General features: G+C 40.7%; 1 pseudogene across 1 annotated transcript; it reads left to right on the plus strand.

Annotated features, from left to right (window-relative positions):
• Window positions 1-5,600: 5,600 nt before the first annotated feature.
• Window positions 5,601-38,545, plus strand: LOC308251643 (large ribosomal subunit protein uL23-like; annotated as a pseudogene). The gene is made up of 2 exons: window positions 5,601-5,843; window positions 38,074-38,545. The product of its transcript is annotated as a large ribosomal subunit protein uL23-like (transcript).
• The last annotated feature ends 33,544 nt before the right edge of the window (window positions 38,546-72,089 follow it).

The raw sequence follows: 72,089 nt of genomic DNA on the forward strand, positions 1-72,089 counted from the left end.
ACAGTTGTTCCAAGTGATGCTACAGGCTGGTGGTTCCAAGGCCCCTTCCTCCCGCTCTCCATTGGCTGTGAGCTGAGCAGAGATGACTGCCAAATAGCTTCAGCTTGCACAGGAGTCTCTTCCTCATCCTATATAATAAAAGGCTAATATGCAAATGGACCAAACGGCAGAACCGGTTGCTATGACATGCACTGACCACCAGGGGGCATGTGTGGAACATGGCAGGTGTCGGCAGCAGGAGGCAGAGTGCAGAACATGGTGAGCGTCAGCCGCGGCTGGATGGTGGAGCAGGTGAGCGGGGATGCCAGACCAAGGTGGGGCACCAGTCACTGTCATCGGGGCTAGGCTCTGGTGGTTACTGAAAATTCCTTGCTCCCACACACCGCGGTCCTACCCAGCGCTTGCACCTGCTGCCAGCGCTGGCCCTGCTCACACCTGCTGCTGGTGCTGGAGCCACTGCTCGCACCCACTGCTGGCACCTGGTGCAGGCCCCAATTGCCCCTGAGGGCTTCTCCACCTCTCCCTGCTCCTGAGGGGCATTCGGGGCAGTAGCCACTGCTTAAACCCACTGACGGCACTGGCCCTGCTCGCACCTGCTGCTGGTACTGGCCCCAATTGCTCCATGCCATCAGCAGGTGCGAGCAGGGCTTCCAGCAGACAGGGGATCAGGGGCCACAGCAGGAGGGGCCAAGCGGGGGTGTGGAGGAGGATGGGCCAAGACCCGCCCCTCTGCCCACCGCAGCCTCTTGACCCACAGTTTCTTTCAAGGTGCACAAATTTGTGCACTGGGCCCCTAGCTGTAAATATTTCTCTCTTTTCTGCATCCAGCGTGGCTAGAGAGCGATCCAGTTCCTGAGTAGGGATGGCTGGGGATTGAGAAAATGAAAGAAAGAGACAGACACAGAGATAGAAGGAAAAACCTGGGGCGAGGTGGGACCACTGTCCTCTGACATGGACAGGGACAGGAACAGTGACCCCGAGCCAATATAGCGTGTTTATTTTATACAGCAAAAACCAGGAAGTTTTACTAAAAGTCAAGACAAAGGAAATTATGTGCATTCTTGGGTGGGCCAGGGTTGTATTCATTACTGGTGCTTGGCTGGATTTAGATAATGAAACCCACCCCCTGGCACCCAGGCTGAAGGTCAAGCTGACACACTCCTGCCTTTTGGCAAAGCGTGTTTCCAGGACCTGGCTTTGCCGACACCACTGGATTCAGCTGACGATAATTAAAGAAATGCTCATGTGCCTTCCCAGGCGCTCTCTACACCTCATGTGTATTTAGTGTATCTCTTTGAATCCATGTGCTTCCTACCTTTCAGAAGATCTTCAATTTCTTGTCCTCTGATAAGAATTTGTTCTTGTTTTTTATTCAGTGATAGGAAGGAGGTGGTAAGTATAGTATGGATAGAAGATATAAGCTGGGAAAATTCCTATGCAATTGGTTTGCTTATCACTCCATCTGTCCATTAATTCACCCATCCTATATAATAAAATGCTAATATGCAAATAGACCGAACGGCAGAACAACTGGCGGAATGACCAGTTGCTCTAACACACACTAACCACCAGAGGGAAGATGCTCTGCCCCTCTGAGAGGGAGGAGACCAGGGGCAGTGGCAATCAGGGAATGGGCCAGCCAGCGAGCATCCCGCTGGCTGCCTCCCACAGAGGGGGGCAACCGGTGGCAGTGATCAGGGGGTGGGGCCAGCCAGCAGGCAGCACCTGGTCACCAGCCAAGGCAAGTGCCAGCAGGGAATCCCCTGATCACCCTGCCTGCTGGTCACCTCACAGATGGCCCTGATCACCGACCAGGCCTACGGGCTCTACCCGTATTGGGAACAGCCTCTTAGATTTAAAAATTAAAACCTGGCAAGGCTACTCTAACACTGAAAAAACAGGATGATGCAGCAATGACATGCATGGACTCTGGCTTGCGCATTTTGTGGTCAGCCCTGACTCTGACACATAACTGTGTGACAAAGCCAATTATTTAACTTCTCTCTGCTTCAGTTTTTCCACCCATAAGATGGGGAAAATGGTACTACTGCCTCAGAAGGATCATGTTATGTACTACTTTTTATAATCAGGGCAAAATAATGTAGCTGCCCATACAACAGCAAGATGCCTTTCACCTGTATGAAAAGTATGGTCACTGGTGCATGCAGCATCCCGGATTGTGAGAGGGATGTCCCACTGCTGGTTTAGGCCCAGCATCCCTGAAGGGGTCCCAGATTGCAAGAGGATGCAGGCCGGGCTGAGGGACCCGCCCCCCCCCCCACACACACACACCCATGCACAAATTTTGTGCACTGGGCCTCTAGTTTATTATGAAAACAACACATGCTTTTTTTTATCAGAAATTTAAATTGTAGAAAAAAATGTCCAAAAAAAGGTGAGTCTCTTTCCCAGCCTAGTCCCTCTGAGTTACTCCCCAGAAATAACCACAGTCAACAGTTTCCTGTAAGCCTTTCCAGAACTTTTCCATGCAAATTCACATCTATAGACATTTTAACTTAATATATATTGAAGATCTGCCCAAACAAACACATATAGATAAACTCTTTTTAATGGCTATATAACAATTTATTATATGACTGCATCAAAATATTTTAGTCTCACCTGGCTGTTGTGGCTCAGTGATTGAGCGTTGATCCATGAACCAAGAGGTCGTGGTTCGATTCTGGGTCAGGGCACATGCCCGAATTTTGGGCTTGATCCCCGGTAGGGGGTGTGCAGGAGACAGCCCATAGATGTTTCTCTCTTATCGATGTTTCTATCACCCCTCTCCCATCCACTCTCTCTAAAATCAATTATATTTTAAAAAATATTTTAGTCTCTTGTTGATAGACATATAGGTTGTTTCCTATTGTTGCTTTTTCTTTCCATTATTAGAAGTAATACTAAAATGAACAATTTGTGTTCAGACCTCTCTAAATAGATGAGAGAATAAAACCAGAGCACAAATTCCTAGAAGTGAGACTTATAAGATTTGCACATTTGAAGTTTTGATAACATTGTCCAGTTGCATTTTAAAGAGGTTGTACTAATTGTTACTATTCCTGCTTTGTACATATGTCTCTGTAGCTTCACATCCTCATCCATTGTGCATTTCCAAATTTTATAATGATCACCAATTTGATAGGTAGAAATTATCTTATAGTCTGAATTTGCATTTCTTAATAATTATGAATGAGACTTTGTCTATTTTGTGAGGTCTGTTTGTATTGGTTTTGTTGACATATGAGAATCCTGTGTGTGTGTGTGTGTGTGTGTGTGTGTGTGTGTGTGTGTGTAGGATATTGTTGCATAGAAAGTGCAAGTGTCATAAAAATTAGTCCAATCTCTTTGGAATACAATTGGACATGTACAGATTTTTTTCAGTTTTGTCTTTTACCTTTAATTACTGTATTTTTTCCATAGAGGAGCTTTAATATTTTATAGAAAAATTAATCTCCATCACTCTTGTCTTCAACTGTCTATTTAGGTTGTTTCTTACTTGAGAAGGTTTTACCACACCAAGATTACTTTAATTTTTTTTTCCATGATGCCTTATAAAATTTTTATAGTTTTACATTTTCTCTTTAAAGCATAGAGGTCCCACTTTTTTCCTAAATGGCTAATAAGTTGTCTCAATGGCATTTATTAAATCATTTATCTTTCTTCACTGATTTAAAATGCCACTTTTATCATATACTAAATTCCCTGAAGCATTTGGACCCACTTAAGATTCTACTCTGTTCCATTGATCTGTCTGCCTATGCAGATATTTTAGAAGTGAATACATTTATGGAGCTATAATTTAGCATATGTAGGTCTATTTCCAGGCTTTTGTTATTTGTATTCTACGGTATATTTATTTGTCACTCTGTTCCTCTGGTTTGACTTCCTCAAGGGCAAAGATTATGGATTCTCCTTGATCTGTAATTCCCTAAAACACTAGTCTCTGCCAAATTTGACATTTTGAAAACTGAAATGTGTCTTTAGGTAGAACCAATGATTTAAGCAAATGAAGTGCCAAGTCAAAACATTTGACCCCAAAACACTATAACAATTCATTCCTTTCATTAAAGAGACTGTTAAAATGCAAATGCTTTTTGCATGTTACCGAGAATAAGTTTACCATATTGTCTCCTTGGTCTAGGTTTGGAGATAAAGGCAACATGAACTAACATTTAAATCTGTTAAGAATAGTACATATTCCATCTCATTTAAAACCACCAAGTAGCCTAGAAAATTGCTCTCATCAATCTCACTTTACAAGGAAGAAGTAGGCTCAGAGAAGTTAACTTGCCAAGTTAGTTAGTGACAAAGCTTAGATCCCAACCCAAGCCTGTCTGATTCCGAGTATGTCTGGTTCAAAGCTCAGTTACTTGATTTGATATATGGTTCTGAACTGTTCTGCTTGCCTGTGCTGCCTCTCAGGAACAGAGTTCCTGGAGCAAGGATGCAAAATAACTTCCACTTCTTGTGCCAACTCTGAGTGGTTGCCTTGAGTGCTGAATGGAGAATAATTTCTAGTTGCAACCATGCTCAGCAGGAAAGAGGGCCATGATAAATGATGTATGTCTACCATGGCAGTGGGAGGCGGGAGTGGCAGTGTGGGACACCATATTTGTCACCACTGCCCAGAGCACAACACTGGGGAACAAAGAAACATTTTACCAACTTCACAGTTGTGTTTAGAAAAAAAAACAAAAACAAAAAAAAACAACTAAAAATCGTCAGTCAATAAAATTTCACTCCCTTCATAAAACCTATTTATTTATTTAAATTACATTTTGATAAATATAGCAAATAGAAGAGAGCATTATGTACAGAATTAAAAGCAAACCAGGACTGCCAACTTGACATATGGTTGAGCCTTATTTCTTTCTTTTAAACCTCACCCAAGGATATGTCCATTGATTTTAGAGAGAGAAGGAGAAAGAGAGAGAGGAATATCATCAATTAGTTGCCTTCTGTATGTGCCCAAGGAGTATTAAACCTGCAACCAACGTACATGCCTTGAACGGGAACTGAATCCATAACCTTTTGGTGTACAGGACAATGCTCCAGCTAAATGAGCCACACCAGCCAAGGCCAGCCCAATTTTGTAATGATCGACTTTGCTCTGTTGTCACAGGAAGGTCCTCTTGACCTTCCATCTGCTTCACCAAGGCCACTGCCTCAAACCAGTTTCCCCAGCAGAAGAGACAAGAAATCCTAGGCTGGTAGGTAAGTGGCATAGCCTCTAATTTGCCTTGTTTACAGCTTCATTCTAGAACCATATATCATATCACGTAACTAAATTTTGAATCAAGTTCTCCCCAGATTTATCAGTTCTAAGAAGTGAGCCTGTGTGTTCAAGTGATAATCAATAGACCAACATACAGCCTCTCTGGAGCAGCCATTGTGGGGGGCCACCCAGCTCCTACTCCTCTGCCTTTCCCTGAGAGATCTACAGTCTCATTTAGGTATCTGGCCACCCCCACCCCCAAATTCATGTGGCTCAGGAAAGGCTAGCCCCACCTCAGCTCCTGACAGCCCCCATGAAATCTCTTGCCCCTCGTCAGTGACTAGATTAGCAACGGACATAGGACTGAGTTCAGAGTCCTGGGATGCCGGCAGAAGTTTGCTCCAAGCATCTGAGGAAGTTCTTCGTTATTCCTCTGGGGCAGCACCGGAGAACAGCTCCTTTCCCCTGGCCAGTATTCTGTGCTGACATGAGATGCAGAACTGCTGCAGCCACATCTCTACCAGCCATCACTCAGCAGAGGGCAGAGCCAAAAGGATCACAGGGAAACCAACCAGGACTCAGCCGTGGTGACCACAGTGACTCTGAACTTGCAGTTACTGAGTCCGTAAATGTGTTTACATTGTGAACTATTACTTGCCTCCAAATGCTTCTTAAATGACCCCACACATCCACCTACACAAGCATCTGCAGTGGTCACTGTCTGGACTCTAGACTAGGTTGCCCTGAAGCTATTTGCCTACTTGAAGGACAGTGTAGGACTTAACAGCATAGGTTCAAACCTTGGCCCTCCCTCACTCTTATTTCCTTTGTGACCTCAGACAAGTTACTTAAACTCTCCATGCTTCAGTTTTTTAATCTGCAAAATGGGAACAATAGTCACATCCCAGAGTTGTATGAGGAGTAACAAGATAAATCATGAAAAGTGCTTAGAACTGGGTCTGGCATGTAATTACTATCATCATTACATGAATTTTGTCAATTTCTACAGCCTGATTTCCCAACCCCTATAGCAGGACTCCAATTCCACACTCCCCATGTCTACTTGGATCACCACTTACAATCTCCAACCCTGAATCTGACCCATGTGTCTGTCTAGCGCCAGCCTTGGGCAAACTACGGCCCGCGGGCTGGAACCGGCTGTTCTATCCGGTTCTCTTGCTCTCCCCTCCGCTCCTTTACTTTGAATTTATATTAGTTCACACAAACACTCCATCCATGCTTTTGTTCCGGCCCTCCAGTCCAGTTTAAGAACCCATTGTGGCCCTTGAGTCAAAAAGTTTGCCCACCCCTGGCTCTAGCCCCTACACCTAAGTCATTCCAAGTTTGGACTGACCTTTTTCACATCCAGCTGTAGTCATTAGAAATTTCCCATCCAGGAATCCCAGAGTTGATATAGCTATATAAGCATGTAACTAAAGAAATACAAGTCTAGTGCTAGAAGCATTCTTATAGACTTGAATCAATTTTTCTTGCCCTAGCACTACTACTTAGGGCTTGTTCTTATGGGTTAATGTGTACAGAAAAATAAGCTCCAATTACTATTCATACCTAGCTTTGTTTCTTTATGGACAGTCACCCTGTGACAGTAGCCCTCCCTTCCCATTTGGCCCCAGCTCTTTCATTCACTTAGTATTACTTTTTTTTTTCTTTGCTATGGGCCACTGTGAGCTGTTATGCTGAATTTCAAAAAGGACAATGATGGAGAAAACTTTTGAATATATTTTTCAAATATCTTTTCTCCTAGAAAATGAAGTTGGACAGTCCTTATACCATTAAAGGTGGCAGATGAGTTGATGGGACAACTCCTTGAAAAGCACACACCTAAGGCTGTTTTCCATGTCCTGGCTACTTCCGCCCGCCTGCACTTTTCATGCTGCTTCCCTGGGAACGGTGCCACCTCCAGCGATCATTTTCTGCTTATGAAAAGGAAGTGAGAGATCAGAATCATTAGATTCTATAAACACTTGAATGCTCGAGAAATGCAAAGCAATGAACTATTTTACAGGGCTGCTGGAGAGAGGAGAAAAGAAATTACGTCTTAAAACTCCAATGCGTACCATTCTTACAAGGATGTCTAAAGAGACAGGAATTCAAGTTGAGCATTTGAATGTTAAAACAAAATAGACAATGCAATGATCTTTCTGGCAAATAGCTGCTATGCACGTTACTGCTGTGAATGGAAAAGGGGAATAAAAAAAGGAGAAACAGAGATAAAATGAGATGCAAGGGAAAAGAGAGAGAGAGATTGTCCAGGGGGGTGCAGTTAAAATTCCTGGAGTTTTACATAAAAAATAATTATGTTCCAAAAAGGGAGCTAAAAGGAAGGAAACAGGAAAAAAAAATCAGCCTGAACTTCAGAATCTATAATTCCCTGACATAGAACATCTCCTCATCCATTTCCGGCAATTTCAGAGGGCCAATTCAATGCTACAGAATCTCAAAAATGATTCACGAAGTCAAAGAAGCAACTCTGGAGAGTCTGAACTTCCTGGTTCCAATCCACAAATATTATTTTCATAGTTCTCTTCAGCTGCCCCACAGTTCCAAAACAAATTAATGGAAAGCCAATGAGATTTCAATGTGCGGGCTGTATTGTTCTAATGTGGTCTGTATTACCTCTCCCATCTGCACAGATGCAAAGAAGTCTATTTAGGTGTGCTTTTTAAATATTCTGCTCTTCTACAAAATGCAACGCTCCTGAGAAATCGGAGTGGTAAAAAACTTGCAGCAAGCAACAAAACTTGGTTTTAGCATGGTCGCTCAATGACATTGCTCTGCTAAAGCTGCCTGGCAGTGATGGGCCATTGAAATTATACTGGCCCACCAGCCCTTGAAGGAAGAAAACTGACTGTGAGAACTTGGATTTTTTTGAAAATCAAAAGCCAGCTGACAGGATGCTCTCTGAACTCACCCAGGAAACTCTTAGTTGGAGTCATCAGATATAACAATACTGCGAGAAAGATTTAGAGTCTAAGCCTGGGGGAATTGTTTAAAAGCTGCACACATGCCCATGCATCAGGTTGAGTTTCATACAAGCACAAGAAAAGCTGCAGAAAAAAGTGGATTTAAAGACAGTGTACAGCAGCCATCAAACACCTACTACATTTTAAGTTTAATAAATTCCTAATAACCATAATTGTGCCTAAAAGCACAGAGCAGAAAAATTAGCAAAAGAAGCAAAGAATAATGTTAAGGCTGAAGGAGATTTTTCTAAATAAACATGCACATAAAACGAGTGTGATTATGTAAAATAGTAATTTCTCAATCATGTGTTCCCCAAATGCTTGCTGATCATGGCACATTTTTATAGACACGGAAAACATGACTGCTTAAAGGGCAGCATGGTGATATTTGTGAAATACATAGTCTTCATTTTTCCTTATCCAAGTTGTTACACAGAAGCCATCTTAAGGCCAATGCAGCTCAGAACTAAAGATTTGTCACTTTCAGCAGATCAAAGAATTTCCATCTCTTGTTTATCATTATGCTTAGCATTTTCAGGTTTCCATTTCCAAATAATTTTTCTAAATAATCAAATACAATGCAATCAAATATTCAAATAATTGGAGAGGCAACCATACAAAAAGACAGTATTGCTGAAAGAGAATTGTTGTGGGGTATATAGCTTCACTATGCAACAGCTTGAATGTTCATCACCTAATATAAGAAAGTCTAAATGTAATGAATGAAAGTTGATTTAGAAGGGTCTAAGTATCTATATAAATGCCTAAGTGACCATCTGACCATTCAACTGTTCGACCGGTAGCTATGACGTGCAATGACCACCAGGGGGCAGACGCTCTGACCAGTAGAGGAGGGAGCCCGATTCCTCATGGAATCAGCCGTAGGTTAGGCTGCTGCTGGGGCACTGTCAGCCCCAAATCTGCTTCACCCACACCCCGGACCCAGAGAGGAGGGAGGAGGGAGCCAGTGGGTGTCCAGGTCCTGGGGACTGGGCCTACAGGAGGGGTCTCACAATCCAGGGCCTCTCAGGGGATGTTGAAGAGCCGGTTTCAGCCTGATCCCCACAGGCCAGGCTGAGGAACCCCACCAGTGCACGAATCTGTGCACTGGGCCTCTAGTAATGTAATTAAAGGGTGGTTTGTATGGGAGTTGAGTTTAAGGAAGTCTCTATACCAGCCTTGGGCAAACTATGGCCCACGGGCCGGATCTGGCTGTTCTATCCGGTTCTCTTGCTCTCCCCTCAGCTCCTTTACTTTGAATTTATATTAGTTCACACAAACACTCCATCCATGCTTTTGTTCCGGCCCTCCGGTCCAGTTTAAGAACCCATTGTGGCCCTCGAGTCAAAAAGTTTGCCCACCCCTGCTCTATACCAATCAGGCACACATGCTGTGCTGCCATAATTAGCAATAGAACCTTCCATTAGAAAAATGTCCTGGGGCCAACATTTCAGGTCTTCCCTCTCTGGGGTGGAAAAGTCAGGGGTCTGAGCCTCTGAGTGAGGTCAAAAAAGTCAGAATCATAATATCTGCCATAATACAGTTCCACCCAAAGGATAAGGAAGACCAGATGCTTCAGTCTTCTACCCAGAGACAAGGGATGAAGGAATGGGGACCAGGGTTTGGTGCCATTTCTCTCTTTTCCTTCAGATCCAGACTTTATTACTAGAACTTAAATAGGCTGTGCATTTTTTAAGGTGGCACACAGAAGCCATTCTATAACAGTGCCCTGCAGTGATTCCATAAAATGAAGGATGATTAATTTAAATAACTCATAAAAAGAACATATTATTATGCAAAGACATAGAAAACACTCAGTGTGGGTTACTGAATAAATAAGCCAGTAATACTTCTAACAGGTGACCCAAACTGCACGTCTTGGTGAGAGAAAAAAAAAAATTATCTAACCAGGCCTTGATACATCATCTATCACTAAGGTAACAGAATAATCAAGAATAATTTTTAAACCAACATTAGAATTTAAGAATAAATTCCTAAAACATACATCAAAGTGGATATGATCACTAGATACAGGAATTTAAAATGTCCTATGGAATGCAGAATTTAATTCCTGATAAACCAATTACCCATCTTTTTCATATTTTTTGTTTGGTTTTTTAAAATACTAATTTATCATATTATTCATGTTTATTTCCCTGATCAAAAATTTTTTAGCAGAAATTATTGATTTTGAATCTATGTCTTTCAATCAGTTATGGAAAAATATTTTTAAAGTGTAAAAATTTTAATTTTTCTACCCAAGAAATAATTGAATACCACCTTAATTGTTTTCTAAACTCATCGACATTTTTCTAAACCCATTAGTATCTTACTAGGCATGTTTTCCACTTTCCAGTTTTCACATGCTTTTTGTGAGATACTTTCCTGTTTTATTTAAAGGAGGTTGAATTGAATTCAAACTACAGCAATCATTGCTGCATTCCATGCGTCACCTTCTCACAATACCATAAGTAAAATGTAAAAATCAATAATCATTTTATATCTGATTGCTGGTTCAATGCTATTTTGTAGGAAAGAATCTCTTTGTGTGGCTTTTAATATTCTTCTGTTTTCTCTTGAGAAAATTAGCCAGTAACTTCACAGTCTTTTATGCTCAATCAGATAAATTTTACTCAGAGATCCTTGAAAATAATTGGAATTGAGGGTAGAATACAGAAACATATTCCACCTTAGTTCCTCTTCAATGTTAGACTCAACTAGCCAAAATTAACTCATTAAAAGTCATGTGTTTAAGACAATGAATGATTGACATTTTCATAAAAAATGTTTATTGTTTACTATTTATTACTAAATTCTCAAAATATATAAACTAATTTATTATATAATATCTATATTTATGTTAAGAGAATCAGAATATCTATAAGAAATGTCACACATTGACCACATCTAGAACGTAATCTGTATGTCTCAGAACATCTCTCAGAGCCAGCGCTATGTAATGCCCTCACAAGCCACCTTGAAGAAATTAGGGTGGGTGAGTTATGCTGCATAACAAGCAGCCTCCAAAATCTCAGTGCCTTGAGACCACAAAGCTTTATATCTGGCTCATACTATGTGTCCATCACAAGCCAGGAGAGGCCTCTGCTCCTCATAGCCCCTCGTGGATCCAAGCTGCCGGCTGCTCCATCTAAGCTCATGTAAAAGCAATCACTAAAGCAGAGGGGAGCAAACGTTTAATTAATCAAGCATTCAGCATTAAAGATTCTTCCTGAAAGTCATTAAGAATCACTCTCTCACACTCTTCATTAGCCAAAGCAAGTCCATGGGTCACCCAAGTGCACGAGGGCAGGAAGTGCGATTCTTCCAACGACTGAGGATAATCAGAGATATTTGGTGGCAACCCTCTTCCAGCCCGAGTAACCTTGTCATCAAGGAAAGGAGGGAGAAGGCAAGAGTTTTAACAACTGGCCCAACAAATGCCCAAAGCCCTTTCTTTTTTTTTTTTCTTTTTTTTTAAATATATTTTTTATTAATTTCAGAGAGGAAGGGAGAGGGAGAAAGAAAGATAGAAACATCAATGATGAGAGAGAATCATTGATTGGCTGCCACCTGCATGCCCCCTACTGGGGATCAAGCCCGCAACCTGGGCATGTGCCCTTGACCGGAATTGAATCCAGGACCCTTCAGTCCTCAGGCCAACCCTCTATCCACTGTGCCAAACCAGCCAGGGTCCAAAGCCCTTTCAGTGACATACATACCATTCCTTTCTAACTCAGAATCTGGATTTACAGGGGTGAGTAGAGTTACTATGTTCTCCCATAGTATCACCCCTCCTTGTAAATGCGAATATACAGCTTAAAGTGATCCTTTCTTCCTCTTGGTGTTTATGCAGTATTGCTAAACATGAACTTAGCTAGCTTTAAAGCTTCCCAGAAAAGTTAGGAAGAGGTTAGTACAGACTTGAGAAGATTCGATGAAAAAATGCATGACCCCTGACATTTATTTAGACTGTGCCAGATGCTTTCACAGTGGTTTCATGTATCATCATACTATTCTGCATAGCAACTGTATGAAAAATGTAGGTGCTATGATCATCCCCATGCTTGGAAAGGAGAAGGTTAAGAAGAAGGCAGAGCTCATTAGTGAAAGAGGAGGGATTCTGTCGCAGCTGTGGATGCCAGAGCCCACACTCTCAACCAACATAGGACAGTGAGTAACACTGGTAAACTGTTTTATTATAAAAGCCATTTGAAATTCTGTATTTATACAAATGCCAGCTTAGAATTGTAATTCTGAGAAATGGGTTCCAAAACATCATTCCAGCACATTCCCCTATTTTTTTTTTTTTAAAAAGTGTACTAGCTTTTAACTTTGCCAGATTCCTTTCATATTATCAAATGGCAGGACATGTAAAGAGCATTTTCAGAGCCACCCTATAAATTTGACATGGCTCTAAACCAGGGGTGGGCAAACTTTTTGACTCGAGGGCCACAATGGGTTCTTAAACTGGACTGGAGGGCCGGAACAAAAGCATGGATGGAGTGTTTGTGTGAACTAATATAAATTCAAAGTAAAGGAGCGGAGGGGAGAGCAAGAGAACCGGATAGAACAGCCGGATCCGGCCCGCGGGCCGTAGTTTGCCCAAGGCTGCTCTAGGCTTACCAGAGAATTTTTTAAAATATTACCATAAATGAATAAGGCTAAAGTTTATGAGGAGTATATTGGGAACATGCCCATAGTCACAGCTGCTGCATTTTGTAAGTGTGGAACAACCTTAATGGGTGTCGCACCCTGGGGTTGCCCAGGGCACAGTGTGTGTGACCTCATGTTGAGGCCCTAATGTTCTCCATGAGAAAGCTGCTTTCTTCTACACTCCTGTTCCAAGATGCCGTGTCTTGACAGGGAGTCCTACGTTGGTTTTAGTTTTCAAAATAGCCTTAAAAAATTCAATAATTTAAGTTCTTTTCCTAATTGACAGTAGAGAATGTTGCTACATTGATATGAGAGGCATTATGAAGCCCAGCCTTAAATGAGCACATCTCATATTGTCATTTTGTTTGCTAGAACACTCAGTGTCTGGGTCTGCATATTTCAAATGGAAATTATATTAGTTGAAATGAGAACCTGAAAAATCAGTTAAACTTAAGGAAGTATATTTACTTGAATATAGGATAACAGCTATTCAACTTAACTATTTTAAAACTTCATAGAGACAAATGATATTGCATTATAGACTTGTGTGTTTACTGATATCTATGTGAGGGGGGGGATCATATTTTCAAGAATGCAAGAAAGCAGCGCCACTTCAATCCATCAACTTCAACAACTTCCTATCTCAACCTCCAGAAAGCTGCTGGCTTAGCTCATTCCTCTCTTTCCATGGGACCCCATTACAAGCTCCACTGCTGCCATCGCGTCTTAATTTTGTTTTAATCTTTTTTTTTCAATCCTCCAACCCACTCTAGTGTCAGCAAGCTGCTGTTGATATTGAGAAACCCTTTGTTGCAAATCCCTCTGAGCAGCTTTCTGCAGAGAATTGCCCCCTTTGAAGCCTGGCCCAGTGGTCTTTGTGTTAGCTGCTTCAGTGGAGGAACAAAGAGGCATGCCTTGGGTAAGAATCTCTGCAGTGCCTTTTCAAATGGTATTTGTACACTTCAGTCATCATCAGAGAGTCTCTGCTGACCTACGAGATTTGCGGCTTTACAGGCTGTGGCAGATGCTAAGAATATTCGTCAATCCTTTTCTTCTTTTGAAACAGGCCCCCAAAAAGGAATGACTTGTGGACAAATATTGATTTCTTTGCCCAATGATCAACAGTTAAGTATGAAAGGACACCTAAACATGAAATTGAAAGGTTTACATCGCCAAACCAGGACAGAAGGCAGAGACCACAAGGGCTAAGGAACAAGTCAGGAATGCAACGCCCCTGGCATTTCCTGTGAATCTTCTCAGGAAGCTGAAGGTAAAACAAATGAAGCGATGTAGGACTGTGGGTCTCAAACTTAAACCTTCCTTATGTGCATAAGGATCACCAGGGATCCTGCTAAAATGCAGACTCTGAGTCACTGAGTCTGGGATGGAACCTGGGATTCTGCATTTCTGTGAGCCTCTACTGATGCTGATTCTGCTGGGCCACGCTCTGAGACCATGTTTTGAGTGCCAGGGGGTTAGGTCACTTGCTAATAGTAGTGACTGACCATGGTGTCCTATAGCAGCAACTGTCTGACTTCTTTCCAGCAAAAAAAGGCAACAGTGGGAGCTGATGCCACATCGGCATTGCCTGCCTCGGAGAATAAAGAAGCGTGAGGAGCCCCCAGTGACACTCTTTGTCCATAAAAAGGTTACGTCCACATGAAAAAGGGAGTGAGGGAGGCAATGGGGTGAGAGCAGTGAGCCCAGCAATCCCTCTGCTGACTGCTGAAGGCACTGGGTCTGGTTTTCACATTACCAGCCTCAGTGAGGTGGAACAGAGGATTACAAAGGGATAAGCTAAATGGCAATTGCAAGTGTATTGTTGTGGTCACTAGCACCTTTCCCATCAGTATTTTCCATTTCTCCAAAGCCATATGGAGCAGTTCATCTATTTAGGTGATTTCTTAAGAGAAAATGAACAAGATGTGTTCCCAAGTGGTGAGTGTAGTGAAAGTTAAAAATATTTCCTTTGATCCCAAAGCCTCCAAAAGGTTCACAGATCTTACTATTATCATAAAAATAAATGACAAAGGGGATTTTTAGTTCAGTTAGAAATCATCCTGATACAGGCCATGTAAAGAAAGTTAAAATAAAACATACTACCCTGGAGCCTTCTAGCCTTGAGTCTTGGGCTAAAAGTTCAATATGATGATTCTATCTATGCTCCTAAGAATCTATGATTTGAAGAGCTGGCTGTTTTAACAGAGAGTGTGGCCAAAGAGTTAGAAAAAGAGGAATTTCAGGTCCAAGACTGAAAATAGTATGTTGATGCTTAAGTGGGTTTGTTCCTTTAGAGAGTGTTCCATTGATCTTACTGAAATTCTCCCAGGTGAGCGACTTGCTCTGTCCAAGAGCAGTTGCCATCTAAAAAATAATAAGATATTTCTAAGCTACCAGTTCTCTCTGGCTGAGTCAGAAATTTTGGCCAAATGTATAAAGAAACATTTTTTCGCTGACTTTCTGAAGACATATCAATATTATAAGTAAAAACAGAAAGAAATTAAATGCAACGCTTTAAGAGCCAAGTATGATGCGACAAATCTGCACTGGTAGAGGTCTGCGTTGGAGACTAATTAAAAGAGTAAGGGGTCAAACAGAACCTGGTTTGATTTATAAAATTACTCCCAAGGCAAGAACAATCTAATTGGTGAGCTGAAGAGGTAGCCACTAATATGAAATGACATAGTTCAAGGGACTTTTCCTCTATCCCAGTCCTCAAATGTTTTTTGCCTAAAATTCTAAATTAGACACCCTATTCCTATTAATACATCCATGGGAAGTAACGCATTAAATTGTTTTTGATTCCTTGATATTTTTATTGATTTGATTTTGTGGGGAGGAAAAATAATTTTCTTTCTATCTCCAGTTCTTCTGGCTGGTCAAATTCTGAAGTTGACACGATGGTAGGGGAAGGCACATAGCAGGAACAGAACCACAGTTGCTTAATGATCATTCACCTTACTAACTACAGGTAAGAGGTTTTCTTACGGACTTTGGAAAACTGGGAGATGTGTTGCAAAAAGAAAAACAGGACTATAAAAGGTAAGGTCTCGAAGACCCGATGGTTCCCATAGAAAATACATTTTGAGAGCATACCAAGGATAGGATACACTTTGACTTGGTAGCTGTGTCTAGACTCTGGCCCACTCTAGGAGTTTGCCTCAGCAATGCTGAGCTGTTTTTAACATCATAGAAAATTAACTACCTTTTTATTGGATTTCAATATCCTGGAAGGAGACACAGTGACCACCACATGCCCTACATCCCTTATCCTGCCCCACTTCCCCCTTGCACGTAGCCCTTCTTCCTTATCCCCATACAATCAGCTGGCCTGTAGGATTTAGAAGAGCATAATTTTCAGGATGACCTCCTCTCTCTCCATATTGCTGGCATTATTGAATAAATGTTCATATATGATTCAACCTTGTCTCTGCTTAGTTTGGCTCAAGTGGTGACACGTAGCCCAGACCGATTTGTGTTTGATTCCAATGATACAGATTAACAAGAGAAAATAACCAAATTTATTACCTATGCATGTACGAGGGTTCCATAAGAATAAGGAACCCAAAGGTAAATTGGCCAGTTGAGGCTTATTTGCTTTTCTGGACTAAGGAGAAAGAGGCAGAGGTCTAGGACTTTGAAGGGAGAGTGAGCAAATCACAGTTATTTGAGAAAGAACAAACATGTGGTAAACAAATTCTTGCCACCCAGAAACAATGGGACACAGATCCAAGTCCAACAAACAGGCTTTAATCGATTCTTCTGTGTCTGCCACACTTAGTTCATATTATGCCAAGGCGATCTCCCTTCCTGGGTCAGGTTTTTCTATCTGAATTCTTTTAGGCAGAAAAGGAGAAGATCAAAGGTTCTGCCTGAGTCTTTTGTTTTCTTAAAAATGACAAGCTTAGCCTTGGCCTGTTTGGCTCAGTGATTAAAGCCATTAGCCCTTGGACTGATGGGTTTAGGGTTAGATTCTGGGTCAAAGGCATATACCTTGGTTGCAGGTTCAATCCCCGGCTCCAGTCGGAGTGTGTGCAAGAGGCAACCAATCAATGTGTCTCTCTTACGTCGATGTTTCTCTCTCTCTGTCTCTCTCCCTACTCTTCCCTCCCTTCCACTCTGTATGCAAATCAATGGAGAAAATATCCTTGGGTGAGGATTAAAAAAAAAAAAGACCAGCTTAAAATAATATCCAAAATATATATATTTTGGGTTGCAAACCCTGCTCCCCCTCAATTATTAGAGCCTCTTCTCGTGATCTAGCCATGAATAGATTTTGTTTTCCTGAAGGGATTGAGAGGAGGAGCACAGGAAAGGATAGGTCCAAAGACAACTCAGGACTGATTAGCAAGCCACAGGGGCGATAACAAGGGTGTTCAGATACCTGCTGCCTGAATACTGAATCGGGCCTTTGCCAAAGGCAACATTAATATTCTTTATATTTTTGCCTACAATGGGATGAAAATAATCACAGAAAGACAGGCCAAAGCCGGTGCTGCACACCTCAAGCAGGAACCCAAAGAGTGGCTCTTTTCAATTAGAAACACAAATGACTGACATTAATTGTTTGGTGAAATTTGGATAAAACAACCTAATTGCATACTGTTCTTATCTGTAGTTGAGGTGATCATAATAGACAGGAAACAGCGCTCCTAATACCCAGGATTACCTAGCTACACTGAGGAAATGTTCCCCCTCTGGCAGGATAGCATTTCTGCTATTAAACAGTTGTTTTCATCTCCCCCTTAAAATGGCTGGGACTCACTGGCATTCAAGTTATCTAGTCAAAACCTGTCAGGAGTTGCTGGAGGCTGGAAAGGATGCATGTTGCTTTTTATGTAAATGGAAAATAAAGGTGTGGGAGAATGGGTGCCACAGATAATGCTGTCGCAGAAAAATGACTTTACACGGATGCCAAAAACAGATCCTCCCGTTCCTCTGAGCCTGTTTTGCTGCTTAAGCGCCACGCTCCCCCCTCAGGTGTCCTTGATGCAACTCTGAACACCCTGAGCATGAGTTTCAAACCAAATACATTTTGACAAGTATTCTGTGAAGGCCTCTGTGAACTAGAGAGATGAGCCTGAAAGATGTTACTTTGCAACCAGGACTTTCCAGTGAATTGCTCGACTCAGATGATAATTCTTCCTGTGTTTCAGCCTTTGAAGTGTACCGTGGGCTGAGCAGCTAATGGCTCTGTTATCTGGCCACAGTGCCATCTTTGGGATGCAAACCTTCTATAGTAGGAATCGGATTGACCCTTGCGTCCCAACTGCTGTTGATCTTACTGCATATGGATTTGTTCTTCCAGAGAGAGAAGAGCATAAAAATTAGGCACCTCAGAACAGATTCAGTTGAAAGAGAAATACATTTGTACTTTTTCTTCAGGTAACTGACTAACTAAAGTCTCTCCGAGGCTTCAGAATCATTCATTCACATATTATACACACACACACACATGCACGCACGCACGCACACACACACACATCACCTTGAACATCTCTGGGCACAGGGGATAGAATAAGGAAAACAACATAAACTGATGAACAAAAGAACCAGAGTCATAGAAGCATTGAATAGACTGTCCAACCTATAAGGGAAGGTGGAGGGTGAGGGGGTAAGAGATCAACCAAAGGACTTGTATGCATGCATATGAGCATAAACAACGGACATAGATTGGGAGGGGGAAGGGGTGGTGAGGGCATGACCTGGGGGGTGGGGGTGGCTGGGGAGAGGTCAATGGGGGAAAAAGGAGACATATGTAATACATTAAACAATAAAGAACTTAAAATTTTTAAAAAGAAATAAATTGGTATATTATTTGTCTGAAAAAAACAAAGTCATCAAATATTTTAAAGGTGCTTTACAAAACAAGATCAGAAGCCATACTTCTTTATTAAAAAAAAATAAGAGAAAAAGTAGATATCCAATACTGTTACAAAATCTAAAATAAAAAACATTACAAAAAGGCAGCTCCATTCTTACTATGTGTAACCATATCTATGTCAGTTGTTTGAAATTTAAACCATAATTTCCCACTTAAAAATGGTTTTGTTAATAGAAGAGGTCACAATGCATACTCAATTAACAATTTGGTTGAAATATTGTATTTGTATGGTCAAAATAAATACAAATCTGAAAAACTTAAAAAAAAAAAGAATAAGCAAAACAAAGCCTCTACCCTCATGGATCTCACATTGTAGGGGAGATGGACAATAAAGAAGCCACAAAAACCCTGTGTGCATAGAATGCAGTGTTGTGTAGTATTAAGAGCTGTGAGTTAAAAGTGAGCCTGGGTAAGGGGACCAAGGTGAAGGTGGAGTGCATATCACAGAAGGCCTGCTATCAGAGAAGGTGGTATCAGATTGTAGACTTGTTTAAAATGTTGGAGCAGCCCTTGCAGATATCTGAGGGCAGAGCTTTCCAAGCAGAGGGATGACATGTCCAAAGGCCCTGAGGTGGGCCCCAAGCTTGATTTTCTTTTTAAATTTTTTATTTATTGATTTTAGAGAGAGAAAGGGAGGGGGAGAGAGAGAGCGAGAGAGAAGCATTGATTTGTTGTTCCACTTATTTATGCATTCATTGGTTGCTTCTTATATTTGCCCTTCAAACATGCAACCTTGGCATATCGGGACAATGCTCTAACTAACTGAGCTACCCCGCCAGGGTCAATCAAGCCTGACATTTTTGAGGAACCTGAAAAGCCAGTGTGGTAGAGCTGAGAGTGGCAGGAGGAGAGAACGTGTGGACAGGGAGAGGGCAGATCAAGACCACAGTAAGGAGCTGAAGTTTTCATTCTGAGTGAATAAACCCACTGGAGGACATTGAGCAGACAAGTGACTTACATGGCCTGATTTACATTTAATCAGATAACTGGAGCTCTTGACTGGGGGTGGGCAAGTTTAGGAGCAGAGAAACCAATCAGGAGTTTCAAAAGAGGTCTTGGACTAGAAAAGTAACGATGAACATGGTGCAAATGATTAAGTCCTAGACATATTTTGAGTTTGGAGATGGTTTTCTGATATGTTAAATGTGAGGTTATGAGATAGAGAATCATTAAGGATAATTCCAAGTTTTTTCCTGAACCACATTGTGAGTGGTGGTGTTTACTAAAATGAGAGTAGGGAGCAGCTGGGGAAAAAGAGACTCAAGAGTTCTATTTTGAAGATTTCATTTGAAAACGCTTTTCAGAAATCCACATGGAGATGTTGAGGATGGAGTTAGACATACAAGTCTGGAGCCCAGGGAAAAGGAAAGGGCTGGAGATGTATTCAGAACCATTAAACATAGATGACATTTAAAGCCATAACTGAATGAGAGACATGGAAAAAGTAGAGACATTGGCCAAGGGACTGAGCCCCAGAATACCCCCAAAATCTGTAGGTCAGGGAAAGAAAGAACCAACAAAAAGCAATGGGAAGGCACAGCCACAGCATAGGAAGAAAACAAAGGAAGACGAGAGTTACCCAAGCCAAGTAGAAACTGTGCTTCCAGAGAACAGAAGTAAACAACTGGGTCAAGGGCTCCTGGTCAAGTAAGACCAAGGCCAAGAAATGCCCATAGCATTTGGCAAGATGGAAATCACTGGGAGCCAACTAGAAGGGTTTCAGTGGAGTGTTGGGGACAAAAGCTAGAGTGGTATGAGCCAAAGAATAAATATAAAACATAAAACCCCTCTTTTAAGAAGAGCAAAAAATACTTGAAAGGGGATGTGAAATCTGGTCTACAGTGGCTGATTTTGTCAAGGGAGGTTTTTAGAGTATCTTTGAATACTAGCAGGAATGATGGTAGAGAGAAGGAGAACCTGACGCAGGAGATAGAATACATAACTGCAGGAGCAAAGTCCTTGAGTAGGCAAGAAGGAGTGGGATCTAGTGCATGAGTGTACAGCTGGACTGCTCATGCATTGTAACAAAAGCAAAGCCATGGGCATGAATCCAGGGAGAGGTGTATTTGTGATGGTGGGAACTGGCAGAAATTCTCTCACTCGTCCTTATTCTTTCAGTGAAATAACAGACAAGGTCATCAGGTGAAAGTGAAGGGAACAGGTATTCAAAACTAGGGAGCAAGCAAAGGTGAACAACGGTGCCTCAGAGAGTGGCAGAGTGAGGTGATCAGAAAACCTAGCAGCTGTGTACAGTGCCCACAATTTAAATGACTCTCTGCCTCCCATTGGTTCACCAATGTTGGTTTTTTGTATTTTAAACTAGAGAGAACAAAACTAAATAGAATAGAAGTCAGGTTATAATAGGCAAAAATGCATGAGAGGAAGAATGCTTAAAACCAAACTTTGCAGCCCAACTTTAAAATCATAATGGTCTTTATTCTCATTTTCTTGTCTACATAAATTGTCTCCATTTAGGCTTAGATGGTCATTTTTTTTATTCAAAGAGCACTGTACCCTCAGGAGATCTACTTCTTATCTCTGCCATTAGAAAACTGGATAATCCTAAGCAATTATTTAATCTCACTGTAAAAGAGATTGGTAACCACCCCAATATCCTTTTTTACCCTCTTGGGCAGTCACAGAACTCTTGATTCTTCATTGAGCAGCCGACTCCCAGAAGTCAGACTATTTTCCCCAACTTCCTCTGTAGCTAGGTGTGACCATGGAGTTAAGTTCCAGTCAATGAGATGTAAATAAAAGTTATATGAGACAGGTTCTTTGAAATTTCCTTTAAAAACATGTTAAGTGCTCCTTATCTGCTTTTTAATCCTTTCTTCCATGTTAGCTAGAGTTCCACTCAACATTTTGAACTATCCAAAAAAAGGTGAAGCCGTGACCGAGAGAGAGCCTGAGTCCCTAAGGTTTTGTGGCACACCCACACCCTGGAATACAAACTTTCAGCCGTCAACAGGTGAGAGAGAACTGTATCGTGACTGACAGACTCTGTAAGTCTTAGTTTTCTCTTCTTTAAACTAAAGCTACTGTCAAGTTTCCTGAGCAAATGTAAAATCCTCATGCACATGGCTCTCCTTCTCTGTTTCAGAGGTCAAAGTAGTCTAACCTACCGTATTCTGGAATCTACAAAAATTCTGGCTCCAACCGCTTGGTTTGATGCCATCCTGAAACCTGTTTAGTATTGCTGAGGGAGTTGACATCCAGAGTTTTAACACCTCTCTTCACACTTATATTTCCACAGAGGGGAGTGATCTTAATGTTTGATCTCTGATTCAATAGCACAGTTCTGACACCAGGCTTAGTTTGGTATGTGGAGCAAAGAGGCATTGCTGAATGTTTTCTGTAAACCTCTGGCACCCTCACCCTGCCTCACAACAATGCCGGTAGCTTCCACTGTCTATGCACGATGGAGGAAACAAGAATTGAAAATTATAGCTCAAGTTATGTTTTTATTTATTTATTTATTTGTTTGTTTGTTTATTTATTTTGCTATCCTGAATAAAATGAACAGTATCAGCCCACAGAATTTATTGATTAATCTGGGGCACCTTTATGTTCATTTGTAAAGTGCAACCACGAAAAGCATGGAAGGAAATATACCAGACAAAAACAAAGGTTTGAAACAAGTTTTGTTAAAACAATGTCTTAGGAAGTAAAAATTTGAACTTAAGGTATTTTGATAATTTGTAAAGTAACTTTTAAATTTTTTTTCACACCCTATTATTATTAAACTGGAGTAAAACTCTTTCCCTTGAGTTATCATTTATTATAAATCTCCCTGGATTTTTAGGCAATTTATAGAAATGTAACTTGCACAAGAAAAAAGCTTATGAAATATAATGTTTTAGCAAAATTCCTCTTTTGAAGAAGCTGTTGAGCCTTCTGCACTCTATGCAAATAGCATTGAGCCAACAGAAACTGCTGTAAAAGCCATCACTGGAAGTCTGTATTTTCTTTTGATCTCTCTCTGGATTTAAGGCCGTGGTGAAGCTCGAATGGAATATATGCATGTCACAGCATGGCAGAGGGATAATATATTTCCCCCTGCTTCGCTAAGCATGAGTTGTGTATCTTGCCATCTTGAGAGTCCACAGTGTGGTACATTTGTCCCCATTGGAAAAGCTCACTTCAATAATATATGGGTCCTGCAGGCATTTATGACAAATATGCAAAATCATAACCTTATGCATTCTGGGGATGGGATGCATATACATTGAATCTACTAATCATGTATTGACAAATTTTTGTTAAAACTAGATTTTCAAGTCCAAAGACTAAGAGGGAAAATGTATGATTATATTTATATGCATATATATGCAGCCTCAAAAGGCTATCACTTTAATTCAAAGACAGAAAAGAACAATGTTTCCCACTTTGAATATATATGAGTTCACTTTGCCCATCTTAAGCAAAAAACCATTCAGAACAGAGTGTGTTTGTAAGTACTGTTGGATTAATTTGTGATAGTACATTCAGCTCTTTCTAGTCTTATTTTAGGGGCAAAGATTATAGCAGTGAAAGAGTATATTTTTTTAATTGACCCCAAAATAAGGAAATATTTATGGTTCAAATTCCAACATTTACTAGCATGTACGCTTGGGCAAGCTTATTTAACTCAAATCTCAGTTTGCTCACCAGTAAAATGGGAATGATAATCCCTACCTTATAGAATTATTTGTAAAGCGCTTAGCACACTGTTGGCACTCAATAAATATTGGCTATTTTCATCATGGTGATTATCTCGAGAACCTCACCAGTATCCAGCGGGAAGGACTGAGCATAATATGTGAAAAATAAAAGGTAGGGGAGCTGCCATTAATTGGGCTCTCCAGTTACCTTATGTGCCCCCAGGGACTTAATGTAATAAATCCCTAAACACAACTGAGAAACAGACATAGATGCTGGGAATCACACAAAGACCTGATAAATCCAGAAAAGGTCTAGGTTCTAGAATCGTAAGCTCCAAAATTTAAATCTGTGTCTATATCTGTTAGTACACAGAAGCACCTTTCAGCCACTTCTAACCAGGAGAACAACGGCCAGGGGGCACGTGAAGAGAACAGTGGAGCTCCTCTTCTGGCCTCTGTAAAGAGGGGATTACAGTATTTGCATCTTTTCAAGCTCAGGATTAGCATTTCTTGGAACAAATTGTGTAAAAATCTGTCAATTAGTTGATTCTCTGTGTTGATAAGGCTATAAACTCACTACTCAAACTCACTGGCTTTGAGAATAAAAGCCATGGCATTGAAAAATAATGTTTCATGCCAATCTGCATAAATTTAAGGATCCAAATACGTTACCAGAGTAAAAATCACATAGATATTCTTAATATACCTGTTTCTCCAATTAACACAGCACAATCATTAGTATGCTATATTATGTTATGAACTCACAATTGCAGCCAAGCAAAAAATAATTACCATCTATCAGCTTCTGTGTTTTACAAAAGCAAAAGTATTTTCCCTTTATTTTAGAAGTTCTCCCAAACAAATAACAGTTTTTCATTGGCAACACTTTCATTTCATGACCCAACTGCCACATGTCTCTATAAAGCTGTCATAGATCCTTCTGGGCTCAATTCACATGTAGCTGTTTCAATTTCAAAATCTAATCCAAGGGCAAATCCTCCCAATTCCATTGTGAACACCTGGTAAGAACAATAATGAAAAATACTGGGTCTCCTTCCAATGTATCACCAATGTGAAAAAAAAAAAAAGGATTTTACATGTCTCTCCGATCAGACCTATAAACCAATTCATTGCAGTTAATTTATGTCAGCAAACTTATGAGGAGCACCGACTCTCACTTGCATTGCTAGGCAATATGCTCTTGGAGGTACAGAGCCCTTGCCCTCAGGCAGCTTATAGATCATTGGAGAACAAGACAAATAAGGGGCACAAACAACTACACTATGAGACAGAATAAGAAACATGCAATCAGAGCGGGACAGCTCAAGGTCATCTAATTAGATAGACTGACATCATTGAAAGGATGCAATGTAAGGCTGATAGAACTTCATTCATCAGAGACGGGACTGGACGCTCCGAACAGAGGGACCAGCATTATCAAAGACCCTAATGTAGGAAAAAAACACATGGTGTCTTGAGATCAACAAGCAGCCCTGTTGGCTGGAATCAAGAATTACCTCTGCAGTGGACTTCTGCTGTTTCTGCTGCCCAGGATACAGTTTGGTATTTTAACAAATACATGGCGCCATGGAACTATTACCTCAATCCAGATATAGATTATTTCTGTCACCCCAGAATTCTCGCTCATTCCCATTTAGTCATTCACTCCCTACCTCTGGCCCCAGGCAACCGCGGATCTTTCTGCCACTGTAGATTGTCTCTGCGCATTCTTAAAGTGTTAGGTAAATGTAATCATGCAGCATCTACTCTTAGTGTCTGACTCCTTTCACTCAGAATAATGTTTTTGAGACTCATCCATGCTGTTGAGTATATAAGCAGTTTCTTTATATTCTACAGGAATATTTTATTACACAGATGTACAATTATTTATTAATTTTCCTATTGAGGGGTATTCGGGTTATTTGAGGCTTGGGGCTATTATGAATAAATCTGCGAGGGAAACGTGTGTACAAATCTTTGTGAGGATAGTTTTTTGTTTATTTTTTTTTTTCATTTCTCTTAGGGAAATATCTCTGTGTGGCTTTCCCCCACTTACCCAATTTATTGATTAAATTGTTCCCTGTCCTGATTTAATCAAACATTTAGCCCAATGTTCAGCACATGATAAGTACTCAAAAAATGTTAGCTGAGGGGCCTCAAATAACCCAAATACCCCTCAATAGGAAAATGTTATTGTTGTTTATGACCATTATTACCTGAGACTACAAGGCAGAGTAGTTTAAGCTCGAGCTCTGGCATCCTGCAAAATTGGGTCTGACTCCTGACTCCACTCTTACAACTCCGCTTGCCAGTTACTTAGCCTCACTTTGCTTATCTATAAAATGCAGCTAACAACACTGTCCACTGCACAAGGTCACTGTGAGCACTGAGGGATAGACAGCATGTAAATCTGTTGCCACACCTGAACACAATAAGTGCTCAAAAAGTGGAAGCTGCCAATAATATTGAGAACAGAATCTATCACTGGGGAAGTCTGAAGCATCATTTTTGGAGCAGCCTCCAGGGCAACGTATCTCCCTTGCATTTTATCGCCTCAGCCAGAAGTTCTACATTTTTCCCTTTCCGCCCCAGGACGTGTGCAAGAGTAGACAGGTCCCTTCGGTCACCTGAAAACTGTGCTTCCTGCCCTCACTCCAGGAAGGTGTGTTACTCTGAATGTATATCCAGAGTATTGGCAGGTCAATAATTACTCCAACTGACAGAGATAATAACGTGTTAACAGATCTGGCCTCCGGTGCTCATAAATTATTCTTTCTCTCCTGCCTCAGCAAGGATCTCAGGGACCCAAGGGGTTTGAGTTGTTACTGCCTCAGAGGCTTTGCAATGGCTGGTTATCTCACTGCTGATGCTGCTGGCATGCTCCATTTTCCCGGTGCCACCAGTGGCAATCAACTCGTGCTGGCAGTTGACACCATGTAATATTTGTTGCTCTCTTTCTGCCTAGCGTTTGTGGCTCCATGTTGACATGAAGCCCTGCCTGTTACCACCATTACTAATGAAACAGTGCCGTGAACTGCTTAGAGTTATCCTTATTTCCTGCAAACAAAAATCCCGGCAGCTTCAGGCCTGTGTTTACTTTGTTATTTATACAGCCAGGCCATTTATTGCAAGATGCTGCCTCTCTCTGGGATGGAGTAGGCAAATTATTCCATTTGCTACTGTAAAAGGTGCCACTCCTGACTCAGCAGCCTAGACAGGAGGCGTTGTTGGGATGGAAGCGTTTGCACGGTTGTTGCTGAGAGCAGGAAATCATTATCTGGCCCTGTTCTTCTTTGGCACTTAAAACAGAGTGCGGTTGAAGAGATTGTTTTCATGTCTCTTTCGCCATTGAGCCAGGTTAATGCTGGACAGAAGGATAGAGACAGGGAGAGCTTGGACAGCATGGATGCATTTAAATGGTCTATTGGTTCCACTTAGCAAAAGACTATTAATTGCATAACATGCCTCTGGCTCTGTGTCTTTCAGATAACATTTCCAACTACCTGGGAACCACTAAGAAGGCACAAATGGTTGTATAAAGAATGGGTGCAATTAGACAATTATGATCAAGGATGGAGAAAGGTTTGAAGGGAGAGAAGAAAAAGATGCGTCTACTTCAATGCTGTCAGATACTTTCATAGAAAAAAGGCTCTTTCATTATGAAAGTCTTTCTTTTGTAAGATGCTACACAAGCAACACAGAGATGAGGGAAGTAAACTCAGAGTGAAAGGATCAGGTGTGTTATGAAAAGGAGAAGGAGAGCTAGGAGGTTTCTGATGGAAAAGGAACTTTTCTAAATTTTGACAAAAACCTACTACAATTCTATTTTTCATTCCTCTTTATCATTTCCCAGTGCAATTCCATATTAATGAAATGTGGGAATTAACCATTACTTGGTAAGATTTTAACCCTACCTAGTATCTTGTGCCCACTGGGGGACCTCAAAATGCACCTCCAAGGAAGAGGAATCATCCCCGTTCCTTCTGTAGGAGGAGCCGCCCACTAGTGGGTCAGGTCATTCCCTGACAGTGCCATTCATCTAGCATTTATCGTCACAGCACTATCTCCCTTAACAGACCATACCTGCTAGGGAACAAGGGGATTTCTTGATGCATACTGTTCTGATTAGCTCATCTTAGGAAAAAAAAAATGTTGAGTTTTTTAAATATATTTGAGAAAAGGAAATGAATAGCAATAAATTGTTTTATTTGAGAGTTACTACATTTTGCATTGCTAGAAAAGTGCCTCTGCTTCTAGAACATTCTCAGGTGGGAGGAATAAACCCCTTTGATGTGGCCACCTTGAGAGAGGTGGACTAGTGAGGATGAGGCTCCAGCCCGATGCCAGAGGGCCTGGGAAATCATTGTAAGAGGACCGGAAATTGCTGGCTGGCTATAGCACACGCTCGGCTCATGTGGAGGATGCTCTGAAAGTTAATTCAGCTCCTTGGCTTTTGAATAGAAGCTCAACAGCAGACAAGCTGCAGTCCAAGAGGCATGACTGACATGGTGCCTACTGCCAGCCAGTCTCAGCCCAGAGAAGGACACCTAAACGGTGAATTTGTCTTGGGCCTACAGGTGGCTATTAAGGGGATAAGTGGTTGTTACCTCTATTTGGCCCACCACTTGCCTCCTGAATGAGCCTCTGCTTTAAAAATCTAAGTACTAAAGTAATAACTAATTCCATCTCCCTCCTGATAGTGGGGCATTACAGCGAGCTATTTCTTTGCTAAAATGGGCCTCCTTGTGAGTCCAGGAAGAGACCCAGAAGTCAAACTGTGGTGTTAAGTCCCAGAGAGGAAAACGCAGTGCTTTCTTGAGCTCCATCAAAAGCAATTATGAACAGCAACAACCTGTGACAGCCAGTAATAGTGCACAGGACCGAAAATTCAGACTGGGACTGAGCTTTGTTAAAGGTATCATACAGAGACATCCAGAGCATCTCCTTTAGCCTACACCACAAAGGTTTTAAAACTCAATGTAACATCAGTCAGAGATCACCTCTTATTCTACAACTAGAGGCCCAGTACACGAAATTTGTGCATGGGAGGGGGGTGTCCCTCAGCCCAGCCTGCACCCTCTCCAATCTGGGACCCCTCGAGGGATGTCCGACTACCCGTTTAAGCCCGATCACAATGGGATCGGGCTTAAACGGGCAGTCGGACATCCCTCTCACAATCCAGGACTGCTGGCTCCCAACTGCTCACCTGCCTGCCTTCCTGATTGCTTCTAACTGCTTCTGCCTGCCAGCCTGATCATCCCCTAACCACTCCCCTGCCAGCCTGTTTGCCCCTAACTGCCCTCCCCTGCTGGCCTGATCACCCCCAACTGCCCTCCCTTGCAGGCCTGGTCCCTCCCAACTGCCCTCCCCTGCTGGCCATCTTGTGTCCACATGGGAGCAGCCATCTTGTGTGTTGGAGTGATGGTCAATCTGCATATTACTCTTTTATTAGATAGGATAGAGGCCTGGTGCATGGGTGGGGGCCAGCTGGTTTGCCCTGAAGGGTGTCCCAGATCAGGGTGGGGGTTCCCTTGGGGCATGGGGCGGCCTGGGCGAGGGACCTGTGGTGGTTTGCAGGCTGGCCACGCCCCCTGGCAACCCAAGCAGAGGCTCTGGTATCTGGGGTTTATTTATCTTCTACAATTGAAACTTTGTAGCCTGGAGCAGAGCCAAGCCTTCTGCTTGCTCCGTGGTGGCAGCCATTTTTGGGGGGATTTATGTATCTTCTATAATTGAAACTTTGTAGCCTTAAGCGGAGGCCTGGGCCAGCCAGGGTGTGTGGAAAGCTTGGCTTCCTCCATCACTGGGGGCAATCCTAGCCTCCTGCTCTTTCCAGCTCCGTGGCTGCTGCCATTTCTGTTTGGATTTATGTATCTTCTATTATTGAAACTTTGTAGCCTTGAGTGGAGGCCTAGGCTGGCAAGGGCAGGCGGAAAGCTTGGCTTCCTCTATTGCCGGGGAAACCCAAGCCTCCCTCCTGCTCTCTGTGGACATAGCCATCTTGGTTGGGTTTATTTGCATATTCGCTCCTGATTGGCTTGTGGGCGTGGCTTTGTGGGTGTAGCGGAGTGATGGTTAATTTGCATATTACTCTTTTATTATATAGGATGTAATGCAGAACACCAACAATAGTCATATATGATAAAGCCCTAAATCCCCAAGGGTGGGAAGGACAGATACTAGTAGATGACACTCTCAACTAATTTTACCTACCATTCTTGAAGAGACCTAATCCCAAGGAAAGCTGTAAGCAGACGTTTTCCTTCAACCTAATTTGCTGGTTTTCAAACTTCAGTTGCATAATATTTAGTTCTGCATGCTCATTGAAAATGTAGAATCCACTGCTTCTCATTAAAAGATCTGAGGTTAGGCCCAGGGATCGGCACTTCTAATAAATACCAAACTTTGAGAAACACTGCTGTAGAATGAAAAGATGACACAGTCTTCACTGATTTACAGCAATAGGCTCTTACCCTTCTAGAAGGTGGAAGAATCGGATGATAGTATCTTTTTTAGACAAGTGTTCTCTTCATTGTGATTGTTTTTTTTCCACAATATGTGTTTGCCCTAGAAGTCTAAAGAACATTTTTGCTGTTTTGTTGTTTCATCCTCTGGTGTCAATAGATATCTACTCCTAAGGAAATGCTTGTACCAGGTACAGGAACACAACTACACACGGATACAATCTATATTGGAAAGCAGCATATGGTTTGAGACCTTTCTCAGATGTCTTTGGGGAGTTGAGTTTATATTCAGTTCTAAAAGTACTGACCCTCAGTAGACACTAGCGTTGCACTCAGCCAAGTTGAAATCATTGTACAAAGCCATATTTTTAGCCAGTTCCAGATTTCATTCTAACGGTATGTGCTTCATTTTCATGACAACTAGCTATTGTCACTTTTGGCGGGGGGGGGGGGGGGGGCGGGGTAAAGAATTTTAGGAACTAGAAGTATTGATCTCTGATTAAACATAAGAAGAAGAAAAAAAGAATCAAGAAAAAAGAAACAAAATATGGGTAATATGCCAAGGGCAAGCATGGTAACAATCTGTGAACATTTAGAAGATTAGGAGGGAGAGTCATCATATAGTTGAGCTCTCTTTGTGAGGACAGAGAGAAGCAGGCCTGATGTCTGTGTAGTTTTCTGTTAAAGTTGCTGATGACATAGCTTCAGCCATTTTTGAAAGGTGTGTTTTTGGCAACACAAGTGCAGCTCTTCACTAATCCAGGACTGCTGATGCCAATGCAGCAAGAGTTTATTTACAATTAGGCCTCTCATTCCCAAAGGTAAATCCATTTTTTAAAATCTTTAGGAAACTTACCTCTGCAAAAACTCTACTCTCCCCTCCCCCCAAGGTGTCAAGTCAGGATGGGTGAATCAAATAATAAACTTGCTGAGTAGCACAAAAATATTAGCTAATAGCTTGCAACTCTAACAATTTCTGCTACTGTTTAATAGCTTACAAGTTCTATGCTTCCCTTTCAGTCAGCCATGTTAGCCAAGAAACCCAGGAAAACCCTGCAGTTTGCTGGCCCAGAGGACAGTTTACTCCCCAGAGTTAAAAATGCTACTTACCACTCTCATTTCCCAGCCACATGCTACATCGGCACCCACCGTTTTAACACTGATTCAAAATATCACTTGCCTCTTTCAATGTGGTTTCTTTCCCAAGATGTATTCCCTCAGGAAGGTCAGTTCTGCACCACACTTACATATTTCTGAAACTACGTCTTTCTACCTTGAAAATCTGCATATGACTTCTGACTCCCCAAAAACTTAACTACTAATAGCCTACTGTTGACCAGAAGCCTTATTGGTAACATACAGTGATGAACACATATTTTAAATATTATGTGTACTATCTACTATCTATATATATAAAAGCCCAGCAACCGTTATGGTGAAATGACTGAAACAACCAGAATAACCAGTCGCAATGACATGCACTGACCACCAGGGAGAGGACACTCAACACAGGAGCTGTCCCCTGGTGGTCAGTGCGCTCCCACAGGGGGAGCACCGCTCAGCCAGAAGCCGGGCTCACGGCTGGCAAGTGCAGTGGTGGTGGGAGCCACTCCTGCCTCCACAACAGTGCTAAGGAGCAGGGAGCCAAGCAGTAAGGAGCGAGCAGGCGGGCAGTTAGGAGCAAGCAGGCGAGTGGTTAGGAGCAATGGGTCCTGGATTGCGAGAGGGTACATGCCAGGCTGAGGGACACGCCCCCTCCCCGTGCAAGAATTTCATGCATCTGGCCTTTAATATACTATTCTTATAATAAAGTAAGCTAGAGAAAAGGAAATGTTATTAAGAAAATAATAAGGAATGCCTGGTCAGTGTTGCTCAGTGGTTGAGCATCGACCTATAGACTAGGAGGTCACAGTTCAATTCCTGGTCAGGGCACATGCCCAGGTTGCAGGCTCCATCCCCCGTATGGGGTGTGCAGGAGGCAGCTGATCAATGATTCTCTCTCATCATTGATGTTTCTAACTCTCTCTCTTTCCCTTCCTCTCTGCAATCAATAAAAGATATATATTTTTAAAAGGAAATAATAAGGAAGAGAAAATACATTATAGTACTGTATGTATTTACAGAAAAAATATTTGCATATATGTGGACCTGCTCAGTTCACACCTGTGTTTTCATGGGTCAACTGTATATACTTTAGCATTTGAAACAGAAGTTCTTATAGGAGCAAGGGTATTGGGAGGAGGGGGAGGGAACTGGAATCACCAGGGAGGGTGTTTTATGAGCACATGGAGCTCACACTGCTCCTAGGATTCTGATTCTGTCATGCCTAATGAGACTGCCCTGTGTGGACCAAGTAGAAGACATACCAGAGATATTTCTCCCAAGTTTCTCTCTAGTGGGAAGAGTATTGGGGTATCATTTAGCATTCTGTCTCAGGCAGGCCAAATTAATGATAAAATTCTAGAGAAACAACTAGCTAGTCTCAACCCTTATCTCTCTAGTGAAGGCAGTGCCTAGCATAAAAGAGGTATTCACTAATAAATAGCCAAATGAAATCTAAAGAGCACCAAAAGCAGTGATGAAATACATAAACATTTCAACAACTTGAATGAGATTCTTGGTATGATCAACATGAGGTTACCTCTTCTCATGGTTTCACTGCTGCTGACCTAGTCAAACCTATTGCTTTGTGGAATTTATGGTCTGTTCCAAATCTAAATCTCAACAGAAGTGTGGTAGAGTTTGGTTAGGCTCAAAGCTACTCACTGACATCATAAAGTATGTATTCTAAACTTGCGAAGACTTCTTTAAACTGAATTATATGATATGCAAATGGTGGGAACTCAATAAATGCTGCTGACAGACTGACAAGATTCACTCACCACCAGTCTGAGTCTTTGTGACTCAGTTCAACCTCTTTTCACAGGAAAAGAATTCAGTCTTCGCGTCCATTCTGGAGCTAGACAGCCTTCAGAATGGATGTGAGAGAACAGATTGCTTATTACTGGCATGACATTCCAGTGCCCAAGAAGCACAAATAGTGGTCCCTGAAGTGGCTTTAACCTTTTCAGACTGGAACAATTTGATTGTTCGGCTCATTAACACTCTCCAGACCTTCTCCAGGATGACAGCCGAAATGGAGGGTTCTGCCCATATCCTTCATAGCACTTTCTTCACCAGTTCCTAGCACAGCAAACATCCAGCGAGCCCAGGCAGACACTGCAACAACTGCCCCTCAGTATTTCAGCCCTTCAAGTGCCTGGGCACATTTCCTAACTATTAAATCATGTGTGTGCTCTCAGACACATGAGCCTAAGGAGCTTTGCCCACCCCATCTGGCCCCAGGACAAAGCCTTCAACAAGAAAATTATCTCTGTGGGGTTTTCCTATCACAAAGCAGGAGCATCAGTGAAAACTCAAAAGCTCACAAAACAGAGATGAGTCATATTTAAAATTAAAATTGTTTGAAAAAGGCTGGAAAGGTATCTTGAAGCTACAATTACTATCATATGTGATATCAGATACAAAGCCCCTGCTAATCTGACCACAGCTACTCCACAGACTCACCATCTCCCTTTACCCAGCACCTGCCCCAAGCCATGCATGGCATCCCAAGCTGACTACACATCATTGCAGACATTCCATTATAGTTTTCCACATTTGGGTCCTGCTCTACTTGGTAAATGTCTACTCATCTGTGATGTCCGTGTTCAGATAACCTCTTCAACTACCCTACTTGAACGTCAGGCCATTTTGTATCCTGCAAGCATGTATAACTTTAGATAGACCCTACTGTAGTGCATATTACAGTAATGGTAACAGTATCTATCTTAGAATGTGAGCTATTTGAGAGCAGGGATGGACCTTAGCATTGTATATCCAGTGCCCCACCAAGTAGTTGACTCTATGCAAACAAGAAAACTAAAAGCAATCAGTAGTTTGTGCCCCAAATTAGAGACATTTTAGGAAACATTTCAGAGCCACTTAATATGCCTCTATATTCTGAAAAGTATTCTATTGCTACAGTAAATGTAAAAATATATACTGTAGCCCTGGCTGGAGTGGCTCAGTTAGTTGGACGTCATCTCATGCACTGAAAGGTTGCTGGTTTGATTCCAGGTCAGGGCCATGTTCAAGGTGTGGGCTCCCTCCCCAGTAGGGGACATGCAGGACGCAGCCAATTAATGTTTTACTCTCACATCAGTGTTGTTCTCTTCCTCTCCCTTCCTCTCTCTCTAAAAATCAATAAAAAACATACATATATATACATATATATGTGTGTGTGTGTTTATATATGTATATATACACTGTAATAAAAAGCTAATAACACAAATGTATGAAACCAGTGGGACACTTTCCTTAGAGGAGTATAACAAGAAAAAAAATTACTACAGAAATTGCTCCTACTCAGTAGGAGTTCATTAATTCTGTTTATCTAAACTAGAAGATATAATCCCGTTAATATGAAAGACTGAGAAGCATTCCAATCTTTACATTGGCCAACTCCATCATATGGTTTCATAACTATATTATTTTGTTGAAAAATGCAGTTTAAATACTAATGTGAACACAATGCAATATACAGATGATGCCTTGTAGAATTGTATACTTGAAACTATACCAATGTCACCCCAATAAATTCAATAAAAAATAAAATTTAATTAAAAATAAATAAAAAAGGAATGCTGGGGGTGGGGGAGTGCTTGCCAAATGACTAGTTTCCTCCTCCTCTCCATTTTCACAAAATTCATTCATTCATTCATTCATTCATTCATTCTAATGTGAGAGCAACCAGAAGCAAGCCAAAAGTAATATATTTTTATCATCTTTCAATGCAACAATACAGTAAAAAAAGAAATAATAGAAGAAATCAAATCAGGGTCTACAAAAACACTTTGAGGAGATAAAAGTTTATCTTTAAAAATTAGCATTCTATTAGTTATTTTAGTTTTGAATATTTTCTATGAGAAAAACCTGTGCTGTGTTATTTAGCCATGAGTTTTGAGTACAAAGGATTTTCTTCACACAGTCACAGTGCATATTAGAGGACACATTTTCAGTCTACAAAAATGCAGCGTGTCCTTTGCTAAACAGGGATAAAGAAAGATGGAGGGGCCCAGCCGGCATGGCTCAGTGATTGAGCATCAACCTATAAACATAGAAGTCATGGTTCAATTCCCAGTCAGGGCACATGCCCGGGTTGGGGGCTCGATCCCTAGTGCAGGGCGTGCAAGAGGCAGCCAATCAATGATTCTGATCATTGATGTTTCTATCTCTCCCTTTTCCTTCCTCTCTCAAACCAATAGAAATATTTTTTAAAAAAAAAAAAGAAAAAGGAAAAGAAAGGTGGAGGGAAATGTTACTCCTTTATGTGCTCTAACTTCTAATTAAACAGCCATAAAAGCATTAAAGAGAAAGCCCTTTTTCAGGAAAAAGAAAATACATTTCTAACATATTTGAATATGTTTCTGGCAAAAGCATGATAACAGGGCCAAAAAATAGATACTGAGTTTCTGAATACTCTCAATTTTTTTATACCTAAGAAAACCTTCCATACAAAATTTCCTTCCTGACTTAACTAATACAATAACCATTCCTTCACACACATTAATTATATACCAGACTACATTAATGTCCTGGAAGGGGTCGAGTTCAGGGGTTGAGGTACCTATGGGCTCAGTATCCCTACCCTCCTCCTTAATAAATTTAGACAAGTGGCTTCACCTCTCCCTCTCATTTTCCTCATCTGTAATAAGGAGCTGATAAAAATACTGTATTTCATTCATTGGGAGACAAAAGCTTTCACATTTGCACATTTCTGGAATCAGGAGGTGAAGCGGTGTCTTAACAATTGCTGTGGGGCTAAAAGGAAGTCAAGTTCTGCCAGAGAAGTTTTTCATGTGCTCCTGACAGGAGACTCTCCCCGCTCCTGGCACCCAGTGCCAAGACTGAGAAAGAGTTTTCTTTCTTTACTTTTTTGGGTGATGGATTTCTTTTCATTTACTCTTATCCTGAGGGTAAAGGTCCCATATTTATACAAAGGTCTCCTATCTTGTGATTTTACAAATGAAGACATCTTAGATGTGACAAACTAACTCAGAGAACAGGTGGAAGATGATGAGCCTAGAGCACTTCATAGCACCTAGTGAGCACTCAACAACTGCCATTATTTCTGTCTGTCAATACCTAGTTGTCACTAAATTGATCAATGTGCTCAGTACTTAATTCTCTTAATCCATGTCCCAAATGCAGGCAACTATGTGAAGAGAGAAAGCTGTTAGGAAGAGCCCACCTCGGACATTGCCCTTTTGCATTGCGAGGGTAGCCATGGCCAGTGGCTGGCTCTGGCCTCAGTAGAGGAGGACTCATGACTGAAGACTCAGCCTGTTCTTCAACAAGATCTTGCCAAATGTTTCAAATCCCTCTGCTGGTTAAGACTGGCTTTACGGAATGAGTTCCCTGTTTTTGTTAATGGAAAAAGGGATTTAATCTCATAGAGTTCCTTCTTAACATGCTCAGAATGGACTCCCCGGAGTTCTGCAGATGCTGCCTCAGCAGGGCGATGGGCCGGCTGGCAAAGACGCAATTCTCCTGGTATCCTAAAGACTCGCTGGAAGGTCGTGCTACTTTGCTAATTCAGTAAAACATAATTACACTGCAGAAAGCTGATTCCTTTTTAATTCCTCTACAGATATGCAAAGTTCTTGCAATTTAAATTGCTTAAATGCCAGGGTATTTACACATACATTCCTCAGTGCTGTGTCCACATCTATACAAAGGCTCTGGTCCTGGGCTTTAGACTGGAGAAGTTCTTGTTAATATGCACCGTCTATAGCCAATGGCAAAATTGGTCTCCCTTCCCTGGGTCCAAGCCCTTGTGTGCTGTTGCTGGAGTGTGTGGGAGGCAGACAAGTGATGGCAGAATTGAGTTCCTTTCAGAGCTGCTTCATTGCATAACATTGGGGGTGCTTCTGACATCAGAGTCTGTGTGAAAGGTGTCCCCTGGAATTATGCCGGGCACAACCTGTGAGGCCACACATGGCAACCCTCGTCCCTGTAATGGGAATCAAGGCCAGGTCTCATACATTCTTTATAATCAAAACATTAATTGTGATTATTTGATAATGTCACAACTAACAAAATATCATACCTTAAAAACAAATAACTTGGAACTCCTGCAACTATATTTTATAATTACTGTCTTTATCAAAATCTATGACTTCTCTATACAACAAGTAATCTAATGGATAATATATATAGGCTTCCTGTATTTAATATAAATCAGTTGTTTTGTTTATAAACGCCAACCTGGTGTCAGCTTAAGTGGTACAAAATATGGGTTTTAGGCCTCCCGCAGACCCTCCTGAGTCCTATCTGTTTTCAAAAATCTCCCTAGAAGATCTACCTTCTGTGGTTACGCATTTCAATAAGTCACATTTCTTCAGGTTGCAATTTCTTCCTGTTCCATAACAAAATTCATCCTTTTACCACTAAAGGCATTTTCTGTGTGTGTGTGTGGTGGGGATGTTAGTAAGCTTGTATTTGTCTATATGTTTCAAATACATGTGTGTGTATTACACTGCATTCCCTAGGACAGGTAGTAACGATATGCCAATAGCAATGAGCAACTCCATTGCCCATTCCTGGCCCCTGCATATCATTCTCCAATGTAACTAGAGCTGCATGAAGAGCCGTCTGAATCCAGATCTGAGAAGAAAAAGTACAAGATGATCCTAGAACATCTTTTTATACCAGAAATCAAGGAAGTACTCACAGAATGACAGGGACAGATGTCAGAGCTTGAAGCAGCTTCCACTGCCAAATCAGGAAAATGTGAGTATTAGAATGAATATTCAATGGTAGTGATGGATTATAACCCATTGAATAAAATAGGAGACCATCAGTCCATGAATGAATAAATTAAATGTACAATGGTGAATGAGACATTTACATAGTTTCAAAGTAGGTCCCCTCAAAAATACTCATTAATTATGAAGGGAGAAGGAGTACTTTTTCAGAGGAGAAGCCTGAAAAGCACCACCTACATCAAGTGATCCGTGTGAAGACTGTCAGCAATAAGATATGTCAAAATCGTGTGCCACCTAATAAAATATAGTGAGGAGAACACAGCATCACATCCACAACACTCTTAACAAATGTGAAATAACATCAAACAAACCCATACTGAAGGGCATTCTAAAGAAATGGCCTGGCCCCTTTTACAAAGACGGCACCAAAAGCTAAGAAGAAAGCCCTGCCCCTCCCAAAGCCAAAGCCAAAGCAAAGGCTTTGAAGGCAAAGAAAGCAGTGCTGAAAGGCGTCCACAGCCACACACACAAAAGAAGATCCACACGTCACCCACCTTCTGACGGCCAAAGACACTAAGGCTCCGGAGGCAGCGTAAATATCCTCGGAAGAGCGCACCCAGGAGAAACAAGCTTGACCACTATGCCATCATCAAGTTCCCCCTGACTACCGAGTCAGCCATGACGAAGACAGAAGACAATAATACACTTGTGTTCATTGTGGATGTCAAGGCCAACAAGCACCAGATCAAACAGGCTGTGAAGAAGCTCTATGACATTGATGTGGCCAAGATCAACACCCTGATCAGGCCTGATGGCAAGAAGAAGGCATATGTTCGACTGGCTCCTGACTATGATGCTTTGGATGTTGCCAACAAAATTGGGATCATCTAAACTGAGTCCAGCTGCCTAATTCTAAATATAAAAAATTTACACTGTAAAAAAAAAAAAAAAGAAGAAGGAAATGGCCTGAAATCTTCAAATATATCAAGGTCATGAAAGTTAAGGAAAATCTGAGAAACTATTCAGACTGAGAGAGACAAAGGAGATATGACAATTATATGTAACACAAGATGCTGAAATAGATATTCTTCTATCACAAATATTATTCAGACAATTGGCATAACTAAGGACTACAAAAGGGTAATGTATCAATATTAATCTCCTCCCTTTGATTATTGTTCTGTGGTTATATCAAGAAATTTTCTGTAGAAAATACACATCAGAGTATTGGGGGCCATAGCAATAGGGCATCAGATTGTCAACTTACTCCCAAATGGTGCAAGAATAAAATTCTTTGTATGGTGGTACTTCCAACATTTCTATAAGTTTGTTTCAGAAATGTAAAAATGTCTTTAAAAATCAACTAGATATAAAGAACAGAATAGAGAAAATTGGCAAATTTTGAAAACAGATGGTATATTAGATAATAATATTGAATTGATGTTAAGTTTCCCAAATGTTATCTTTGTACCATGATTATAAAAGAGAATGTACTGTTACATTGTAAATCAGAAGATGCCTTAATCAATAAGTCAAATTTATTTGGAGTCCTGTTCATTTTGCTAGCACTAGCAGGCCCAGAGGAAATCTTGCTTCTCAAATTTTGGGGCCCAATATGGTAGAAGTCTTTCCTATTTGTATGTTTTTCAGCTCTTTGTTTTCCAAATTTGGAATGAGACTTTCGGACCTTCTGAGAAAAAGTCCTGTGTGCTGGAACAGGGCCGTTAGACCATATCTCAAGGCCTGGCCTGGCACCAGCACTGACAACTCTGTCTGGGGCATAGTTTATGGTCTCTCTGGAATGGGAGTAGTCTTATTTTTTCCCTATTATTTAAGCAAGCAAACATTTACAGAAGCCAGAATAGCAGGGTTAAATTTTAAACAGCAGTTTTTACCCAAGATGGAGGTTACTATGCTTCAGTACTTGCTAAGGAGATACACACTGAAGTATTTTAAGTTAAAGTAGTATAATATCTGTAATTTACTCTCAAATGTTTAGAAAAAGTATTAATAATAATAATAATGCATATATATCCATTATACTATTTTGGAAATTATTTAGGTTTGAAATATTTTCAAAAGAATTTCTAAAATAAAATAGAACAAAACAAAATAAAAAATCACATGGACCATGATTTGCAACCTTAGCTGCATATGTGAATCCCCAGGGAAGCCATATAAGCTAAAGACTCCTGACATACATTCCAATCTTATAAATCAAAATTGCCGAGTTTTCAATGTTTCTCAGAGGGTTGACTGCATCTCATCCACTGACCATCATCAGGGACCCACTAATCTGTTCTGTCTCCCTCATTTTACAAATGAAGAAAGTGCGGCCTCACGAGGTTAAGGGACTTGTTAAGGTCACACTTGACAGGTAGTGGCCAAGAGAAGACCAGAATCCAGCTCTTCTGACTCCTGTGTTCAGTGTTCTTTGATGGCAATTCATAAATGGTTGACTCTCAGTAGGGTTGATTTTTCTTTTTAAATCTTGATCTTCAAAGGTTTCTCAACTTAAAATGCTGTTGTGTTCGACCCCAACGCTTCCTGTGGAGCCCTGCAATGCAGCTGTGACCATCCCCAGAGCTCAGGGCTAAATTGGAGACCTAGTCTTTGAAAACGCAGACACGGGCTTGTAATCATTCTTTTCAAGTAAAAAAACTCAGGTCTTTTCATGTTTGCTGGAGTTTATGGGTTTCAACCCTTAAGCAAATAAAAGCAGTTGGAGGAAAGAATTGGGAGAAGCAGGTAAAGAGCCTTTGTTGATGGTAATAATTTCTGATGACATCTCAACCAGCTTGACCAAAGCATGCCTCCCTTCCCCCTATTTCTAAAACACAGAAGCACTTCTATATAGAAGAATTCATATGGGTTTGCACTGGTACAGTATGGTGAGACTGCTATGTGTTTCTTGCCATAGAGTTTCTTCTTAAAAGAAAAAAGGAAAGGATAAATTATATGAGGTTGTTCTTTGAGTTCCTTTGCTGAGCCAGTTCCTGCTGCAGTGAGGGAAGGCTTATAATCAGATTTGTGAAAGTATTTCTGTCCAGGTTTGCTGAGCTTTGTCAGCATAAAATGTTTATAAACTGCTAACATACAGTGGGGTGTTTTTTTTTTAGTCAATTTGTATGGTTTCATTTAATTTCACTTTTCTCCAACTGCAGACCAAATATTTCATTCCCAGACAAAGAAAAAGCTACTCACCTTGAAAACCCATTATCTTTCCATCACATAAAAAAATTGGGAGACCAGAGAATGCAGTTAACATAAGTGTAGCTAAAGTGATCAGACCCCACTTCCTGACAGTGTAGGAAGACGTATGGAATTCACAACATTAGAAGATTTCTACCTAGCCTGGTTATACTTAATGTAATCTGCTATATAGGATTGTTAAATGTAACCTTTGAGCCAGAAGCAAGCCCATCACCCACCCACTGCCTATTTACCCAGCCATACCTCAATCTTGGGTTCTGCTAGATTCCACCAAATATTGTGGTATTTACAGCATGGGAATGGGCAATGCCACACCTCTAGTCAGTGATAACTTATATTTCCAAGAAAGTATAAATCAAACCAAATGTCCTTTTAATGATCCAGGTCGGAAGCCTAGGAGTTATCGTTGATTCCCTCTCCCTCATCTCTCCTATGCAGTGAGTCTCCAAATGCTGTGAAGTCTATTTTTTCCTTTTCTCTGGAGTCTACCTTCTCTCTCCTGCTTCCAATGCTTGGGTCTGTCTCTCAGCTATCTTTGTCTTAGACATTTCCAATAGCATTTTTTTTGTTTGTTAATTCTCACCTGAGGATATTTTCCCATTGTTTTTCAGAGAGAGTGGAATTGAGGGAAAGAGGGGGAGAGAGAGAGAAACATCGAGGTGAGAGAGACACATTGACTGGTTGCCTGCCCCACACACCCCAACCGGAGACAGGGAGCAAACGCACAACCCAGGTATGTGCCCTTGACCGGGAATCAAACCCTTTGGTGCCCAGTCTGACACTCTAACCACTGAGAAACACCAGCCAGGGCTCAATAGCATTTTAATTTGTTGCCATGTCATTAATATCTCAGTGATCCATTCATTCTTCACAGTGCTACCAAGTTACTTTCTTAAAAATGTAGAATTTATTATGCTATACACTCGGTCTTCTGTGCCTCCCCACAGCCTACAGAATACAGCCCATCTCTTTGCATCTCTAGCACCACCCTACCTTTCTAGCCACATAATCCTCTCAACCTCTTTACATAACAGGTCCCCCCTCCATACACAAGAAGTCACTCACTCTGTGCTTCTATGCTTTGGGGTTTCTGGTAACATGGCAGACTGAGATCATGTAAATGGGCTCACTTCTCATGATGAACACATAGAAATTCTGAATACAATAAGACACACCCCAAAATTCAAATACAAAGCTACCTCAAAAAAAAAAAAAAAAAAAAAAGGAGAGGAGAGGAGAGAGAGCACTAGCCAGGTTATAGACATATGAGTGATGGTAAAGCCAATACAATAAGAAGAGGATGGTGTCCCTGAGGGCTTCAGCCAGAAAATAGATCAGGACAGTAGGGCTGAGGTTTAACATCTGCACATGAAAAAAGATGTCTCCTTTGGCCTTTAAAATGAAACAGGCATAAAACCTGAATAAATCCAACTGTCTCAGAGATCTGGCCCATCTATGAAAATGACAGTAGCATTAGCTGCAAGGAAGCTTGCCATTTGACTGGGCGTGTTAGAGGTGGGGGTATTCCAATCAGAAGTCTAAACCTGAGGCTCATGCCAGAATAAATTTGGATCCAAATTTGTGTTACCTATGTTGTAAAGAAACCCCAAAATAAAAATTGGTCTACATTGTTAAATTCATAGAGCCCAGGCAGAAGCTAATGGAAATCTATTCTGTGAGGACACTTCCACAGTTCAATGCCCACAGATAGTTCCCAGAACAAAACAACACCCAGAAGATGATTTTACAATAAAAAATTACAAACCCATGAAAAAACAATCCACCATGACCTAGAGAAAACAAACAAGAGGGTAATTTACCAAAAACTAGAGAGAGAGCACAACCTAATAAACATTGGAAGGAAAGGATATAGGGTTCCATCAGGCCTCCTGGGTCTAGACTTGGAAACCAAAGATACAAAAAAAAAAAAAAAGGCAACTGCTCTTTGCAAAATTGTGTCTCTTAGGAGCCACATGCTACCTTGATGTACCTTTAATTCTCTGTTCTTTTCAGATTACCTTTATCCACTTACATACTAAATATTATACTTACATCCTAAGTATTAATTCCTTATTTTCCATATGGAAGTATTCTTCCATATATGATATGAAAGCCAGTATAGCCTATAACAGTAGTTGGCAAACTGTGGCTCGTGAGCCACATGCGGCTCTTTGGCCCCTTGAGTGTGGCTCTTCCACAAAATACCACGGCCTGGGCGAGTCTATTTTGAAGAAGTGGCATTAGAAGAAGTTTAAGTTAAAAAATTTGGCTCTCAAAAGAAATTTCAATCATTGTACTGTTGATATTTGGCTCTGTTGACTAATGAGTTTGCCGACCACTGGCCTATAAGATTAAATTCTGTAATACAAAGTACTGAGTTCATCCTGATCCTGCCATTTACTGGCTATATGACCTTAAACTTACCCATTTTTCAAGTGTCTCATTTCAAAATGAGGATGATAGTTTGTATTACACAGGATTGATGAAAACATGCAGTGAGACAGCACTATGGAGCCCTCAGCCTAGGGCCTGGCACCGGGAAGTAGTAACTAAACATTATTCATTGCTATGCATGCTAACTGCTATCACACCTTATTACCTATCCTTGCAACAATCTTGTAAAAAGATGTTATTACCTCCATGTCACATATTAGGAAAGCGAGTTCACAGAGGTTCAGTAATTTGCCTAAGGCAATGCTGCTAGCAAGTGGTAGAGATATGGGTATGAACCCAGATGTCTTTGGCTCTAAACCCTACATGGTCAATCTGTACATGATACTGCTAAGCTTCCTCAGGACCCCAAAACCCCTCAACTAAGATTACGTATTATCTGCTTACTCCAGGATTCGCCACTGGGAAACAATTTCTGTGTGTCTTAATGCAAATTTAATTATTTACTGAACATATTTAGTGTGCTTCTTATCTGGGTCTAATCATTATATATGTACAGGATCTACATTAGGAAATCATGCTACTTGCAATCCAGGGATACCAGGAGACAGTATCTAAGAAAAAATCGGGGTGTATAATTGCAATGATAAAGTGTTGTGAAGAAAATCACAGGACACAGAGTGGAACTTACGTTAGCCGGGGTGTTGTGGAAAGACATCTGCTAGCAGATAAAATCTCAGCTGAGACTAAAAGCATCAAAGGAGCCAGCACGTGGGAAGTGAACAGAAGAGTAGGGCGTGAGGAAGGGCACTGTGCAGAACTGACCTCAGCATATTGGAGGGACTGACATGAGGCCACAGCAGCTGGAGGACAGAGAGCAAGTGGGGACAGGACTGATGAGAAGGGAGAAGTCTGGGAGCTGATCCTGGTGGGGGATCACCATATTCTGGTGTTGTTTACAAGTGCAGTGGGAAACTATGGAAATTACTTCTAAGTAGAAGAATTACATGATCTAATAGTGTTTTGAAAATAGGATTCTAAGTCTAACTTGGGAACACGTTTAGATGAGACATTGCAAAAGAAGAAACCAAGTAGGAGGCAATGGTGATATGTTGGTAGTGACAGGACAGGAGCAGAGGGAGAGAGCAGATTTGTGATTTTTTTTTTTTTTTTTTTTTTGAGAGAGAGAAAAATGAAGAACATTGCTGCTGGATTCGAGAGATTCTGATAGGCTCAGCCATTCAGATTAGGCATTATGCATCTTGAATTGCTGTTTAATCAATGGATCAGCTTCCTTTGGCTCTGAGTCTGTTCCCAAGCAACCATCTGTGATCAAGGACAGGCACCAGGGGCAGAGTGAGGGCAAACCCTTGCAGAGGTGGCAGAGAGGGCAAGCGCTAAGAAAATTGTTGATTACATTCCCTCTACTAACCTCATCTGCCTCACTAGACAATGAGCTCCTTGATGAGACAGATTTTCATTGCATCTAAATTGGATCCCCACATCAATTACCAATGTCTATTATGTAGTACATGCTCAATAAACACATTTTCAATTAAACTAAATTACTCAAGACTAAAATCAACATCAGTATGAAACTGAAAAGCTGCTGTTTTTCTCCCTCATCTCTGCTTCTTCTCTTTCCATCTCCATGTTCCTCTTTTTACCACATAACTACATTTTTTCTCCCTGGCTGTCAGACTTTGCCATTCTGAGATGACCAAAACAAAAGGAAAAATGGTACAAAGAGAAAATCAGCAGTTCTGTTCAATAATAGCCCATTGTTTCCCTGACAGCATCCAGACAAATAGTCCAAATCACAAATGCATTTGTGACCCTCATTTTGCAAGGGCTGCTCTAATCTTAGTGACTGGAATTGAACTTCAAAAATGGGTATCAAGGTCCGTGGGGCCCCTCAATTTTCTGTTCCAACACCCCAGTGGCTGAGCTGCAACCAACCTCTTTCATTCGCTTAATAAAAATAACAAGAAAAGCCATAATAGCCAAATTTTTCTCTCTTATGCCAATGTAGAGAGCAATCATTCCCAAACTCCAAGGCAGTTAAAAGGCTACTTTGAACAATTCTTTATGTTTGCCTCATTTATTTGTCAATTTTTATCCCCAGATTAGATATATACCTATAGAAGAGGAGACAATCCCTCAAGCTATGGAATAGGTTAAAGTTGCAAAGCAGATTAAGCAAAGACTTATGTATAATCGCCACAGAATTCCCATGTCCATCTTCCTCTTCTTATGCCTTTGCATGAGAAAGTCAGAAGGTAGGCTAGATTTAAAATGAAAACAATCACAACTTGACTGGGGACAGGTTCCAGGAACTCCTTTTCATGAAACAGCAGTCCTCCTTGGGTAAAAAAAAAAATTGTAGTAAAAACCAACTAAAATGCTATGCAGACTAGAAGGTATTATCTACTGATTTTAAAATATGATTGCTTTTCAGATTTTTGCTAGATGAATCTTTCAAAAATGTGCAAATTCTTACTTCTCCACACATGCACATAAGCACTAATACAAGCATGAATACAGGACACAGATATTTGTAAAAGGACTAAAAATAGATTTCTGTATATATTCTCGCAGAGGAATATGTTATACAACTGAGTCTGAATGACTTATATGAGTGATGACTAAAATCTTCAACTAAAAGTGCTTACATATTTATCCTATGAATAATAAAATATTTGAATGGACATATATTTTGATTAGTAAATGTTTCAATGAGTAATATTTATACTTCTTTCAAAGGAAAATATTCTCATAGACTCAAAATATGGACTTAAATTTATCTTATTCCAATGTCAATTTAATATATACACATGAAAGTTAATCACAAACAAAATGTATATAAATATACACTTACTGTTCTTATCCTGTATAATAAAGAGGTAATATGCAAATTGACCATCACTCCAACACACAAGATGGCTGCCCCCATGTGGACACAAGATGGCCACCACAAGATGGCCAGCAAGGGAGGGCAGTAAGGGGTGACCGAGCCAGCAGAGGAGGGCAGTTGGGGGCAACCAGGCTGGCAAGGGCAGGCAGTTAGGGGCAATTGGGCAGCAGGGGAGCAGTTAGGTGTCGATCAGGATAGCAGGGGAGTGGTTATGGGGTGATCAGGCTGGCAGGCAGGCGAGCGGTTGGGAGCCAGCAGTTCTGTATTGTGAGAGGGATGTCCGACTGCCCATTTAGGCCCGATCCTGGTGGGCAGCCGAACATCCCTCAAGGGGTCCCAGATTAGAGAGGGTGCAGGCTGAGCTGAGGGACACACACACCCCATGCATGAATTTCATGCACCAGGCCTCTAGAACAATATAAAAATGACATTAATTTAAAATAACAAATGATATTGCTTTGTTGAAATCAAATAGTAAGTTTAACCAGAAAGATACAGTTTAGGTCTAGCTCCCATTTATTGTACCTATAATTTAACTTCCATGACAATAATGTGGAGAATGACTCTTACATATGTGTGTTTTCCCAAAATGTTATTAATAACCACAAATCTTTGTGTCCTATTTTAGGAGAAACAGGTTGCTCATTTATAAAAATCAGCAAATAAGAAAAGGGGTTTCTCTTGATAATTCTATAAAGCTACCTTGTTTCCTTGAACATAAGATTAGACATTTGGCATTAATAAAATCTGAATTGAAATTGGTATCTGATCCAATTAGAACAAGAACCAAGAAAATAAAGTTTCAAATGTATTTATATTTACACTATTATATTTAACTTCTAATAAATTGTTGCAGGACGGTGTGAACCAAGGTGGGAACCACACAGTACATTCACCTGAAATCATATCACTAAATTCCTATGGCACAGATAGTTTTGAATTTTGCATACCTATACCAAAACATACCACAATATAGAGCCATTTGTTCACTGTTTCTCTGTAATTGTACGACTGTGAAAAACCATTTACATAAGTGTGCTGGGACACTATTTAGCCTGTACATGGTATGAAATAATCATAAACCTATACAGAAGCACAAAAAAACATGTGCAATGTATTTCATTGAGAATAGTTACACTATTTTTTAGGTTATAATTCTAATAAAATACTAAATTTAAAACACCTCTACAAAATGCAGATCCCAAAGAATACACACACATACACACACACACACACACACACACACACACACACACACACCAGTCTGATAAACACTAGTCTTTCAGAAGGATAATAGTCAGCATTTTTGCCCCTTCACACATAAGCAGAACACTTAAAGGGGTAGTGTATGGTTATGTTTAATTCCGGGTGGCTATTTATAACTCCACCCATTTCTCTTCCACTCAGAAAAGCATATTAGAATGCAAGTAACATGAATTCATAGAGAGAACCCAGAATATAATTGAACTCATTTACAAACTAAGGTATTTGCTAAATTAAATATTTAAACCATAGTCAATAACCAATTATTTGTAGTACAGTTTAGAATACTGGAAATGTAATTGATTTCATTATAGTCACAATAAAAAAATCAAATAAAATTTAGGGGAATCCTGGAGGGGAAGAGTAGATTTACCACTAATTAGGATATAAATTTTATTTCAGAATCACTTATAATTTACAGATAACTTTAAATGAAAAATAAACATTCATTGCATTATTTCGACTTCTTCATGTCATTGAAAGGTACAAGCTATTTGGTTTGGCTCACAGTTCCTTTGGTCTCTTTGGTATGAATTGCCAATACCTTTTTAACCCTACTAAACATGTTTTTCAAAAAACGGTCTACACACAAACATAACTAGTTCTAAATGGGCTGACATGTTAAATCCACAAGTTAGATGCCTCATGATACATACTCAATAAATTATCTTAATTAACAAAAATATTAATTAAAAGAAATGTATTTTTAAGTTGTTTTGGTTTTTCTGCTAGCCAATTTGTAACCTAAGAATCATGTTTATAATGAGGTTCAGTTTAGAAACAGGTACAGGAATTAAGAGCACAAGGATTGGAGTTGGAAAGTTATCAGTCAAATTCCGACTCAGCTGTGTGACCTTGGACTAGTTACTGACTTCTCTGTGCCTAAGTTCCTCCTTGTAAAATGAGCATTATGATATTTAATCACTCTACGTGAGGGTTCATATAAGAAATGAGATAACACAATATAAATCACTTTATTACTGACACATAATGCTCAGTAAATAATGCCATTCCCCCATCATATAATTATTCACATTTAATTAAATCAAACCTCCAATATATTAACATTTGTCTCACAATTTGGTGAAAAGTCTAAAGCCAGATGGATTTCCTCACTTCAAAATGGCAGTAATATAATCGTCTCCTGTGTATATGTGTATTACTTTGTCTGAATTTTTGCTTAATATAAAAAATATCTGGCTAATATTAACTTTATTATTTTTTGTTGTTGTTAATCCTCACCCTAGGATATTTTTCCATTGATTTTTAGAGAGAATGGAAGGGAGAGGGAGAGACAGAGAGAGAAAAAAACATAAAGGTGAGATGTTTGGCTCAGTGTTTGGAGAGCTGGCCCGTGGACTGAAGGGTCTTGGGTTCAATTCTGGTCAAGGGCATATACCTGGATTGCAAGGCTTGATCCCCAGCCCTGGACAGGGTGTGTGCAGGAGGCAACCTATCAATGTGTCTCTCTCATATCGATGTTTCTCTCTCTCTGTCTCTCCCCTCCTTTCCACTCTCTCTAAACATCAATGGAAAAAAAAATATGTCCTCAGGTGAAGATTAACAAAAAATAATAAAAATCAAGTAAAATTTGCCACATTGCAATCTTTAAAAGTAACAATTGAGGGTCAATAATTATTAGCACATTGAGGTTTAGTATAAGTTTTTTAAAAAATAAGGCTTTTTCATTTGCAAGATTAGAACCAACACAATTATTCATATTTTGTATATGAGAATATGGAAATTCAGAAGTCAAGTCACTTGCCCAGAATCACACGAATAGAAAGTAGCAAAATCTTCATAAAATCCTAAATCAGTCTGATTCCAAAGTACAAGCCCTTTTCATCCTCCCTGGAAGCTTCCAGAAATCAGATAAATGGCACACCCTACCATGGCCCCTGGGTTGTTTCAGTAAGGTGACGGAGCTCAGTAGCCCAAAGAGCCTCCCCTGCCAGCAGAGTACCCAGGTTCCCATTCTTCCTCGCCACATGCTAGCTGTGTGGCCGCATGAGAATTGTTTAATGTCACCGTGCCTCTGTTTCCTCATCTGTTATCAGTGATCCCACAGTATCTATCTCCAAACTATGGAGAGGCTTAATTAAAGTCATTTATAGTACAAAGCTTAAAACAGTGCCTAGCATTGCCATTATATTATTACTAGAGGCCCAGTGCACAAAATTCGTGCACGGGGCGGAGTGGGGGGGTCTCCCTCAGCCCAGCCTGCACCCTCTCCAATCTGGGACCCCAAGAGGGATGTCCAACTGCCCGTTTAAGCCTGATCCCGGTGGGATCGGGCCTAAATGGGCAGTCAGACATCCCTATCACAATCCAGGACTGCTGGCTCCCAACTGCTCGCCTGCCTGCTTTCCTGATTGCCCCTAACCGCTTCTGCCTGCCAGCCTGATCACCCCCTAACCACTCCCCTACCAGCCTGATTGATGCCTAACTGCTCCCCTGCCAGCCTGTTTGCCCCTAACTGCCCTCCCCTGCAGGCCTGGTCACCCCTAACTGCCCTCCCCTGCAGGCCTGGGTCCCCCCCAACTGCCCTCCCCTGCAGGCCTGGGTCCCCCCCAACTGCCCTCCCCTGCAGGCCTGGTCACCCCTAACTGCCCGTCCCTGCAGGCCTGGTCCCCCCCAACTGCTCTCCCCTGCAGGCCTGGGTCCCTCCCAACTGCCTTTCCCTGCAGGCCTGTTTGCCCCCAACTTCCCTCCTCTGCCGGCTTGGTCACCCCTAACTGTCCTCCCCTGCAGGCTTGATTGCCCCAACTGCCCTCCCTTGCAGGCCTGGTCCCTCCCAATTACCCTCCCCTGCTGACCTGATCGCCCCCAACTGCCCTCCCTTGCAGGCCGGTCCCTCCCAACTGCCCTTTCTTGCTGGCCATCTTGTGGTGGCCATCTTGTGTCCACATGGGGACAGGATCTTTGACCACATGGGGGCAGCCTTCTTGTGTGTTGGAGTGATGGTCAATCTGCATATTACTCTTTTATTAGATAGGATAGAGGCCTGGTGCATGGGTGGGGGCCAGCTGGTTTGCCCTGAAGGGTGTTCTGGATCAGGGTGGGGGTTCCCTTGGGGCGTGGGGCTGCCTGGGCGAGGTACCTGTGGTGGTTTGCAGGCCGGCCACGCCCCCTGGCAACCCAAGCGAAGGCCCTGGTATCTGGGGTTTATTTATCTTCTACAATTGAAACTTTGTAGCCTGGAGTGGAGCCAAGCCTCCTGCTTGCTCCAAGGCAGCAGCCATTTCTGTTGGGATTTATGTATCTTCTATAATTGAAACTTTGTAGCCTTAAGCAGAGGTCTGGGCCAGCCAGGGCTGCAGAAGCTTGGCTTCCTCCATCGCCGGGGGCAACCCTAGCCTCCTGCTCTTTCCAGCTCCGTGGCTGCCGCCATTTCTGTTTGGATTTATGTATCTTCTATCATTGAAACTTTGTAGCCTTGAGTGGAGGCCTAGGCTGGCAAGGGCAGGCAGAAAGCTTGGCTTCCTCCATTGCTGGGAAATCCTAAGCCTCCCTCCTGCTCTCTGTGGCCATAGCTATCTTGGTTGGGTTTATTTGTATATTTGCTCCTGATTGGCTGGTGGGCATGGCTTGTGGGCGTGGCTTGTGGGTGTAGCGGAGTAAAATTTGCATATTACCCTTTTATTAGATAGAATTGTACTGTTATTATCTTTACTAGTATGATTGTTTGGGGACATATTCTCTGTAGTGAAGATTGGTTCTTCTTTCTCAGATGCTACGGAGCATTCACAACCAGAGGGACACACACGGGGAAAAAAGGGAGGGGACGCCCTCCTATAGAGCCTCATCAACCATTGTGGGTGACAGCTATCAAGCCTGGCTCATCCCCAAATCTAGCTAGAATTGTCAGCCAAGGCTTCCTGCCAGGGAGTCCCAAAAGTCCATAGGGAAGATCAATACCATTTCTCTGTGAAATCCTCCAAGCGTATCATTAAGACACCAGAGGAGAGATTCAAACTTAAGGTATTTATTTTCTTAGAGTTTGGGTGTGGGAGGCGTGAGGACTGAGCACCAAAGGCTGCATGTATAATTACACACCCTGTGGAAAACGACTGCTGTTCAGAGGCTGGCCCTGAGCCTGGATGAAAAGCTGAGATGAAGTTTTCCTATCCAGAAGTTATTTAATTCCTTCAGCCACCCTCCCCCATCTCCAGCTCTATAAATTCTCAAATTAGAGTCTTAAAACAGAAGCTTCTATTTTGGCAAAGATGCATTAATATTCATTTTATGTCCAATTTCTCATACCTGAGTTAGTGATACATAATGTTTTAATTCTGGCTTGTAAAAATATTTTAAAAGATACATTCTTTATACTTGTATCATGTATAATTATAGACCGCAGGGTACTCTTTGGGGGACATCAGGTACAGAGTGTTGTCTTAATCATACTGTTCAAGTCATAGCACATTATTAGCACTGGCCTGCACAGGACACTACCTTGTTTTATTTCACTCCCTTTTAATTCTAAGATCCCCTCTCATTCCTCTCTCTTCCCTTAGCCAACAATTGTGTTTATTGTCTACCTTTTGGTTGGCATGTGCTCTTGCAACATGCACATTGTTCTTTTTTTTTTTTTTTTGCATGTATTTTATTTTATAAAATAGTATATATTTCAGTCTGGCTATTTCCCTTTAAACGAAGCAGCATGTTTTTAGGATTAGCCTATATTAAGAACATCTAATTCTTAGATTCTGCTTTGAACTTAGTCTGTATTTCCACCACGTTTTCCCTACTGCCTTTCCCCATGAAGCACCCTCCTCCCACGGCAATGCACATCCTCAGACTTGGACACTCACGGGTCAGATGACCATATCGTCCAAGCAAGGTCATTTCTGAGGGCGAATGGGGGTATTATTATAGGAACTGTCCAGGAAAACCAGGTTGTGTGGTCATTCTACTTAAGGACCTATCTGGGACCTTTTGGGATCTATACCAAGAAGCAGCATTCAGATGTCCTAATCAAACTACTTCCAGATCACTCACTGGAATAGAGTACTAGTCTACATTCCCATCAGCGCAGACACAGTTCCCATTTTTATACTATTTTCATCATCACATTTCCCTGCATATATGTTAAGAAGTTTATAAATTTATAAAATGTTATTTTAAAACCATGTCAAGCAAAACTAAGCCAGATACCTAAACAATTTTAAAGTCACAAGAAACGGGAGCAGTGTACAATACCGCTAGGAGCCAAACACATTCTGAGGGCCCCATATGCCTTTATCTGCACAGAGGTGTACTGGTAAAATCTTATACATAAACATGCCCAAATCTTTTCTTCCACAAAGATACACTCGATGGCATTCATATTTGGGACTCCCAAGATTATTTATTTAGGGTTCATGGCAGTGTGTTAGAACACTAGCTCTGAGAACCATCGCAATTTATCTCAGTATGTAAATACACTATCCGTAAGCCGTACAGCAGAAGGGAATCTTCCAAATCACTTCTTTAAGTGTCCAAATTTCAGTTTGGTTCTAACCACACTTCCACATGATTCAACAGCCCAGGCAAGCACAGAAACCAGTGCTGTAGAATACCTTCCCTCCACCGCCCACCCCACCCCACCCTCTAGTTCCATGGCTCCCTGGATCAAGATTTTGTTTTCCAATGTTTGTTGCACGAAATCTACAAAATATAGGACTTTTCATATACAAATCGAAGAATCACTGGAAATGTATGACTTGTTCATTGAAGTTATTATATAGACCAGGATCATCAGAAAGAATGTGAAGGTTCAGCAATATAAATATGAAGTATCTTCCATCCCCCAAACATTTCAGCACATGGCAGGTTACGATGATGAAAGGAAGTAGAAGAGTAGAATGTCAGAGAAGATGTTGGAATATTAGGATGCATGACATTTTGGTGAATGTTTCCTTTTTTGAGACACACGATATATTATGTACACTTGGTGCACCAGCTACCACAAGGGCTTAAGGGTCCATGAGCCAGACCAGCCTATCTTCTCTATGATGCTCACAACCTTAAAGGTCCATAACTACCACTGTAAGATGGTCAAGTATGAAAAATAGGCATCATCATAATATTTAGCAATAGCAGGAAAGCCAAAAATTTGTTCCTGCTTTGTGACCCTAAAAAAAATTAAATTTTGAACATTTTTATATTGCCAATTAGTGAGTGTTACATAATTTCCCCCCTCACTCCATACTTTCCCCCCTCACCCACATCACATATCCTTGCCCACTGCTTCATTATCTTTTTTATTAGCCCAAATCACAATGCCATCTTGTAAAATCAGCAACTTGTCTGACTGTGGTTATGGTCAATAATAGAAAATAAGGTATTTGTGAATAAACCGTTTTATCATTTCCATTTCTAGCTGTTTACTGTTGATATAGAAAAAAATATTAACTTTTTCATTTTGTATCTAATCACTTCACCAAATTTTCTTATTAATTCTAGCAGTTTTTGCTTTTGTTTGGTTTTGCTTTATTTCATTTTGTTATTCTTGTACTGTTTATACTTTGTTTTGGTTTTTGTGTTTTATTATTATTTTTATTAAACTTATTGGGGTGAAATTGGTTAATAGGATCACACAGGTTTCATGTATAGATTTCTATGTTACCAGATCTGTGTATTGCACTGTGCTTATAATTTGTTTTGGTTTTTGTTCATATGTATTTTAAAAGAGTAACTTGATCTCTCTAGATATACTACTTACTTGCTCAAAGAGATTTCTTTTCCAGTTTACACTAATTTTTAACACTGTTATCTTTCTACATTTGCAAACCTCTTCAAAGTACTGTTAAATAATGATGATGATAGCAGCAACCTCTGTGACCTCTTCATTCAATTGAAATCATTTCAGTGGTTCCATATTTAAAATTGTGTTTATTGGGGTTTCAGCAAATACAACTTAATCATATGTAAGTAATAGCCTTCCATTACTTGTTCAGGAATGGCTACGGACTTTCCAAATGCCCTTTCTGAATCTATCCATATGTCAGTGGGGTGCCTGAGCCAGCTCAGTGGTATCATGTTGGCTGATGGTTGAACTGATTTAAAATGGTCATGGTTGAAATATTTGCACCATGAAAATCAGCAAACACAACAAATTACGCCTTTTTTAAAAAGTTGTTTGTTAAAAATTTACCACATATCACTGGATGTAAACATATAGTCTATCTCCTTTGACTTAATTAACATAATCCATTCATTCAAAAATGTTTGTTGAGCAAACACCTATGACAGATGTGCTAGATACTGGGAAAACAGCAGTGTAGAAAGCATGCAAAATTCCTTCCCTCATGCAGCCTACATCTACTAGAGTTTATATCTTATGAACTCTGTGCTTATGTTAATAATTACCTGATATTCAATATATGTTCTTTATGGAATAAACTGTAATTGATTGGAGCACATGTTATTTTGAAATATGGCACTGAATTTGCTTATTTTATTTAGAACACTGGCATCTATATCAGTGAAAATGGTCTTTAGTTGGGGGGTTATGTTTGTATTATATTGATCAGGTTTTGCTATTAATGTTCATTTGTCTACATAAAGTAATTGGGGAATTTTCAGTCTAATTCTAGGGTCTGGAATAGTTTAAATAACGTTGGAATCATCTGTTTTTTAAAGGCTGGATAGAAACTCAGCTGTGATAGAAACCATCTGGACCTGCGTTCCTGTTTTATGGTAGATCTGTAATTGTCCTCCCAATCCCTTCTATGGCAATGTGTCTGGTCAAACTTTTTACTCCTTGGCATAACACACATTTTGATTGAAAACATTCATTTTTGTCTAGATTTTCAAATGTATTACCAAAGAGCATCACTAAGTATCATTTTATCATTTGTACAGCCCTTGCACATCTGTGCTTTATCCACTCTGTCTATTCTCTTTCTCCTCATAAGGTTTGCAGAGGATTTTATCTCTTTTGTTAGTCTTTCCAAAGAATGAGCCCTTGGACTTACTCTACTTTCCACTCTTTCTGTTGTTGTTCCTACATCAATTTCAGCTTCTATCTTTATTATGTTTTTTTCCCCAATGTCTGTTGGTCAACTTTACTGCTTTTTCTAATTTCTAGAGCTATGTATCAAGTTCCTTTATTTTTACCTTCTTCTTTAATAATGAGGCATTGAGGTTACATATTTTCTTCTTAATATAACTTTAATTGCAAACAGACTTTTATATGAATTTATATTTTTATATAATGGCAATTTAGAGTATCAGTTTAAGTTTTTTGATTCATATTAATTATGGGATTATGTTGAAACTTTTTTGGTCATCTTATTTTTTTTAATTATCACTAAAATATTGGCTCTCCTTTTTTTTGCCTTTGAATTTGTTGAGTTTTCTTTGCAGTCAAATATACAGTTTATAAATATTCCATGAAAATAAAAAAGTGGCTATTCCATAGGTAGATTTAAAGTGTGACAGTGGCCCGGCTGGAGTGGCTCAGTGGTTGAGCATCAATCTATGAACCAGGAGATCATGGTTCAATTCCTGGTCAGGACACATGCCTGGGTTACAGGCTTGACCCCACTGTGGGGGTCATGCAGGAGGCAGCCAATCAATGATTCTCTCTCATCATGGATGTTTCAATCTCTCTCCTTTTCTTTCTGAAATCAATAAAAATATATTTTAAAAAATAAAATAAAGTGTGAGAGTGTTATGAGTTAAATTTTATTCCCCCAAATTTATAGATTAATGTCCTAACCCCTAATGTGACTGCATTTGGAGTTAAGGCCTTTAAAGTAATTAAGTTTATGCTAAGTGTCCAGTCGCCTGGTCGTCTGTTCAACAAATCAAAGCGTAATATGCTAATGATATGCTAAGGCCGCTCAACCGCTCACTATGACGTGCACTGACCACCAGGGGGCAGAGCTCTGACTGGTAGGTTAGTTTGCTGCTGAGGTCCAGTCGATCGGGACTGAGCAAGGTGGGCCAGACATGCCCTGGAGCCCTCCCGGGCTGGCCAACCTCCCATGTCCCTCCCTGGCCCCGATCTGCACTGGTGGGGTCCCTCTGCATGGCTTGAGCCCTCTCACAATCCTTTCAGGGGATGTCGGAGAGACGGTTTCAGCCCGATCCCACAGGCCAGGACGACTGACCCCACTGGTGCACGAATTCATGCACTGGGCCTCTAGTATCGTATATAACCTTTTGAGACTCTCTTTTTTTTTTTTTTTTTATCACTAAGCATACTGCCCTTCCGATAGAGTTGTATGTATCAAAAGTTTGTTCCCTTTTGTTGCTGAGTAGTGTTCCATTGTATGGATATACCAGTGTCTGTCTAATTATTCACCCACTGACAGACATTTTGGGTTGTTTCCAGTTTAGGGCTACTAAAAATAACACTGATGTAAATGTTCAAGTTTTTGCATGAATATAGGTTTTTGTTTCTCTGGAATAAATGCCAAGAGTTCAATTTAATTCCTGGGGTTTATGCTAAGTGCCTGTTTAGTTTTATAAGAAATCACAAGACTATTTTCCAGAGTGTTTGTATCCATTTAGATTCCCAGTAATGTCTGAGTTACCCAGTTTCTCTGTGTCCTAGCCAGTATTTGATATTGTCACTATTTTGAATTTTAGCTGTGCTAATGCGTGTGTGGTAAGCTCTCATTGTGGTTTTAATTTGCACTTCCCTAAATTGCTAATGATGTTGAACAACTTTTCATAAATGTGTTTATTTGCCTTCTACATAATTTATTTGGTGAAATGTCTGTTGGTGTCTTTTGCCCATTTTCTAATTGGATTGTGTTTTTCTTTACTGTTGAATTTTGAAAGTTCTTTATATATTCTAGATACAAGTTCTTTGTCAGACATATGGTTTGTAAATATTTTCTCCCAGTACTCTTATATTAATCCCTTAAAAAAGTGTTTAAAGAACAGCTAAATTCTCACAAATTCAAATGAGGTTAAATGAAGAAGTTGAAAAATTGAGGATACTTTAAAAGACAATTAATAATAGTCATTTCCCAACTTTTTCTGAAACAAAGAGAAATTATTATTGAATTTTAGGTAGCAGATGTATGAAGGTTGTTGAGAGCCAGTGGGGAAAAGCTACATTTTAGTGTACTTTCAGCAGATTGATTAATTTTCATTGCCTTAAATTGAAGACAGAAGGATAAGAACATTGAAGTGATTTACTAAGAAGTTTATCAAGCATATGCCAATATAATTATTTTTTTAATTCAACAAGAAAATAGGTGTCAATAAATAAGTCATTAATAAGCTAAAGAGACTTATTTCCAGTGTACTGAAATTGGAAGAGAAACTTATTTAAAGATTAAAAAAGACATCAAGAAATACGTTTCAGAAAGATTAAAGGGGACTGTTAATGAGCTAAGCATTTGCCTCTATGTAAAAGTAAAACCAGGGGGAAAAGCATTTTATTAACAAACAGAAAACTAAGCGCAAAATATACTAACTAAATATCAAGAACAATTATCACTATTATTAAATTTTAATAAAACTAACAAGAAAAAGCAAATCATCTTAATAGAGGTGAGAAATGAATATTTGCTTACTACCTGAGACAACAACATAACCCTCTGGGTTAGTTTCAAAATATAAAACACTTCAGTAATTAAAAGAAAATTACAATTAATTAGTTAAATTCTGTATATATGCAGATAAAGTAGTAATACAATTACGCATAATGATGAAAAAGTAATAGAGTGTTATTGGTGAGACCTTGCTTCATATTACCAAATTCTATGGAATCACTGTGCAATAAAGATAATGATCTTTAACAAATGCCTCCACCTTGTATCAATGGGAATATTAATATAGTTTTTAAAATTGTATTAAAACCATCTGCTAGCTAACTTGCCTGAACTGGACTACTCTGAAACCTATAAAATCTGAAAAATGTCCACTTCAGATGAGAATTCTACTTTAAAAAATGGTATTACAGAATGACTCCTATGTTGCAGTGGTCGGCAAACTCATTAGTCAACAGAGCCAAATATCAACAGTACAACGATTGAAATTTCTTTTGAGAGCCGAAAACCGACTTCTGCGCATGGGCCACGAAGTTTCAATCGCACTGTACGTGTGCGCCTGCACGTGGTATTTTGTGGAAGAGCCACACTAAAGGGGCCAAAGAGCCGCATGTGGCTCGCGAGCCGCAGTTTGCCGACCACTGGTTTAGGGGAATTCATGATCTGCAAAAATGGAACTAATTTCTTACCTCCTAAAATAAAAAGACTACTCTGTTCCACTCTAATGACAGGAAAACACTGCATGACTCTATGTCTGCTGCTGGATTTGGAAACAAAGCTAAAGCTCCATCAAAAACCCCACATGTGGGAATCAAGGTAGGCAAAAAAAAAAAAAAAAAAAGTATCAATTGATATCTTTACCCAAATGTTTATCTAATTGTCCAAAAACATCCTCCCTTCATAGTACTACACATCTATCAACAGCCCAGACTACCCTGTCACTTACCCATGTTTGAAAACCTTGATCTTTCTTCCACTTTATTCTACATCAGGCAGCCACGTGTTCTGCCAGAACTCACATAGAAAAGGGCTTCTATGTGAGTTCTGGCTTATTTTATTACCTAGGCCTGTATACCAGGGATTGGAAGCCTTAAGGAGAAGCTGGAAAAACTGTCGTTTCAAAGCCTCAAGGTGTTTTTAAGCCTCATGACTGGTGGCAGCAGAAATGCACCTGGGAACCAGTTTCTTTGGGGCAAGTCAGAATGGGTCCTGTAATTACACAAATATAAAGGGTTGATCCATTGAACATGAAGGAAACTTGGAAGTTACCATCAACCTGGTTTATGCTTAGAAAAGATGTTTTAGACGAATTGAGTGTGCTGTTTAGAAATGCCCAGGAGCTGCCCTGAGGTGGGTAGGAGAGAAGAGAGGAAGGGCTGGGGCCAGAGAGGATAGTTGCTCGGTTCTGGATAACTGCAGTGCACTGTACTGCAAATTATTCCTTTTTATTGTGGAGGAGTTCTTGTTTGTTTGTTTTACGGTGTTGTGGTTTCACTGCCTTTTACAGTAAATAAAGATTCAATATTGAAAAAAAAAAATGCCAGAAAAACTTGCAGACTTTGTCTTCAATTCACATTGGAGGAGAGACTGAAAAAAAAAAAGAGCTGTGCTGGACAGTTCTGGCTCTCACGCTGTGGTTTTCCAAAAAGCAATGAAGCCAGAATGCACAGATGCTGGCCTTCTGGGCACTGTCCTACAAGACCTGGCATGGTTTGCCCTGAAGGGATGGAGAGGACATTCACATATCCAATCATGTTGAATTGATATTTTGGCTCCAAAGTAGCTTGCTCAGAAGCCTGGAAGGGGAAAGGAAGAGTGTATGGGGGGGTGGGGGGGGGGTGGGGGTGGATAGGGGGTAGGTTCATGCCAGAGGCCAAATTGGGACCGAGATGTGGAAGAACAGGCAAGTCTCATAGCTGGCTGTAAATATATCCCATGGTAGTTGCCCCCATTATTCCTGAACTGTCTGTAAAGTCTTACGAGATGAATGGCTTGGTGTCAACTCTGTGTAGGGGATTAAATAAAGGTCCTGACCTTATGAGGAACGATGAGATGAACCAAGCAGGGCCAAACAAGGAAGCCCTTGTTCCAGGCTGCAGGAATCACTGGGGTTTCAGGAGATAACAGACAGAGGTCCTGGCCTGGCTGTTTGACAGGAGCCTAGAGTAGAAGAGCTAGGGAGAGGCAGCACCAAGCAGGCATAAGACAGGCTGCCCAGAAGAAAAAAAGGAGGGAAGTGAGAGGGCCTAGAATCCTAAAAACCAAAATAATTGTGAATGCAACTTCAATGGCCATTTATGCCTAAATAGGAAATTCAGATGCTATGAGCTGTCCCTTCCCACTCTACTCCCAGCACCAGAATCACTCCGGTCCAGGTCCTCGTGGCCAGCTTCCTGCAATTAGAATTCAGAAACCCAGTCACCGCCCCGTCACAGCCTGAACACCACCGTGAGGTTAATCCTCACAAACCATTGACTTCATCACAGGTCCGGTCCACCTACACAAGTCACATGCAATAGCACAAAATTTCACATTTGGATCAGCAATAACAATGCCAGGGCCAAGAGACAGGAAAACACAGACTTTAAAGAACATGAAAGGATTAACCGACAACCTAGGCTGAGACCCTCACTTGAGAGGAGAGACCAGGAATAGATTTCACACATCTCAGTCCAGTGGCACCAGCAAGACAGGGAGCAGAGAACAATAGTTCTCATCAGTGAGGACTGGGCGCCTTTAGAGGCTGTTGCCGGAGCCGCCGGGCAAGCCCACAGGTTAGCTTAGAACTGGAGGCCACAACGCCCTACGCCCCCTCAGCAGGACGCAGCAGAAACTTGCCTGGCGATCCTGAACACAGAGAATGTGATAAATCTCCCCAATCAGAAGTTGAAAATAAAGTATGGTAGAATAATACGGCCATACCTCCGACATATTGCAGGTTCCGTTCCAGTCCACGGTAATAAAGACTGTATCGCAATAAAGAGAGTCGTAATCTGTTTGCTGGTGGAGGGTCTTGCCTTCAATTTGTAAAAAACATAACACCTGTGCAGCGCAATAAACAAGTACGTCTGTACTGCATTCCCATTGGAACTCTGCCTGGCTAATATAGTGATGGAATTCACTTGTAATCGTGTCTTCAATCACCATCTAGGAAGAAACTGCTGTGTGGAGTTTGGAGCAGGGAGGAGGGAGAATTGAATGCCACAGTCCTTGTCCTCAGATTGTCAAAATTAAGGGGTAACATTAACAAGAAACATTTACAGTAAAAGGTGATGAGTTTTCTAATAAAAGTGAGCACAAGCTGCTATGGGGACATATAAGGGGTCCATCTAACTCAGACCCAAGGGAGATACTGGAGAACTTCCTGGAGGAGGTAACACCTAAACTGAGGATTAAGAAAGTACTAGCCTAGTAAAAAAAAGAAGGGGCATTCGTTTCTTATGGCTGCTGCAACAAATTACCCACTCCACTCCGTTTGGTGGTGTAAAGTAACAGAAATGTATTCACTGGCAGTTCTGAAGGTTGGGAATCTGAAATCAAGATCCCTGGGTGGAAGCGGGCAGAGCCTCCCTTCCTCTGGAGGCTCTCAGGAGAAGCTGCTCTGCGCCTCCTTCAGCTTCGGGGGCGGGGCGCTAGCTTTCCTCTGGCCCCATGGCTCAGATCTCTGCGTCTGCCTTCACACCACCTTCTCACATTGTAGAAGTTGTGCAAAGACATTCCTGGGCTCCTACTCCATGCTTAGCACTGTGCTAAGCTCTTTGTGGGTTATCGCTTTGAGCTCCAATGAAATGGGGATAAAATAAGAGGTTGGAGGCAGAGCTGAAACTGCCCTCTACAGAGAGACAGAGGTGGGAATGGAGAAGGCTTATGCAAAATTATCTGGATTCTGCCTTGCCTGTAGAACCCAGTTTTCCACACATACTTCACACTCCACTCTGGGACCAGATGGATGTCCAGAAACCTCAGCCAAGTTCCAAGGATAAATAAAAGAAAAAGTTCCCAAGTTTGACCAGCACTCTGAGCCATGTTCAAGTGATGCAAACTTGGCTGGATACTCCTGGATATTTATTGAACAAGCCAACATCAAACACGCTGCAACTGCAGATGGCTGGGCCAGACGCTCGGTCACGCTCCCTTCCAACTCCATTTATTTTGTGATTTTTAATTTTTGCCCTAGTACCTATCACAAGGGCTAACAAGTGAGCCATTATTAAGTGGGGAAAAAGAGCCTAGATAAAAGATTTTGAACGGATTTTACATCATAAAATCAATTACATAATATGAAGGGGAAGGCTTGCATTTCTAATTTGAGAAAACCTAATCAGCAAGGATATCTTGCAGTGCTTGGCCTAAAGTGATTTTCTATCACCGTCATACCATCGAGGGCCTTGCAGGTCATCAGAAGAAGCCCCCTCATTTTACAGACCAGGCTACTGTGGCTGGGGGAGGTGACACGGCATGCCCAAGTCTTCTGGCTTCTTGTCCAAAGGTCTTTAGTCAAACCACAGTTCCAATCATTTTAATCCAGATTGTATCTCATTTAGGGAACTTCCAAATAATTCTGGTCCCAGTAAAAGTTTAAATAGATATATTTAATACATTTGACCTGCATACATGCATGATTTGTGATTACACTGTTATTTTACATGCAACTTTTCTCCCTACCCTCTAATGTTCAATAGTTGAGTCTATAAAATAAACCGACAACAGGCAGGTTTACAGGAGAAAAGGTATACAAATTCATTAATCGTTAATATTATGTGCATGAGAGTATCACAGGAGGGGGAAAGTGAATACCTAAAAAAGTGGTGAGATTTTATATTTTGTCTTAATAGGGAAGAGTAAGTAATTTTTACAAAAAGATGAATGGGTCTTAGAAGAACAGATGGAGGTATGATTGTTTGTGGCTAAGAAGTCAAAATGGTGTCAACTTCCCGTCTCCTCTCCTGGGATGGGAGTTAATCTTCCCCAGTTGAGGAAACTCCAGGGGAGGAGATGTATGGCAATTAAGTTCCTTTGGGCGGATCTGTCTGTAGGCAGAGAAGGGGAGTTCAGAAGAAGCCTCTCCCTGCCTTTGCTGTTTTTCAGCTTCCTTCAATTCAAAATAATCCTACACCAAAGAGTTTAGGGGGGCATATTCTGCTACCCTTCATTTACATAATTATTTTGCTGGATGATGCAGACAAATTGATTAAAGATGCAAACTATGCTTCCAGGTTAGAAGTGGCCGAAATGAAGAAACTTTATTGTACAAAACTTTGAAACAGTAAACAGAGGCAAGGTGGCCCCGGATCCTACCTGTACTCACTCTGCTCTGCTCTGTGTCCAGTTCTTTTTCCTGACTGCCGGCTCATGGCTTGGGAGCTCCAGAGGCAGTAGCTTCCAAAGGGCCTCTCTATGAGCTCCTCACTGTAAGAGCCTAATGTGGAAGCTCTGCTTTACCCGCCCATCCCAGGGCTTCAGGCAGACTCTCCCCCATCTGACTCCCACTTCCAGACCTTTACCTCCCAGCCCTTCTCACAATGGTACAGGATTTATTCTTTATTCCAAAATACACATAAGAACTCTGCTTTCCAAATGAATTCTGACTGATGCAGTCACACATATTATGTACAAACGCACACACAAACACACACACACACATATATATATTCATTGTGTCTTATATATAAGTTACTGAATCATTTGCTATATCCTCAATACCTAGCACAATATCTGATACAAAATATGTGCTGAATATTTGTCAAATACAAAATGAATGGCAAGCTAATTTTTAGATCACTTAGAAATAGTCTTCTACCCAATGGAAGTCAATGCTTAGTAATTTTTGAAAATTACACCAACATTAAAGGACTCTTAAGTTCAAGTCCCAAATATAGAGCTAAATAGAACATGCTTATTAAAAGTAATATTCAGAGCTGATAGATTCTAGACCTAATCAACCATATTGTTTCTCTGCACTGTCATGTCAACTCTTATTCTTTTCTTTAAAAACAGGAAATTTCAAGTGTAAAATTGTGAAGTGACACCCACGACAACTCCATTTTCTGTGTTATGGGGCCAGGGTTGTTAGGTTGTGTTCCAATATGTTCATCCTTTGGAAATAGGCTAGGACAATGCCAAACACCTATGGGTAGGAAAAGTCTGGTCTGCCTGGGGAAGAAAAATTGTCTTCAAAGAAGTAACTGAGCGCAAGGAGACTAACTCATGGACACCAGAGGAAGAACAAGCCTGGTGCCTTCCCTCTGCCGCCTGGATTTTGAGGAGAGTAGATATCCCTGTAGTCAGGGATAACTAAGTCAGCTTCCAGCAGCTGGAAGAAGTCCAGAAACTAAGATAGATCTGTATAAAGAACCCAGGCAATGAGCAAGTCATGTATTGTAATTAATATTAGCCAATTTATATCGCCATCTAGATGAGCCCTGGAGTAGTACCAGGAAGGCAGGGACTGTGTATTTTTCTCACCATTAAATCTCTAACCCTAGCATAACGCCTGGCATATAAGAAGCACCAATAAATCCTGGTCAAAGGATGAGTGAATGAATATTTTCTCATGGCATCACAAAGGTCTTATGAAGCAGGACAGCCTTGTCTAGCTGTGCCATGGGGGAAACAGAAAGGGATTGGCATCCATGTTTGCTCTAGAGCAGTGGTCGGCAAACTGCGGCTCGCGAGCCACATGCGGCTCTTTGGCCCCTTGAGTGTGGCTCTTCCACAAAATACCACGTGCGGGCGCACACATACAGTGCGATTGAAACTTCAAGGCCCATGCGCAGAAGTCGGTTTTCGGCTCTCAAAAGAAATTTCAATCGTTATACTGTTGATATTAGGCTCTGTTGACTAATGAGTTTGCCGACCACTGCTCTAGAGCATTAGAGGCAGCGATATCAGCCACCCACACCCCAGCCCTGAGCCAGGGAGTGTGGGCAGCATAGCACCTGTCGTAAGCAAGTGCTCCCAAGCAAAGATGAGGTCACAGAAAAAAAGAAGAGAAGCCTATAGTTCAGTCATTTCCTCCCATCAATTTTAAAGATTCTAGTTTTTCTACTAGGGTAGAAATATCATTCATTAAGAATTTACTCTACGAAGGCACTGAAAATTTACCCTTTTTTACTTTTATCTGCTGCAGACTCAACAGAACTCAATGAAACGAATCCCTCACCTTCCCGGGGGACTAGTCAGTCATTTAATTTTTCTTCCTAATATTTGGGTTTTCCCTGACCTCAGGGGACAGGAAGATACCTTTTCAGTGTGAGGGTTGAAAGGAGCCATCAGGCAGGTCTTCGTCCTAATAGATAATCCCTAAGTAGGCATTTTGGTTTCCAATGTCTGTTCAAAGGTTCTCAAACTGGTAGCCCAAAGACATGTTTTGTTTTGTTTGTTTGACATAAACTCAGTGTTCTACCATAAAATCTGTGAATTAGTTGCAGTGGAGAGAAACAGGCAGGATATACAATGAAGGACAACAGAGCTCAAGTTCTAAGCAATGAGCTGACCAGCACCTAGGGAGCCCAACTTGCTATGGGACCAGGTGTTCTTTCTCTCAGGAGGGCAAATACAACTTCATGTGACTTTGCCAAATAGCAGTTGGCATTCCCAATCAACTCCCTGCATAGCTGTTATTTACTCCAGACTGCTTGGTGCCTAAGCTCAAAACCCTATTCCCTACACCCATTTGCATTATTAGAAGGTAAAGTAGCAGGTATGCACAGTTCTTCCCCCAGAAGTTCATGTCCAGAACATTCACCTGGGTGTGATGAAAGGACAGAGAAGTATATGCTTATGTTTATTCTTCTTGATCCTCAACTTTGGACCGCCCCCCCCCCCCGCAAAAAAAAAAGTTAATTTCTTAGTTGCAACCAAACTGAAAGGCCTGCAAAGCTGAACATATTATCTGTCCCTTTACAGAAAAATGTTGCTGACTCCTGTTAGTTTAGCAACTCCGAACAGAAAACAATCTAATTGTCCAAGAACAATAAAATTAATAAACAAATTTCGATATATTCTCACAATGAAAATGAACTTTCAAAAATCACTCACAAGTAAATCTAATAAACAGTACTGAAGGAAAGAAGTCAGAATTTTTATATATAAATCTATTTATACAAGTTCAAAAACAAACAAAATTAATGCATAGTGCATCAGGAAAAAAAGTGAAAGACTTTGAAATGGGTAAAAAATATGACTGGAGAGGATCGAAGATGTCTGCTGACAGGAAGGCAGGCTGCAAGACAGTGTGTGAGAGAACAAAAGGAGAGTGTGTGGACATACAGGGAGTGTCTATTTGTGAGTGAAGGACAGCTATATTCCAAGGGAGTATTGGGGGCTGCTGGACCAGGCTCCCCTGACCAGGCAGCCCCTACTGCTGCTGAAATCTCTCCCAGAGCGACCAGCTCTGCAGCAGAGACTGTGCCATCTTGAAGGGGAGAGAGGCTGTGATTGGAAGCCTAGCCTTACCTTCAATCAGGAAGAATCGAATACCTGCTGGGACCCTACAACCACAACACCCAGAGACCAGCTGCGAACCCACAAACACTGGGTCTCAAGCAGCATGAATACACGGACTTGGATGAGCTCTGCACCTTCTCATAGAAAGGTCAGATTTCGCCCAGAGAAACATGAGGTCTGCGATCCAGGCTGCAGGGAGAAACGTACGCAGCAGGATCTAGAGGTTCAGAGGAATTCGGCACCCCACAAAATCCATGGCCTTTGGGGCCAGCGTAGTCCACAAATGTGGAAGGGGGTCCACGGGGCTGCTGACAGAAGGGAACTCTAGAAATCAACCCAAAGCTGGGCTGGGCACAAAAAGGCAGCCTGAAGTTTTACCAGTATACCGGCTACGCTGTGCCAGGGGGAAAAGATGTGCACAGAGACATGAGCAGAGTTGCGCTCAGTGCCAGGGTGAAAAAGTCATGAGTTCGCGCACTTACTCTGGCTCTTTTTTCTCTTTAAATCCTTGCTTTTGATTACTAAGCCCAGTACATAGGATCATCCAATTAAAAACACTCTCAGAGACTGTAGGGGAAAGTTGTTTTTGTGGAACCTGGGGATCAGAGCAGGGAGAAATGATCAGAAAACGAGCTCTGGGGCAGTCCATACCCCCAAACCAGTATTACGTGCAGCAGGGAAAACAAAATCTAAATACTGGGTAGAGAGGACTTATAGCCCTGGATGTCAGTACAGAAACACTGCCACCCAGGGGTTGAACCACAAATTGACGCTTGTGTAAATACAACCACAGGCAGGCTGAGAAACAAAGAAATACTGCCTGCTTGAAAGTAAGATTGTGGCTTATGACACAGAGGAGCTGTGGAACGCAGGGAACTTCAATACTGTCCTGACTAACTGATAGGAAACAGGCGTGCCAAACAGAACAGTAGAGGAAGTGAATGACCTTCACTACTGCACATTTTTATTTTTTATCTTTTACTTAAGAAACTAATTTTTTTTTCTCACTTGATTTTACCTTTTTAATTATTATATTTTTATTTTTAATCAGTATTGTTACTACCATTATTTTACCTTTTTTTTAAGTTTCATTTTATTTTCTCTTTATTTTATTTTGGGATTAGTGTTCTACATTTTTTTTCATTTTTTCTTTAGCATCATTTTACTCTATCTCAACTTTACCTTTATGCCAACACTCTGTTCCTCACTTTTCCACTTTTGTTGTCCTCTTTCTCTTACCATATTTCTGCTTCAGATTTTTCCTATTCCTTCTTTTTATCCCCTGTTAAAAATTCATCCTTCTTATATATCTAATTACCAATCCCCTGCTTCAAGTTCATACACACTTCTCTCTGCTCTTTCTTCACTATCCAAAATTTTTTTCCTCTCTTCTCTTTTCTTTGTTAATTTTTTATAATTTATGTTTTTTTGTTTTATTTTGTTGTGTTTTGCCCTTCATTCTCTCTGTCATATTGTTGTTGTTAGTTTGATTGTTGATTAGATTGGTTTTTTTGTTTGTTTGTGTGATTGTTTCTCTTTTTTTTTGCTTCTGTTTTTCCCCTCCTTGCTTGTTATTAGTTGTTGTTTGTAGTTTGCATTCATATCTGAGTGTAAGTTGTTTGCATTTTTTTGGATTAGTTGTTGTTCTATTGGAGTTTTCTTCCCATATAAATAGTTTTTCAACCTTCTTTTTCATTCTCTTTCTTTTCTCTCTTACTTTGTTTCCTTTTCTGAATATCATTTTTGCATTCTTTTTTTTTATCCTCTAATTCTCTTTACTCTGGTGGTCACCTTTATTTGGGGTTATTAGTATCGTGAATACATTTGTGTTCAGTGCTTTGTGCATTGGGCCTTGTTGTGTTGTATTTGTGCCTTTAAGTCAACATAGGAGAGAGAGAGAGCTACATAACCAGACACCCAGAGAAGAGAGATTATGGGGAGACAAAGAAACAGCCCAAATATGAGCAAAAAAGAGGCATCACCAGAAAAGGAAGTAAATGAAATGGAGGCAAGCAACCTGTCAGAGAAAGAATTCAGAGAAATGCTCATAAGGTCACTGAAAAGGTTGGAAGACAAATTCAACAATATGTGTAAGAACCAAAAGGAAATGAAAAATGACATCGCTGCTATAAAGAACTCAGTAGAAAGCATCAACAGTATACTAGAAGAAGCAGAGGACCGCATCAGTGAGCTAGAAGACAAGGTAGGAAAAAATACCCAAGCAGAGCAGCATCTAGAAAAAAAACTTTAAAAACAAGAGAAGAGCCTAAGGGAACTTTGGGACAATACAAAATGAAACAACATCCTCATAATAGGGGTGCCAGAACGAGAGGAAACTGAGTAAGGAATAGAAAACCTGTTGGAAGAAATAATGACAGAAAACCTCCTTGATATAGGGAAGAAAAAACTCACACAAGTCCAAGCTCACAGAGTCCCAAACAAAATGAACCCCAACAGACTGATGCCAAGGCACATTATAATTAAATTGGCAAACACCAATGACAAAGTAAGAATCTTAAAAGTGGCCAGAGAGAAACAGAAAGTTACCTACAAAGGAACCCCCATCAGACTAGTGACTGATTTCTCAACAGAAACACATCAGGCCAGAAGGGAATGGAATGAAATATACAAAGTCATGCAAAGGAAGGGTCTGAATCCAAGAATACTGTACCCAGCAAGGCTATCAATCAAAATTGAGGGTGAAATCAGGAGCTTCACAGAAAAAAAAAAAAAAAAAGGACTAAGGGAGTTTATTACCACCAAACCAGCAATGCAAGAAATGCTAGAGGGATGCTGTAAAAATAAGAAATAGGAAGCGAAGAAGAAACACAGGGGTAAAGAATAAAAATGGCAACAAACAAGTACCTATCAATAATAACTTTAAATGTAAATGGATTAAATGCCCCAATCAAAAGACATAGGGTAGCTGAATTGATAAGAAAACACGTCCCATATATCTTCTGTCTACAGGAACACACCTCAGAAAAAAGGACTCACACAGACTGATGGTGAAGGGATGGAAAAAGGTATTTTAGACGAATGGAAATGAAAAAACAGCAGGGTAGCAATACTTATATCTGAAAAATTAGATCTCAAAGTGAAGGACATAACAAGAGATACGGAAGGCCACTTCATAATACTAAAGGGAGCAATCCAACAAGAAGATATAACTCTGGTAAACATATATGCACCCAATACAGGAGCACCCAAATACATAAAAAAAAAACTTCTGGAGGATATCAAGGGAGAGATTGACAGCAATACCGACATAGTAGAGGACTTTAATACCCCACTAACACCACTGGACAAATCCTCTAAACAAAGAATCAGCAAAGAAAAATAAATCCTAAAAGACTCACTAGATCAGATGGAATTAATTGTCATCTTCAGAACATTTCACCCCAAAGCCACAGAATATACATTCTTCTCAAGTGCACATGGGACATTTTCAAAGATAGACCACATATTGGGACACAGGCAAAGTCTCTTCAAATTCAAGAAGATAGAAATCATATCAAGCATCTTCTCAGAACACAATGGCATAAAACTGGAAATCAACTACAATAAAAACAATAAAAAAATCAAACTCCTGGAGGCTAAATAGCATGCTATTAAACAATGACTAGGTTACCAGAGAGATCAAAGAAGAAATAAAAAGCATCATGGCAACAAACAACAATGAAAACACAACAATCCAAAATCTGTGGAACACAGTGAAAGCAGTCTTGAAAGGGAATTTCATAGCTCTACAGGCCTACCTCAAAAATCAAGAAACAATGGAAATAAATTATCTAACCCTACAACTCACAGACTTAGAAAGAGAGCAACAAGAAAAGCCCAGTGTAAGCAGAAGGAAGGAAATAATAAAGATCAGAGCAGAGATAAATGACATAGAGACCAAAATAAAAACAATACAAAAGATCAACAAAACCAAGAGTTGGTTCTTTGAAAGGATAAACAAGATTGATGAACCTCTAGTCAGGCTCAACAATAAGCAAAGAGAGAGGACCCAAATAAACAAAATCAGAAATGAAAGAGGTGAAGTAACAACCGATCCCACAGAAATACAAACAATTATGAAAAAATACTATGAACAGCACTATTCCAACAAAATGGACAACCTAGATGAAATGGACATATTCTTAGAAAAATACAAGCTCCCAAAACTCAACCAAGAAGAATAAAAAAAAAAAACCTGAATAGGCTGATAACTACTGAAGAAATTAAAACAGCGATCAAAAATCTTCCAGCAAACAAAAGCCCTGGTCTGGACAGCTTTACAGGGGAGTCTACCAAGCATTCAAAGAAGAACTGAAAACTATCTTCCTCAGACTACTCAAAAAAATTCAAGAGGAAAGTACACTTCCAAGCTCTTTCTATGAAGCCAGCATTACCCTAATCCCAAAACCAGATAAAGACACTACAAAAAAAGAGAACTACAGGCCAGCATCCTTGATGAACATAGATGCTAAAATCCTCAACAAAATTCTAGCAAATCGGATTCAGCAATACATTAGAAAGATCATACACCATGAACAAGTGGGATTTATTCCGGGTTTGCAAGGATGGTACAATATCCACAAATCAATAAATGTGACACATCACATAAACAAACTGAGAGACAAAAATCACATAATCATATCGAATGATGCAGAAAAAGCATTTGACAAAATCCAACACCCTTTCTTGATAAAAACTCTCAGCAAAGTGGGAATAGAGGGATCACACCTCAACATAATAAAAGTCCTATATGACAAACCTACAGCCAACATCGTACTCAATGGGCAAAAACTAAACTCATTTCCCCTAAGAAAAGGAACAAGACAAGGATGCCCACTTTCACCACTCCTGTTCGACATAGTACTAGAAGTACTAGCCATAGTGATCAGACAAGAAGAAGAAATAAAAGGCATCCAAATTGGAAAAGAAGTAAAACTGTCCTTATTCTCAGATGACATGATACTATACATAGAAAACCTCAAAGACCATCAAAAAACTACTAGACCTAATAAATGAATTTGGCAATGTAGCAGGATACAAAATTAACACCCGGAAATCTATGGCCTTTTTATACACCAATAATGAACTCACAGAGAGAGAAATGAAAAAAACAATCCCATTTACCATTGCACCAAAAAGAAATAAGATAACTAGGAATAAACTTTACTAAGGACATAAAAGACCTGTACTCAGAAAACTACAGGACATTGAAAAAAGAGATAGAGGAAGATATAAACAAATGGAAGAACATAACATGTTCATGGATTGGCAGAATCAACATCATTAAAACGTCCATACTACCCAAAGCAATCTATAGATTCAATGCACTCCCCATTAAAATACCAATGGCATATTTCAAAGACCTAGAACAAACTCTCCAAAAATTCATCTGGAATAAAAAAAAAAAAGACCCCGAATAGCCACAGCTATCCTGAGAAAGAAAAACAAATTTGGACAGATCACAATACCAGATATCATTGTTGTTTGTTGCCATGATGCTTTTTATTTCTTCTTTGATCTCTCTGGATATATTACCAAGCCACGGTTCTCAAAACTGCCTGGTACTGGCACAAGAACACACATATAGACCAATGGAACAGAATAGAGGACCCAGAAATTGACCCAAGCCATTATGCTCAATTAATATTTGACAAAGGAGGCAAGAGCATACAATGGAGTCAAAGCAGTTTCTTTAATAAATGGTGCTGGG

This window comes from Plecotus auritus (assembly GCF_963455305.1).
Source record: "Plecotus auritus genome assembly, chromosome: 6".
Taxonomy (NCBI): domain Eukaryota; kingdom Metazoa; phylum Chordata; class Mammalia; order Chiroptera; family Vespertilionidae; genus Plecotus; species Plecotus auritus.